Here is a 72,089-nt window from a genome sequence, read left to right as displayed (position 1 = left end):
GAGATAAATAACAGTGATGGATCAAGCCCTGATCTGTGGACTGGGTAAGAGTGGTCTGCTTAATTCAGACACTCTGTTCATCACCACCCCCATTTCTGAATCGTTTTTGGCCACTATAGGTGTGGCAGGGTATACTCAGACATGAGTCCCTTTCTCACTGCACCATCAGGATTCAAGCAAGCCGGGCCGCCGACAGTTGAAATGCTAGAAACCGGTCCCCGGTAGCTTGTCTCCTTTCTGGTGAAGAATTGGCTTGGTAGTTTAGTCTGCCCTGTTCCCATGATGCACTGGGCCAGGGACAGACTGATTTGCATATAGCCAGGTTCTGAACTGGGATGGTGCAGTGAGATAAATAACGGTGATGGATCAAGCCCTGATCTTTGGACTGGGTAAGAGTGGTCTGCTTAATTCAGACACTCTGTTCATCACCACCCCCATTTCTGAATCGTTTTTGGCCACTATAGGTGTGGCAGGGTATACTCAGACATGAGTTCCTTTCTCACTGCACCATCAGGTTTCAAGCAAGCCGGGCCGACGACGGCTGAAATGCCAGAAACCGGTCCCCGGTAGCTTGTCTCCTTTCGGGTGAAGTATTGGCTTGGTAGTTTAGTCTGCCCTGTTCGTATGATGCACTGGGCCAGGGACAGACTGATTTGCATATAGCCAGGTTCTGAACTGGGATGGTGCAGTGAGATAAATAACGGTGATAGATCAAGCCCTGATCTTTGGACTGGGTAAGAGTGGTCTGCTTAATTCAGACACTCTGTTCATCACCACCCCCATTTCTGAATCGTTTTTGGCCACTATAGGTGTGGCAGGGTATACTCAGACATGAGTCCCTTTCTCACTGCACCATCAGGTTTCAAGCAAGCCGGGCCGACGACGGCTGAAATGCCAGAAACCGGTCCCCGGTAGCTTGTCTCCTTTCTGGTGAAGAATTGGCTTGGTAGTTTAGTCTGCCCTGTTCCCATGATGCACTGGGCCAGGGACAGACTGATTTGCATATAGCAAGGTTCTGAACTGGGATGGTGCAGTGAGATAAATAACGGTGATGGATCAAGCCCTGATCTTTGGACTGGGTAAGAGTGGTCTGCTTAATTCAGACACTCTGTTCATTACCACCCCCATTTCTGAATCTTTCTTGGCATTATAGGTGTGGCAGGGTATACTCAGACATGAGTCACTTTCTCACTGCACCATCAGGATTCAAGTAAGCCGGGCCGACGACGGCTGAAATGCCAGAAACCGGTCCCCGGTAGCTTGTCTCCTTTCGGGTGAAGAATTGGCTTGGTAGTTTAGTCTGCCCTGTTCCCATGATGCACTGGGCCAGGGACAGACTGATTTGCATATAGCCAGGTTCTTAACTGGGATGGTGCAGTGAGATAAATAACGGTGATGGATCAAGCCCTGATCTGTGGACTGGGTAAGAGTGGTCTGCTTAATTCAGACACTCTGTTCATCACCACACCCATTTCTGAATCGTTTTTGGCCACTATAGGTGTGGCAGGGTATACTCAGACATGAGTCCCTTTCTTACTGCACCATCAGGTTTCAAGCAAGCCGGGCCGACGACGGCTGAAATGCCAGAAACCGGTCCCCGGTAGCTTGTCTCCTTTCTGGTGAAGAATTGGCTTGGTAGTTTAGTCTGCCCTGTTCCCATGATGCACTGGGCCAGGGACAGACTGATTTGCATATAGCAAGGTTCTGAACTGGGATGGTGCAGTGAGATAAATAACGGTGATGGATCAAGCCCTGATCTTTGGACTGGGTAAGAGTGGTCTGCTTAATTCAGACACTCTGTTCATCACCTCCCCCATTTCTGAATCGTTTTTGGCCACTATAGGTGTGGCAGGGTATACTCAGACATGAGTCCCTTTCTCACTGCACCATCAGGATTCAAGCAAGCCGGGCCGCCGACGGCTGAAATGCTAGAAACCGGTCCCCGGTAGCTTGTCTCCTTTCTGGTGAAGAATTGGCTTGGTAGTTTAGTCTGCCCTGTTCCCATGATGCACTGGGCCAGGGACAGACTGATTTGCATATAGCCAGGTTCTGAACTGGGATGGTGCAGTGAGATAAATAACGGTGATGGATCAAGCCCTGATCTTTGGACTGGGTAAGAGTGGTCTTCTTAATTCAGACACTCTGTTCATCACCACCCCCATTTCTGAATCGTTTTTGGCTACTATAGGTGTGGCAGGGTATACTCAGACATGAGTTCCTTTCTCACTGCACCATCAGGTTTCAAGCAAGCCGGGCCGACGACGGCTGAAATGCCAGAAACAGGTCCCCGGCAGCTTGTCTCCTTTCGGCTGAAGAATTGGCTTGGTAGATTAGTCTGCCCTGTTCTCATGATGCACTGAGCCAGGGACAGACTGATTTGCATATAGCCAGGTTCTGAACTGGGATGGTGCAGTGAGATAAATAACGGTGATAGATCAAGCCCTGATCTTTGGACTGGGTAAGAGTGGTCTGCTTAATTCAGACACTCTGTTCATCACCACCCCCATTTCTGAATCGTTTTTGGCTACTATAGGTGTGGCAGGGTATACTCAGACATGAGTTCCTTTCTCACTGCACCATCAGGTTTCAAGCAAGCCGGGCCGACGACGGCTGAAATGCCAGAAACAGGTCCCCGGCAGCTTGTCTCCTTTCGGCTGAAGAATTGGCTTGGTAGATTAGTCTGCCCTGTTCTCATGATGCACTGAGCCAGGGACAGACTGATTTGCATATAGCCAGGTTCTGAACTGGGATGGTGCAGTGAGATAAATAACGGTGATAGATCAAGCCCTGATCTTTGGACTGGGTAAGAGTGGTCTGCTTAATTCAGACACTCTGTTCATCACCACCCCCATTTCTGAATCGTTTTTGGCCACTATAGGTGTGACAGGGTATACTCAGACATGAGTCACTTTCTCACTGCACCATCAGGATTCGAGCAAGCCGGGCCGACGACGGCTGAAATGCCAAAAACTGGTCCCCGGTAGCTTGTCTTCTTTTTGGTGAAGAATTGGCTTGGTAGTTTAGTCTGCCCTGTTCCCATGATGCACTGGGCCAGGGACAGACTGATTTGCATATAGCCAGGTTCTGAACTGGGATGGTGCAGTGAGATAAATAACGGTGATGGATCAAGCCCTGATCTTTGGACTGGGTAAGAGTGGTCTGCTTAATTCAGACACTCTGTTCATCACCACCCCCATTTCAGAATCGTTTTTGGCCACTATAGGTGTGGCAGGGTACACTCAGACATGAGTTTCTTTCTCACTGCACCATCAGGTTTCAAGCAAGCCGGGCCGACGACGGCTGAAATGCCAGAAACCGGTCCCCGGTAGCTTGTCTCCTTTCGGGTGAAGAATTGGCTTGGTAGTTTAGTCTGCCCTGTTCTCATGATGCACTGGGCCAGGGACAGACTGATTTGCATATAGCCAGGTTCTGAAGTGGGATGGTGCAGTGAGTTAAATAACGGTGATGGATCAAGCCCTGATCTTTGGACTGGGTAAGAGTGGTCTGTTTAATTCAGACACTCTGTTCATCACATCCCCCATTTCTGAATCGTTTTTGGCCACTATAGGTGTGGCAGGGTATACTCAGACATGAGTCCCTTTCTCACTGCACCATCAGGATTCAAGCAAGCCGAGCCGCCGACGGCTGAAATGCCAGAAACCGGTCCCCGGTAGCTTGTCTCCTTTCTGGTGAAGAATTGGCTTGGTAGTTTAGTCTGCCCTGTTTCCATGATGCACTGGGCCAGGGACAGACTGATTTGCATATAGCCAGGTTCTGAACTGGGATGGTGCAGTGAGATAAATAACGGTGATGGATCAAGCCCTGATCTTTGGACTGGGTAAGAGTGGTCTGCTTAATTCAGACACTCTGTTCATCACCACCCCCATTTCTGAATCGTTTTTGGCCACTATAGGTGTGGCAGGGTATACTCAGATATGAGTTCCTTTCTCACTGCACCATCAGGTTTCAAGCAAGCCGGGCCGACGACGGCTGAAATGCCAGAAACCGGTCCCCGGTAGCTTGGCTCCTTTCTGGTGAAGAATTGGCTTGGTAGTTTAGTCTGCCCTGTTCCCATGATGCACTGGGCCAGGGACAGACTGATTTGCATATAGCCAGGTTCTGAACTGGGATGGTGCAGTGAGATAAATAACGGTGATGGATCAAGCCCTGATCTTTGGACTGGGTAAGAGTGGTCTGCTTAATTCAGACACTCTGTTCATTACCACCCCCATTTCTGAATCGTTTTTGGCCACTATAGGTGTGGCAGGGTATACTCAGACATGAGTCCCTTTCTCACTGCACCATCAGGATTCAAGCAAGCCGGGCCGACGACGGCTGAAATGCCAGAATCCGGTCCCCGGTAGCTTGTCTCCTTTCTGGTGAAGAATTGGCTAGTTAGTTTAGTCTGCCCTGTTCCCATGATGCACTGGGCCAGGGACAGACTGATTTGCATATAGCCAGGTTCTGAACTGGGATGGTGCAGTGAGATAAATAACGGTGATGAATCAAGCCCTGATCTTTGGACTGGGTAAGAGTGGTCTGCTTAATTCAGACACTCTGTTCATCACCACCCCCATTTCTGAATCGTTTTTGGCCACTATAGGTGTGGCAGGGTATACTCAGACATGAGTCCTTTTCTCACTGCACCATCAGGATTCAAGCAAGCCGGGCCGACGACGGCTGAAATGCCAGAAACCGGTCCCCGGTAGCTTGTCTCCTTTCTGGTGAAGAATTGGCTTGGTAGTTTAGTCTGCCCTGTTCCCATGATGCACGGGGCCAGGGACAGACTGATTTGCATATAGCCAGGTTCTGAACTGGGATGGTGCAGTGAGATAAATAACGGTGATGGATCAAGCCCTGATCTTTGTAATGGGTAAGAGTGGTCTGCTTAATTCAGACACTCTGTTCATCACCACCCCCATTTCTGAATCGTTTTTGGCCACTATAGGTGTGGCAGGGCATACTCAGACATGAGTCCCTTTCTCACTGCACCATCAGGATTCAAGCAAGCTGGGCCGACGACGACTGAAATGCCAGAAACCGGTCCCCAGTAGCTTGTCTCCTTTCTGGTGAAGAATTGGCTTGGTAGTTTAGTCTGACCTGTTCCCATGATGCACTGGGCCAGGGGCAGACTGATTTGCATATAGCCAGGTTCTGAATTGGGATGGTGCAGTGAGATAAATAACGGTGATGGATCAAGCGCTGATCTTTGGACTGGGTAAGAGTGGTCTGCTTAATTCAGACACTCTGTTCATTACCACCCCCATTTCTGAATCATTTTTGGCATTATAGGTGTGGCAGGGTATACTCAGACATGAGTCACTTTCTCACTGCACCATCAGGATTCAAGTAAGCCGGGCCGACGACGGCTGAAATGCCAGAAACCGGTCCCCGGTAGCTTGTCTCCTTTCGGGTGAAGAATTGGCTTGGTAGTTTAGTCTGCCCTGTTCTCATGATGCACTGGGCCAGGGACAGACTGATTTGCATATAGCCAGGTTCTGAACTGGGATGGTGCAGTGAGATAAATAACGGTGATAGATCAAGCCCTGATCTTTGGACTGGGTAAGAGTGGTCTGCTTAATTCAGACACTCTGTTCATCACCACCCCCATTTCTGAATCGTTTTTGGCCACTATAGGTGTGGCAGGGTATACTCAGACATGAGTCCCTTTCTCACTGCACCATCAGGTTTCAAGCAAGCCGGGCCGACGATGGCTGAAATGCCAGAAACCGGTCCCCGGTAGCTTGGCTCCTTTCTGGTGAAGAATTGGCTTGGTAGTTTAGTCTGCCCTGTTCCCATGATGCACTGGGCCAGGGACAGACAGATTTGCATATAGCAAGGTTCTGAACTGGGATGGTGCAGTGAGATAAATAACGGTGATGGATCAGCCCTGATCTTTGGACTGGGTAAGAGTGGTCTGCTTAATTCAGACACTCTGTTCATCACCACCCCCATTTCTGAATCGTTTTTGGCCACTATAGGTGTGGCAGGGTATACTCAGACATGAGTCCCTTTCTCACTGCACCATCAGGATTCAAGCAAGCCGGGCCGACGACGGCTGAAATGCCAAAAACTGGTCCCCGGTAGCTTGTCTTCTTTTTGGTGAAGAATTGGCTTGGTAGTTTAGTCTGCCCTGTTCCCATGATGCACTGGGCCAGGGACAGACTGATTTGCATATAGCCAGGTTCTGAAGTGGGATGGTGCAGTGAGTTAAATAACGGTGATGGATCAAGCCCTGATCTTTGGACTGGGTAAGAGTGGTCTGTTTAATTCAGACACTCTGTTCATCACCTCCCCCATTTCTGAATCGTTTTTGGCCACTATAGGTGTGGCAGGGTATACTCAGACATGAGTCCCTTTCTCACTGCACCATCAGGATTCAAGCAAGCCGAGCCGCCGACGGCTGAAATGCCAGAAACCGGTCCCCGGTAGCTTGTCTCCTTTCTGGTGAAGAATTGGCTTGGTTGTTTAGTCTGCCCTGTTTCCATGATGCACTGGGCCAGGGACAGACTGATTTGCAGATAGCCAGGTTCTGAACTGGGATGGTGCAGTGAGATAAATAACGGTGATGGATCAAGCCCTGATCTTTGGACTGGGTAAGAGTGGTCTGCTTAATTCAGACACTCTGTTCATCACCACCCCCATTTCTGAATCGTTTTTGGCCACTATAGGTGTGGCAGGGTATACTCAGATATGAGTTCCTTTCTCACTGCACCATCAGGTTTCAAGCAAGCCGGGCCGACGACGGCTGAAATGCCAGAAACCGGTCCCCGGTAGCTTGGCTCCTTTCTGGTGAAGAATTGGCTTGGTAGTTTAGTCTGCCCTGTTCCCATGATGCACTGGGCCAGGGACAGACTGATTTGCATATAGCCAGGTTCTGAACTGGGATGGTGCAGTGAGATAAATAACGGTGATGGATCAAGCCCTGATCTTTGGACTGGGTAAGAGTGGTCTGCTTAATTCAGACACTCTGTTCATTACCACCCCCATTTCTGAATCGTTTTTGGCCACTATAGGTGTGGCAGGGTATACTCAGACATGAGTCCCTTTCTCACTGCATCATCAGGATTCAAGCAAGCCGGGCCGACGACGGCTGAAATGCCAGAATCCGGTCCCCGGTAGCTTGTCTCCTTTCTGGTGAAGAATTGGCTAGGTAGTTTAGTCTGCCCTGTTCCCATGATGCACTGGGCCAGGGACAGACTGATTTGCATATAGCCAGGTTCTGAACTGGGATGGTGCAGTGAGATAAATAACGGTGATGAATCAAGCCCTGATCTTTGGACTGGGTAAGAGTGGTCTGCTTAATTCAGACACTCTGTTCATCACCACCCCCATTTCTGAATCGTTTTTGGCCACTATAGGTGTGGCAGGGTATACTCAGACATGAGTCCTTTTCTCACTGCACCATCAGGATTCAAGCAAGCCGGGCCGACGACGGCTGAAATGCCAGAAACCGGTCCCCGGTAGCTTGTCTCCTTTCGGGTGAAGAATTGGCTTGGTAGATTAGTCTGCCCTGTTCCCATGATGCACTGGGCCAGGGACAGACTGATTTGCATATAGCAAGGTTCTGAACTGGGATGGTGCAGTGAGATAAATAACGGTGATGGATCAAGCCCTGATCTTTGGACTGGGTAAGAGTGGTCTGCTTAATTCAGACACTCTGTTCAGCACCTCCCCCATTTCTGAATCGTTTTTGGCCACTATAGGTGTGGCAGGGTATACTCAGACATGAGTCCCTTTCTCACTGCACCATCAGGATTCAAGCAAGCCGGGCCACCGACGGCTGAAATGCTAGAAACCGGTCCCCGGTAGCTTGTCTCCTTTCTGGTGAAGAATTGGCTTGGTAGTTTAGTCTGCCCTGTTCCCATGATGCACTGGGCCAGGGACAGACTGATTTGCATATAGCCAGGTTCTGAACTGGGATGGTGCAGTGAGATAAATAACGGTGATGGATCAAGCCCTGATCTTTGGACTGGGTAAGAGTGGTCTGCTTAATTCAGACACTCTGTTCATCACCACCCCCATTTCTGAATCGTTTTTGGCTACTATAGGTGTGGCAGGGTATACTCAGACATGAGTTCCTTTCTCACTGCACCATCAGGTTTCAAGCAAGCCGGGCCGACGACGGCTGAAATGCCAGAAACCGGTCCCCGGCAGCTTGTCTCCTTTCGGGTGAAGAATTGGCTTGGTAGATTAGTCTGCCCTGTTCTCATGATGCACTGAGCCAGGGACAGACTGATTTGCATATAGCCAGGTTCTGAACTGGGATGGTGCAGTGAGATGAATAACGGTGATAGATCAAGCCCTGATCTTTGGACTGGGTAAGAGTGGTCTGCTTAATTCAGACACTCTGTTCATCACCACCCCCATTTCTGAATCGTTTTTGGCCACTATAGGTGTGGCAGGGTATACTCAGACATGAGTCACTTTCTCACTGCACCATCAGGATTCAAGCAAGCCGGGCCGACGACGGCTGAAATGCCAAAAACTGGTCCCCGGTAGCTTGTCTTCTTTTTGGTGAAGAATTGGCTTGGTAGTTTAGTCTGCCCTGTTCCCATGATGCACTGGGCCAGGGACAGACTGATTTGCATATAGCCAGGTTCTGAACTGGGATGGTGCAGTGAGATAAATAACGGTGATGGATCAAGCCCTGATCTTTGGACTGGGTAAGAGTGGTCTGCTTAATTCAGACACTCTGTTCATCACCACCCCCATTTCAGAATCGTTTTTGGCCACTATAGGTGTGGCAGGGTACACTCAGACATGAGTTTCTTTCTCACTGCACCATCAGGTTTCAAGCAAGCCGGGCCGACGACGGCTGAAATGCCAGAAACCGGTCCCCGGTAGCTTGTCTCCTTTCGGGTGAAGAATTGGCTTGGTAGTTTAGTCTGCCCTGTTCTCATGATGCACTGGGCCAGGGACAGACTGATTTGCATATAGCCAGGTTCTGAACTGGGATGGTGCAGTGAGATAAATAACGGTGATAGATCAAGCCCTGATCTTTGGACTGGGTAAGAGTGGTCTGCTTAATTCAGACACTCTGTTCATCACCACCCCCATTTCTGAATCGTTTTTGGCCACTATAGGTGTGGCAGGGTATACTCAGACATGAGTCCTTTCTCACTGCACCATCAGGTTTCAAGCAAGCCGGGCCGACGATGGCTGAAATGCCAGAAACCGGTCCCCGGTAGCTTGGCTCCTTTCTGGTGAAGAATTGGCTTGGTAGTTTAGTCTGCCCTGTTCCCATGATGCACTGGGCCAGGGACAGACAGATTTGCATTTAGCAAGGTTCTGAACTGGGATGGTGCAGTGAGATAAATAACGGTGATGGATCAGCCCTGATCTTTGGACTGGGTAAGAGTGGTCTGCTTAATTCAGACACTCTGTTCATCACCACCCCCATTTCTGAATCGTTTTTGGCCACTATAGGTGTGGCAGGGTATACTCAGACATGAGTCCCGTTCTCACTGCACCATCAGGATTCAAGCAAGCCGGGCCGACGACGGCTGAAATGCCAAAAACTGGTCCCCGGTAGCTTGTCTTCTTTTTGGTGAAGAATTGGCTTGGTAGTTTAGTCTGCCCTGTTCCCATGATGCACTGGGCCAGGGACAGACTGATTTGCATATAGCCAGGTTCTGAAGTGGGATGGTGCAGTGAGTTAAATAACGGTGATGGATCAAGCCCTGATCTTTGGACTGGGTAAGAGTGGTCTGTTTAATTCAGACACTCTGTTCATCACCTCCCCCATTTCTGAATCGTTTTTGGCCACTATAGGTGTGGCAGGGTATACTCAGACATGAGTCCCTTTCTCACTGCACCATCAGGATTCAAGCAAGCCGAGCCGCCGACGGCTGAAATGCCAGAAACCGGTCCCCGGTAGCTTGTCTCCTTTCTGGTGAAGAATTGGCTTGGTAGTTTAGTCTGCCCTGTTTCCATGATGCACTGGGCCAGGGACAGACTGATTTGCATATAGCCAGGTTCTGAACTGGGTTGTTGCAGTGAGATAAATAACGGTGATGGATCAAGCCCTGATCTTTGGACTGGGTAAGAGTGGTCTGCTTAATTCAGACACTCTGTTCATCACCACCCCCATTTCTGAATCGTTTTTGGCCACTATAGGTGTGGCAGGGTATACTCAGATATGAGTTCCTTTCTCACTGCACCATCAGGTTTCAAGCAAGCCGGGCCGACGACGGCTGAAATGCCAGAAACCGGTCCCCGGTAGCTTGGCTCCTTTCTGGTGAAGAATTTGCTTGGTAGTTTAGTCTGCCCTGTTCCCATGATGCACTGGGCCAGGGACAGACTGATTTGCATATAGCCAGGTTCTGAACTGGGATGGTGCAGTGAGATAAATAACGGTGATGGATCAAGCCCTGATCTTTGGACTGGGTAAGAGTGGTCTGCTTAATTCAGACACTCTGTTCATTACCACCCCCATTTCTGAATCGTTTTTGGCCACTATAGGTGTGGCAGGGCATACTCAGACATGAGTCCCTTTCTCACTGCACCATCAGGATTCAAGCAAGCTGGGCCGACGACGACTGAAATGCCAGAAACCGGTCCCCAGTAGCTTGTCTCCTTTCTGGTGAAGAATTGGCTTGGTAGTTTAGTCTGCCCTGTTCCCATGATGCACTGGGCCAGGGGCAGACTGATTTGCATATAGCCAGGTTCTGAATTGGGATGGTGCAGTGAGATAAATAACGGTGATGGATCAAGCCCTGATCTTTGGACTGGGTAAGAGTGGTCTGCTTAATTCAGACACTCTGTTCATCACCACCCCCATTTCTAAATCGTTTTTGGCCACTATAGGTGTGGCAGGGTATACTCAGACATGAGTCCCTTTCTCACTGCACCATCAGGATTCAAGCAAGCCGGACCGACGACGGCTGAAATGCCAGAAACCGGTCCCCGGTAGCTTGTCTCCTTTCTGGTGAAGAATTGGCTTGGTAGTTTAGTCTGCCCTGTTCCCATGATGCACTGGGCCAGGGACAGACTGATTTGCATATAGCCAGGTTCTGAACTGGGATGGTGCTGTGAGATAAATAACGGTGATGGATCAAGCCCTGATCTTTGGACTGGCTAGGAGTGGTCTGCTTAATTCAGACACTCTTTTCTTCACCACCCCCATTTCTGAATCGTTTTTGGCCACTATAGGTGTGGCAGGGTATACTCAGACAAGAGTCCCTTTCTCACTGCACCATCAGGATTCAAGCAAGCCGGGCCGACGACGGCTGAAATGCCAGAAACCGGTCCCCGGTAGCTTGTCTCCTTTCTGGTGAAGAATTGGCTTAGTAGTTTAGTCTGCCCTGTTCCCATGATGCACTGGGCCAGGGACAGACTGATTTGCATATAGCCAGGTTCTGAACTGGGATGGTGCAGTGAGATAAATAACGGTGAAGGATCAAGCCCTGATCTTTGGACTGGGTAAGAGTGGTCTGCTTAATTCAGACACTCTGTTCATCACCACCCCCATTTCTGAATCGTTTTTGGCCACTTTAGGTGTGGCAGGGTATACTCAGACATGAGTCCCTTTCTCACGGCACCATCAGGATTCAAGCAAGCCGGGCCGACGACGGCTGAAATGCCAGAAACCGGTCCCCGGTAGCTTGTCTCCTTTCTGGTGAAGAATTGGCTTGGTAGTTTAGTCTGCCCTGTTCCCATGATGCACTGGGCCAGAGACAGACTGATTTGCATATAGCCAGGTTCTGAACTGGGATGGTGCAGTGAGATAAATAATGGTGATGGATCAAGCCCTGATCTTCGGACTGGGTAAGAGTGTTCTGCTTAATTCAGACACTCTGTTCATCACCACCCCCATTTCTGAATCGTTTTTGGCCACTATAGGTGTGGCAGGGTATACTCAGACATGAGTCCCTTTCTCACTGCACCATCAGGATTCAAGTAAACCGGGCCGACGACGGCTGAAATGCCAGAAACCGGTCCCCGGTAGCTTGTCTCCTTTCTGGTGAAGAATTGGCTTGGTAGTTTAGTCTGCCCTGTTCCCATGATGCACTGGGCCAGGGACAGACTGATTTGCATATAGCCAGGTTCTGAACTGGGATGGTGCAGTTAGATAAATAACGGCGATGGATCAAGCCCTGATCTTTGGACTGGGTAAGAGTGGTCTGCTTGATTCAGACACTCTGATCATCACCACCCCCATTTCTGAATCGTTTTTGGCCACTATAGGTGTGGCAGGGTATACTCAGACATAAGTCCCTTTCTCACTGCACCATCAGGATTCAAACAAGCCGGGCCGACGACGGCTGAAATGCCAGAAACCGGTCCCCAGTAGCTTGTCTCCTTTCTGGTGAAGAATTGGCTTGGTAGTTTAGTCTGCCCTGTTCCCATGATGCACTGGGCCAGGGACAGACTGATTTGCATATAGCCAGGTTCTGAACTGGGATGTTGCTGTGAGATAAATAACGGTGATGGATCAAGCCCTGATCTTTGGACTGGGTAAGAGTGGTCTGCTTAATTCAGACACTCTGTTCATCACCACCCCCATTTCTGAATCGTTATTACTTTGATGAGCAGGTTCTTTCTCTTTGGACATGACGTGCTCTTTTCTGTGTTCTGACCGTCCTCTTCTTTCCGATTTCTGTGAGGAAGATCGAGAAAGATTGAGTGAGAGGGAACGAGAGGGACGTGTATCAATGTCTTGATATCTATCAGGTTTTTTCAATTTATCCCTATCTCTAAGGTTTTATCTTTTTTCAGAGGGCTCCCTTTGGGGAGACTTGTTTCCTCGGTCTGGAGATTTTTCTCTCCGCTGAGGAGACCTTCCTCTGGACTGGAATCAATTTTCCCTGGGAGTGGACTGTTTAATACCCTCCCAGCTCCTTTTTGAAGCATTCAGATTATTTTTAATAAAGGTTTTTTCAGGATTTTCAGTTAGTGGGGGTTTTACCGGTTTCCCACCCAAACTATCTCTTCCTAGTTCTTCATGGGATTTTTCCATGATTCTGGCAAGTTCAAATGGTTGGTCTGCTATATCTGTCTCCTTCAATTTCTGGTGGATCGCTACAGATGCTGCTTCTCCTTTTATGTTGGCTAATAATATAGCCGAGACCTGCTTGAAGTCCTTCAGTAATTTCATACCCAGAGTTAACGACGGTTCTGGACCGTACTCATTTTGAATCTGTCTTAGTACATCTGGTATGACCGCCATAGACGGAACACCATGTGTTTTCGTGTATATTGAAGCAAAGACTGTGCTCCAAATGTCACAGTCTTCCACATGTGGTGCGATCCCCATTGGAAGACAGATAGTCAGAATTCTGTGTTTCTCAGTTGGAGTAGTATCTGGAAATACTGCTTCTATTTGAGTAATTTTCTGTGCCAACCAGAATGGAATTTTTTCCCGTTTTGTGGGTACTTTACCAAGACATGATTCTATGTTCTGTGGTGTGATTTTGTTTATGTTCCCCTGATGAGGGGTTGGCTGTGGAATCTTAATTGTGGGTTGGACTGTTGAAGTCCGCATGACATATTGGACCAATTGTCAATGTATTTTAATTAATAGTTTCAGCTGAGCTAAAAGTTCCCGGGCTGGCATTTGATCAATGTCTGGATGTGGTGTGTAGCTGGCTAAAACCGGCCAAGTTGCTCCTGGTCTACCTAGTGGACCGTGCCTGGTGATGTGATTTTGATGTTTTAGGGCGCCATTAAACCAGAGCAGATGCTCTTGGTAATTTAGTGGGATTTCAACGTCCTCGAAAGGAGTGTATTCATCCGGAGGTTCCTCTATTTTGTAATAGTGGAATTCTTTTGTTATAGCGTTTGCTGCTGGAAAGTGTATCCATGAATAGACTACCTCTGTCTGCCGATATTCATGGGCCTCTACCACGAATATGACTGTACCACCACGTGATGTCAGTCCATTTTCTATAAGTTTAAGAGTTATAGTTCTCTTTACGTTGACCGGAATGAGTATAGCACTCGGGTCATTTTCTTGGATGGTTGTGTCATCCTCTATGAGTTGAGCTGCTATTCTAGCTCTCTCCCTTTCGTCTTCATTTTCTCCCATTTTTTCTGACAGAAAGCTCTTTGTTGCAGATCAAGTTTCAAGGAAACAAAGATTAGGTGCACAATATTTTGGAACACTGTATCCTTTAACGTTGACTCAACCAAAAACTAATACATAGGAATCTCTTCCTACTAAGTTCCGGCGGATATTAACCTTTCACCCACTCCAGACGTCTTTTGGAGTTTTTATGGAAAAAGGGTTCTGTGTGAAAAAGCACGACTGAGTTACTCTATTGTCTTGCATTAGATTATCGCCTTACCAAACGTTGGGCGCCGTGTAGTGTAGTTCCTATATTCCCCAATAGACTCTGCGCACTGGAATATTATAAACAGCAGTGTAGACGTAGGACTGAGGTCAACTAGGTCTCTACTGACTATATTAGACTTAATTAGTTTCGCCAGCTAGCTCAGAGGTCACTAGAAACTTTCTCGAATGTTCTGGAAAGAGTTAACTCTCCGGATTAGACAAGAAGGGATTAGCTTCTGACAACCATACAAATATGACAACTTTGCTCCCTCAGAATAGAGTGTATTTCTAGAGTTGTGTGAAAACAATAGGCAGCTATTTCACTCAGTCAATCGTGCATACTTAGTTTCACCAGAGTTGCAGAGAAATAGAGAGACAGCCGTTTTTCAATAAAAGGTGTTATTTTATTGAGCAGTCTTCTTTCTCATGCAAGAGAAATGAATTGCCACAATTACAATACTTATTATGAAGTAAAGTGCGTACAGTAAAAGTAGTATTATGAAATAATACTGTAAAAGCATAGATATGGTTTCTTAGCCATATGATACTTTAAAATAGATAAAATATATATACATACATAAAACCATTGACTAACGTACTCAACTGGTGCTTCTAACTACGCCTACCCCGATGTACCTGACCTAAGCCTAATACTTGGGAAGGAGTACGTAAGTAGCAGTTTAAGTTAAGTTGGTTAAGATTGTTTTTTGCAAAGGATCTGAATCAAGAATTCTCTTTAAGGGTTTAGTCAGCTCCGTACCTTGGTAATAGAATGTGGGAGGTCTGGTATCTCTGTCTTCAGGACTCGATCTCCCAGCAACCCGCAAGGGTGACTCGGGAACACCGGAGCTGGATTTTCTCGGCGTGAGAAAAAGTAGCTTCTCCAGCGCATCAAAGGGGAGGGGCGGCTTCCGTGGGCTCTCGCATCAACTGGACTCGCGGGCAAGTAGATAGCCGCTCTGCTCCAAAACACTGCGTCTTTGCTTAAGGCAACTGTTGGTATTTTATACCTGAAAGGAGCCGGGTTTGACGTAAGGTTGGACATATGACGTCACTAAGAACTAACAGTTCTTTCTGGACTCCAGGAGTTCTTGTTCAAATCAAAACAAAAGCAGGGGGGAATTTCCCGGGCTGCTGGAGGCTTGGTTTGTTTAAAGAACGCGTTGTGCTTTCTAGGAGTCGATGGGAGTAGCTGTGCTGTGCTTTGGACTGCATGGGCTATTACTGAATATGGATATGATTCTTATGCCTTTATAAGGATATTAATAATTATAACCGCATAAGGGCATGAATCAGGAATATTGAATTAGGGTCCTAGATAGAAATACAACAGCTGAGTACATGAAATAACAACTAAAAACCTTGAGGCTAGACAGGGATTACAGAAAGCCTGGCATGACCAAAAGGCTGTACTGACTGTTTACCAGCCAGGACAGAACGTATGGGTGTTGGAACCTGTGACCCCAGCAGCTCTCCAAGACAAGTAGAGTGGGCCCCACACTATTGTTGAACAGAAGGGCAAGGTCACCTATTTGGTACATCTTGGAACTCTGAGGAGCCCCTCATAGGCTGCTTCATATCAACACTCTAAAAGCATATGTTGACAGGGCAGACATGGGCTTGCTCATGGCTACTGATGAATGACAGGAGAAAGAGAGTGACCCTCTCCCAGACCTGCTCTCTCAGAACCCTGATGATGGATCAGTTGATGGAGTAGCCTTGGCAGGCAGCCTCACTGATCAGCAGCAAACTGATTGCAGACAAGTTCTACAAGAGTTTAGACATATGTTTTCACTGACTCCAAGTCAGACTACCTGGTTCACTCATGAAGTGGACACTGGGGACAGTCTGCCTGTTAAAAATAAGATTTACAGGCAACCTGATCATGGCATAGACTGTATCAGGACAGAAGTCCAGAAAATGTGTGATCTTGGAGTGATTGAACCTTTAGATAACCCTTGGGCTAGTCCAGTAGTCATAGTACCCAAACCTCACACTGAGGGTGGTAAGAGAGAGATGAAGTTTTTTGTAGACTACAGAGGTCTCAATGCAGTCACCAGGACTGATGCCCATCCAATTCCAAGAGCAGATGAGCTCATAGATATGTTGGCATCTGCCAAATTTCTGAGCCCATTTGATCTGACAGCTGGCTACTGGTAAATCGGACTAGCTGAGGAGGCCAATTCCAAAACTGCATTTTCAACCCCTAGTGGACATTATCAGTTTGTGGTAATGCCCTTTGGTCTGAAAAATACAACTACCACATTTCAAAGGTTGGTGAATAAAGTCTTAACAGGCCTGGAAGACTATAGTGCTGCTTATCTTGATGATATTGCTGTCTGTAGCTCCACCTGGGAAGATCACCTGATCCACCTGAAAAATGTTTTGGAGGCCCTGCAGAAGGCAGGCCTAACTATAAAGGCTACTAAGTGCCAGACAGGGCAGAGTCAGGTTGTGTACCCGGGCCACCTTGTAGGTGGAGGCCAGGTTCAACCATTGCAGAGCACAATCCAGACCATAATGGACTGGGTTGCTCCAACCACCCAGACTCAGGTCAGAGCTTTCTTGGGTCTGACTGGGTAGTATAGGAGATGTGTCAAGGGGTATGGTTCCATAGTGACACCCCTGAATGACTTAACTTCTAAAAGAATGCCTAAGAAAGTTCAGTGGGCAGTCAGCTGTCAAAAGGCATTTGATGACCTGAAGCAGACCCTGTGCACTGTACCAATTCTGCAAAGTCCCAACTACTCCAAAGAATTCATTGTCCAAACAGATGCATCTGAGTTGAGGGTAGGGGCTGAGCTGTCACAATTGAATGATGAAGGTCAGGACCAGCCAGTAGCTTTTATTAGCGGAAGGCTGACCCCTAGAGAGAAACAATGGTCTTGAGAGGGACACCTTTGATGTTGTTTGGGCTCTAAAGAAGCTGAGGCCATACTTGTTTGGTACTTACTTCACAGTTCAGACAGACCGTAAGCCACTCTTATGGCTAAAACAGATGAAGGGTGAAAATCCCAAACTGCTCAGGTAGTCCACTTCCCTGTAAGGGATGGACTATACAGTGGAACATAGACCTGGGAGTAACCATGAAAATGCAGATGGACTCTCCAGATATTTCCACTTAGAACATGAAGACTCAACTGGTCAAGGTTAATTTAATGTCCCTGCATTGGGGGGGGAGGGGTTGTGTAGGAGAGTAGGATCTGCTTCCTAAGGTTACCCCCACTTATTTCTGTGCTTCACTGGTTTTTCGACTTTAGTCTGGATGTGGCCCTGCTAATCAGGACCACAGTCTAGCTGTTCTCTCTCTAAATTGATTGCATGTACTTTAGGTACATACCAGATTGGTTACTGGGTCACCCTTATGAGTCCCTAGTATATGGTACCTTAGGTACCAAGGGCATGGGTTCCCCAGAGGCCTACCAGGGGCTGAAGCATGTATTATGCCACCCCTGGGAAGTCTTCCAAAATGGCAAAACATGTCTGTTCTTACAGCCTGGGTAAGGTGTTGTAAACACCCCTTACTAAGATATAGTATACCTATATCTACCAATATATATAGACACATATTAATCTATAAGTCACTCCTATGTAGGCCTTGACAATCCTGAAGGCAGAGTGTTTGGTTTTGTGTGAGAGGGTGCCCTAGTATGAGCTGAGCCCCTCTGCAGATTTCAGAATCCCTTCCTTATAGCTGTTTAATGATATAGCCATACCATATACTCTTAAGTGCATTATAATCCTCGCGGTTAATGCTAACTTTGGTTTGGCTTTATCAAAACATGTCATGTTTGGTGTTAAACACTTTGGAATACTATCTCCCCGCCACTTCTGGTGGCGGGGGTAGAATTCCACCCTTCTAGAGGGAGAAGACCTGCACACACTGGTATACCAGGTAGAAGTTTTAAAGAGCCTCAGCATCACAAAATGGAAGCTGCTACCACAGACATGAGTGTGACCTCCTGCTGCTGGATGAAACTCCGGCAGGGAAGGCCTGGAAAATAGGTTTCCTGTCCAGGGAGGTGCCAGCACCTCCCCAGACAGACTTTAGTTTATTGAGGCAGGGTGGGTTGCATTTAGTAAATGCTTTTCGGACACTACCTGGTGCAAAGAAGATGCTCCATGCATTTCCCAGTTCAACCCGGTTGCTGGGGCACTCAGCCCCAGCTCTGTTGTGAAACTGGACAAAGGGAAAGGGGTGTAACCACCCCCTCCCCAGGTCCTCCCATAGGTGGGACCCTAGAGTTTGTCCAACCCCTAAACTTAGCATAAGTATAGGAACCCAGTCCCTAGGACTTTAAATTACCCTGGATGAAACTCTGAAGATGAAATCTTGGACCTTTGACATTCCATATTGACTGGAATATGAAATAAATCTTCCTTGGGGTCAAGGAGTGACCCCCTGTTCAAACAGGCACCAAAGAAGCATCTTGCCGGTCTGCATTTTTGAGGCTTCTACTTATTCTTGCAGAATCTGTGACACAGGACATGGACTTCCAGACATCTCCAATGCTGACACGAGTCCGCAGTGAAGCTTAGACCTGTAGCTATCACGAGAGACGTGGGTTTGGAGCTCCTTGACATCGTGCAAATTTGCAAGTGCACTTACTTCCCAAAGTTTTCCATAGTTGTACATTTGTCTATTTGTTGCAATTGCCCCGAGCACCTTTTGCAGAGAAGCTGAGAGGCCTACACTCCACAAATGTTTTGTGGGTCCACTTTCTTCACTGCAGCTTGAGGCTCCTTTGCGATCTCTAGTCTGTTTGCTAGTGGGTCCCCATGAAGGACAATTCTTTGTTTCTTGAGCTTTTTTGGTTACTCCATATGTGCACTGACTCCCCTCCAAAGGGTGAATTTTTCAGACCTTGCTGGTCTGCCCCAAGGCCAATCTTGTCATCTTGCATGAGTTGCTGTTGCCAAGGCTTCTTGTATACAATATGGATACCAACGCTGCTGCCCTCGACATCTGATATAGGTCAGATCGAATCCAGCTTCTGGTTGTCGTCAACACCTCCTGGACCTCGAGGCTGAAGAGTCAAGCTTCACCTGCATCATTTGAAAGCACCCAACATCGGCTGGCATCTTTCTGTCGCCATCCTGGTCACTGGCTAGCAACCCAGACTCTGTCCCCTCTGCTTTCAGGTTCTTCAGATCTCCAATCCACCCCTGGATCCATCCGGACACTTTTCCTCGGGTCGCCTGCAGCACTTCTTCGCAGCTCTCCATTGGAATCAACGACGAAACCCGACATGAAAAGACACTTATGCACCCGTTTTCACTGGGTGAGGTAACACAATACTTTGGTGCTCCTGAGGGTCTTGACTCTCAAGTGTCTAGTTGCTAAGTGACCTAAATCTTAAAAACTCTAACTTGAATTTCCTTTATGGAAGTCAATGGTGATTTGCGGCTGTGTTTAGACACTGCACGTGTCCCCCGTGGGTCTCCTATGTCCCTACCTTGGATGGCTCCTGGCTGCCCCATTGGTTCTACAGGCCCTAGGCCTAACTTTTATCCCTCACGTAGTTCTTATACCACGATTTTAGTATATGGTTTGTGAGGCCCCTAGGGCAAAACGTATACTATGCTATTTACTGTGTGCTATTTAAATTTCTTGTAATGTACTTTTGCCTCTAGCCTCATAAAGAGACTAGAAGGGTTGTGTTTAGATTAAATGCATATATTTTATATATATATACCTTGTGTGGTGTACTTTCATTTGATCATTCAAGAGATTATAGACTGGTAAAACAAGCTGCTTTACATTCCTTCAAGACTTCACCTAAAGGCTCCTCTCCACAGCTACCACTAGGATAGCTTCCTATAAAGGTTGTCTTAAACCTCCCATGAATAAGGGTCATTTGGACTGGTGCAAGATGCCCACTAGAATAGTGGACGTCATATGACAGGCCAACTTCTCACAATGCATTTTATATTCATGTATATATTCATGATCATTTCAAAATGGTTGAACAGTACTATTCTTTTATATTCACTGTACTGCTGATCATATATCTCTGCTACTGTCTGATGATTGTCACAGGCACAGCACATATACTTTAAAGTAGAATAACAACTGTGCAACAAATTCTTATTGTAACAAGCCCTACTGTTTCTTCTGTGTAATTCTCTGAGACCGAATAAGTGAGCACGAGTGACTGAGCGAAAAGTAGTATATTGTTTTCATGATCCTGGGGGATCAGGGATGTCATGTTCTAAGGTTGCCATAAACTATTCTCTCCCTGATAAGATGAGATTCTAGTGGCTCTGTGAGCTAGCTAATGCAAACAGGCTAACATTTTCGGTGGGGGTGCTCAGAGCCAGTCTGTCACCAAACACACAGTCCATGTTATCCAAACGTAAAGATTCTGTATTGGAATATATAGGTACTTCACGACAATAGAAGGCAGACGGGAACTCAACAGAACATAATACTGGAGGTGAGAGAGCTGGAGACTATACATAAGCGTACAGGTGTGCAGAGGGTATGGCGAGAACTGGAGAAGAGACTGCTCCTCTTAAAGCGTCTACACCTGGATAGGGTGGAGTTCGCCCTACTCCACCTGTGACACAATTTTTACCTGAGCAGTGACAAATGCAGGAGGTTGCTTGATCAGAGGCTCAGAGCTAAAACTCTGGCTGTGGCTATGCAATCGATTAAGTAACCCTCGGTCAAGGAAGTGCACTTGGATTCTTAGATAGTAAATACCTTTAGGCAGTTCTACCAATCCTTTTATATACAGACACATGGCAGCAGGATGCCTGCTCATACCTGGAGGTGAGCAAATTTATATGCCTCTGGCGAGCCAACTCGACAAGCCCATACATCCGGAGGAAGTTATCTTGGCCATCGCTAGATTGAAATCGCATAAAGTCCCTGGCCCCAACGTGTTTCCGGCTCTGTTTTATAAAACCTTCGGTGTGGAGCTGATGCCTTTGATGACTTGGCTATTTAACTCCTTCTTGAAGAACAGGGTAGTCACTGACACCATGGCAGAAGCGGTGATCTCGGTAATCCTCAAACCTCACAAAGATCCCAGTGTATGCGATTTATACCACCCAATATCACAGCTTAATTGAGTTGTAAAACTCTTTGCCGAAATATTGGCGGCCCCTTTTGAACCCGCTGATGGCTGGCCTGATCGACCCCGACCAAGCAGGGTTGATCCCCACTCGCCAGGAGGGAGATAATACGAAGTGAATCCTACACCGTATGGATAATATGCATAGATCCTGTAAGGAAGCCTTATTTCTGTTAATAATTTAGCGCTGAGACACCATTTTTGATATTTGCGCGCTTTATAAATATCATTATCATTATCATTAATAGATGAAGAGAAAGCGTTCAACAGAGTACAGTGGAGCTATCTGTTGGACAAACTTTGTTGCTTTGGCTTCGGTGAGTGCTTTAGAAAATGGGTCCGATGTATCTATCATGCCCCTTGCGCATTTGTCAGAGTGAATGGGGCGTCTTTGAAACCCTTCCCAATAGCAAGGGTCATGAGGCTGGGGTTCCCACTTTTACCCCTCCTCTTCGCTCTCTACATGGAGCCCCTTGCCCAACAGATTAGGGATCACCCACAGATAAAGGGGCTACGATTTGGAGTTGATATCCATAAGATAAGACTTTATGCAAAAAAGAAAATGTTATCACTCTCGGAACCACTTACCTCTCTGCCCGCCCTCCAGGCCAAGCTGGAGGCCTTCGGGAAAGTATCCAGATTTAAACCTAAGCAAGTCACAGGTTCTTAACCTCTCATCCCCCCACGCCCATGAAGAGATCCCAAGATAGGGATTCCCTTTGCAATGGGAGAAGCAACCAATAACTTACCTGGGCATCCTTCTGGCTCCAACTCTGTCAAAAACACTTGAGCTGAATTACTCAGCACTGGTGGAACAAACAGCGAGGGCCCTGGATGGGTGGTCGAGACTAAAACTGGCCTGGTTTGGGCATATAGCAGCAGTAAAGATGACTGTGCTACCATGGATTCTATATATTTTCCAGTCTCTACCTCGGGTCCCCCCTCCGAAAGCTATGTGCGCTATACAATTAGCCATCAAAAATGTGTATGGGGAGGGAAGAAGGGGAGATTACCCATATCCCGAATGATGCAGTCTAAGCAAGAAGGAGGAGTGGGCCTTCCGTTGGTGCACAGATATCTTCAAGCCTCCTATCTCCGGTATATTATTTAGTGAAATTGTCCGCTCTCAGAAAACACTGGACCTTTACTGATCAGGCAGTAGCCCCAGCAAATATAGGGAGGGATGCTTGGCTGCCATGTTAAATAAGAGCCTGGGGTCTCCACTCTGCCCCGGTTACGGTGGTGACCCTAAAAGCATGGGATGCTGTGGTGCTTAAAATAGCCCTGAAGACATTCCCCTCCCCGATGTCCCTGATAGTGGACAACCCAGACTTCCCACTGTGCTGCAAATCTGAAGTATTTCAGAGATGGAGAGTAGCAGGGTATAAAAGGGTAGGCTTGCTGTTTGATATAGGTTGCATGCTCTCCTATGATCAAGTGAGATTAGTTTATGATCTTCCCAAGTCTGATGATTTCCACTACCTGCAACTTAGGCACTGGGTCACTTCCCCGACCTATCTAGTGAAGGCTTCTCGGCTGCTCACTCCTTTCGAGAAATGGCTAATGTGCAAAAAAGATAATAAGCACCTGATCTCAGAACTGTACACTATGCTCCCCATTGAGCAAAAGAAGGGACATATGAAGGGTTGACTGCACTGGGAGGAGGAGCTGGGAAAGGCCCTATCGGACAAAGAATGGGAGAACATCCATTACAGGGCGCACCACACGGCCCATAGCACAGCAGGGGTCAAATCAGCATACAAAGTTACATCCTATTGGTATCTCAGACAGGCCCACATTCATAGCTGGTACAAAAATCAGAAATGCTGTGCGGGATGAGGCCTGTCAAGCTCTTCGGTGCATTTGCTCTGGCACTACGCAAAGCTACAGTGCTTCTGGGAGGAGGTGCTGAATGACATCGACAAAGCCTTCGATTCAGAGCTCCCACGCTCCTGACATAAACAATATTGGGGCTCTGAAACGTGCTGATATTTCCCCTACGTTCACTGAGGGGTAGACAGATGGTACTGGCATTGCTAGTAGAAGCACAACAAACAATCTTGCGCCATGGGGCTCCACAAATGTCCTTGACCACACAGCCTGGCTAAATAGACAATGGCTGACGCTTGCCATGGATCGCCTCTCACTAGTTCAAGACCTATCCAGAACTATGGGCCCATTTCATCCAGCTACTGTCAATGGAGCTCAGGGAGGTAACATGCCCTAACTATCTCCAAGTACCTCACCTGATCCCTATGGTAAAAGAGGTGATGACGTCCCACAAGTAGTTGGGCAGACCCTAAAAGAAGTCTGATAGTTCATGATGGACTGCATAAATGCGAGTTAATCCACAACCGGTGCAGGTTTTTTTTCTTTTTCTTTTAGGGTGGAAGGGACTTTTTTTTGTCTTGATTTTCCATTCACTCAAGTGTTGCTACTAGTCTGGATTTTTATTATAGTAGATAGGTTTGTCCACACACTTCAGACACCGCTGCCAGCCCGCGGGATGTAGGCACTGAAGCTGTGTAAATTTGACTCACTCATGGACTCCATGCTGTTTGCAAATGTGGGTGTAGGCACACAGCTGTATATTGCCTCAGGATTGCCTCCCAATACTAATGAAAAATTGGTTCCCTATAAAAGTGTTCTTCATTACAGTTCAAAAGTCACCAAACATGATATAGCTACCAGATCCCAATGAAAATTCTAGCTTATTAAATGTAATAACGAATCACCAATGTAATCCAACGGGAAGGGTAGGCCTTACAGCAGTGAACAATGAATTAAGGACAGGACATGTAAAATGTAAAAGTACATGCCCAACATTTTAATTTCAAAGCACCCTGCCCAAAGTTCTGTGGAGGACTACCTTAGGGGTGTCTTATATTAAAAAAAAGGGGAGTTTAAGGCTTGGCAAGTGTGTTTAAATGCCAGCTCGAAATGGTAGATTAAAATTGCATTTAAGCTGAGGTGGCATACCTGGGACATTTTTTAGAGTGCTAATTAAGGGGTGGCACAATCATTGCTGCAGGCCCACCAGTAGCATTTAATATACAGGCCCTGTATTTGGTATACCACTCTACAAGAGGTTTACACATGCATTAAATATCCGTATTGGGTATAAGCCAATGTAATCATATTTTAAGGAAGGAGCACAAGCACTTTAGCAGTGTTTTGTAGTGGTGTAGTACACAGGCCAGCAAAAGTAAATAAAGCAAAAAATGGAGGAGGTGAGGCAAAAGGATTGGGGAAAGGCCACCCTTAGGCTGACAGGTTTAACACAGAGCATCTCAGAACAAACTTCTTACACACAGAAACTGTGTCTCTTACTCTTTGGCTTCCGGTGCATGCTTTACTCTCCATTCAGCACAAATGTAAAACTACTGAGTTTATTTAGTCCAGATTTGACAAGAACTTCTCCTTTCACCTAGGCCTCTGTAGTGTCCTCTCTGATCTCTATAACAAATCCAAAATGCAGATGCCTGGGTACTAGTGCGGGGCTGTAACTAAGAATGCATTTCTCATTAAAGTAGATGATTGACTCTACATTCAGAAGCAAATTATCTTCAAAACAGTGTGCAAGGCGCTTAAAACTATCATTTTGTAAAACTGGGATAATACATTAAAAGTAGAGTAAGCAGTATTACATATAATCCAAACATGAGTTTTCAAAAGGGAGCCAACACATTTATGTAGAAATGTATCCAGAAAAGGAAAACTGTGAAAGGCCGACGACTTGATGAAAATCATTTATTAGTACTTCTTTTCTTGTAATGATATCACCAAGTAAAATTATCTACAGCCCTCACATTTTTATAGGGAAATTGTACTGGTACCAATCCATTCAATCATTATGCTCAGATGAAATTGTTTTGTAGTAAGTCCCTTGCTTTGCATGACAGAGACTGGTAATCATTCCCAGGTTTTGTACTGTCACTAAGTTCCTCTTTCCAAATTGCCGGTAGTAAGGCTAGGCAATACCTGACCAGTATTACAGACACTACAGGCTATTACCTCAACATAACTGAGAAATTACAAGTTTAACACATGTAATGAAAAATAGCAGGACAAAAACACAGTAACCACAGTGATTTCTGCATGTTTTCTTCACATTTGCTGCTCTCACACCATGAAAAAAGCACAGGATTGGATAGAGCAGACACTCCCAGTGCTTCTGAGGGCATTGGAGGCTGGGCTTTCTATATCCCAGCTGAATAAGACAGCTAGGTAAGAGAACTTTAAAATGTTTATGTGTGGCTGGCCAACCCAAGTCGATCTGCCAAGGAGACACATGCATTTCAAAGCTCACAGTTCCTTGCTGCTGCTACTCAGCAGAACTAGCCCTGCCCTGTCCTGAAACTTAGTGTAGGAAGGGTTGCAGTAAGAAATAAACTTTATTGCCATTTTATTTTTCAGCTATGGGGCTTGTGGGGCTATGTTCTGCTGCTCAAATGGAGTAGCCGCCTCTGCTCAAGGCACTCGTGTGTTCTGTTGACAAACGAGAGCAATTAACTAAATATAGAATTCATAAATAATTACATTTCATGGACTTCCAGTGACCAAAAATGTAATATGTAATCAATAGAAACATGTTACCTTTCTTAAATATCTGTTTCATTAAAAAACATGTGTTTCATTGTTATAATGATCCACTACCTTTGTTCTCCATTAAGCGTTGAATTTGAATACTTCCTTACAGTAAGTTCCTTCAGAAGGCGGCTAAAATAGTTAGTGAACCTAGTGTCAGCTTGGCGTTTGACTGGCATCTGGTCTTTCAAGGTACTGTTGCTGTTTTGGAGAGAACATATGAGAAAATACATATTAATTTAAAATTTGACATTACCTATGCATGTGAGTTGTTCAACGATGAATGTAAATAAGCATGTGGCAATTTTTCAGTGGTGCAGCTGAAGAAATTAGATGTAATTCAGCTGGTATTTACATATGTTGCTTTATGAAAAACAACACGAATGCAGTAGGGTCAAACAATTGTATCATGTGTGATGCCGGAAACAAAGTTTAAAACCAGTCAAGCATTAATCCATAATGATAGTTAAACAGTTATGCAACACCCCTAACAAACATAAATAAGGTACTTATACAATTTAAACAGTCGCATTTATTTTTTATACATATATGAACAGGATTCAGACATATATGGCTGTTATATGTACAATTTGTTTTATCTATGAAGGTGATAAGGGTGACATATGTGAAGGAAGTCAGACAAAGTGACACAGTGGTGATATCAGTGCAAGGTAGGACATTTTTTGTTTTATATATATATATATATATATACATATATATTCACTGAACAAACCATAGGTTTCAGACAAGTTTAACCTTAGAAATTCACTGAAAAAAACCATAGGTTTTAGGGGTGTTATAGTTAGCTAGACATTTAACTCGTATAAAACCCTTGAAATTCCCCTGTTATAGTTAGTTGTACTAACGATAACTCGCGCGCCCGCAATCCACTGCTGATGAGGTCACATATTACATCATTCATGACATGGTCAGTGACATCACTGATGACATCACTGATGACATCTCAAACACCGGTAGCAAAGAGAGGTGTAAAAAGGGGCGTGGCCTCATTACACCTCTCTGCATTGCAGCCCCCTGGCACATACCGGAGGTTCCTGGTGGGCTAATTGGCCTCCAGGGACCCCCAGTATTCAAGGGGAATTAGTTCCCCCTCTGCAAATGCGCCAGGGGGCTGCGTTGCAGAGAGGTGTAATGAGGCCACGCGCCTTTTTACACCTCTCTGCAACGCAGGCCCTTGGCGCAAACTGGAGGTTCCTGGTTGGCTAGGTGGCCCCCATGGACCCCCAGTATGCAAGGGGACATAATTCCCGAACTCAGAACGAGCTATGGGACACGTTTGCACAGCGGTGAAGGTAGGGGGTGGGGCTTGAGGTGATATGTGTGCAAACATGCCCTGTGGCGTGTTCCACCAGGTACCTCCAGTAAGCGCCACAGAGCTGCGTTGCAGAGTGTTGTAAAAAGGGGGCATAGCCTCCATACACCTCTCTGCAACACAGCTCCCTGGCGCACACTGGAGGTACCAGGTGGGCTAGTTGGCCCACAGGATTAAAGAGGAATTAATTCCACAACTTAAAACGTGCCACAGGGCGTGTTTGCACACATGTCACCTCAGGCCCCTCCCCCTTCCTTCACTATAGAGGAAAATATTCCTCTAAAATCAGCCGAACTACAAATTCTGATTTACTCACCTGTTATCACGAGAGACCTCAGTGCTGCATCTTTGAGCCCAGTACGGACTCTGAAAAGTAAATCTAAGTGTACTTACCAGTAACTTGTATTTCCTTCATAGGAATTTATTGTGTGGTTTTCACCAGAAAAGTTTCTGTGTCTATTTTTGAAATGTACAAATATTCCTCTAAAATCAGCCGAACTATGAATTCCGATTTACTCACCTGTTATCACAAGAGAACCCAGTGCTGCATCTTTTAGCCCAGCACTGACCCTGAAAAGTAATTCCAAGCCCACTTGCCAGTAACTTGTATTTCCTTCCATATGAATCCATTGTGTGGTTTTCAGCAAAAAAGTTTCGAAGTGTCTATTTTTGAAACATACAAATATTCCTCTAAAAATCAGCCGAACTACGAAGTCAGATTTACTCAACTGTTATCAGGAGAGAACTCAGTGCTGCATCTTTTATCCCAGCACTGACACTGAAAAGTAATTCTAAGCGTAATTACCAGTAACTTGTATTTTCTACCATAGGAATCTATTGTGTGGTTTTCAGCAAAAAAGTTTTGAAGTGTCTATTTTTGAAACGTACAAATATTCCTCTAAAATCAGCCGAACTACGAATTCAGATTTACTCAACTGTTATCACGAGAGACCTCAGTCCTGCATCTTTTAGCCTAGCACTGACCCTGAAAAGAAATTCTAAGCATACTTACCAGTTACTTAATTTTCCTTCTGACTTCACCCCAGACACCTTCTTACTCTGTGAGACGGAGATTGAGCGAGATTGAGCACAGCTGAGCTGCCGAACCAAACCGCCGCACTCTAGGATACGGAGCAGGAGCCGGAGCTGCTGTTGGAGCTGCAGAGCTGCTGAGCAGTTACAGCGGCGGTGGGGATACCCCAGAAGCTTGGAGCCACTACACACCCTGCTACACACCCTCCTATCTCCCCCTCCCGACGAGGGCCCGCAGGCAGCTTCCTTTTGCAACTGAAGCTCCTTCTCGGAGCCGCTGGGTACTTTTTTTCGTGGCTGGAGCCACTGGCCACTCTCTCTCGCGGCCAGAGCAGCTGGGTGCCTTTTTCGCGGCTAGAGCCGCTGGGTGCTTCTTTCGCGGCCAGAGCCGCTGGGTGCTTCTTTTGCGGCTGGAGCCGCTGGGTGCTTCTTTTGCTGCCGGATCCGCTGGGTGCTTCTCTCACTTTCTCTTGCTGCTAGACACTGTGGGCGCCTTCACTTGCGGGCGCCATTTCTCGCGCCTGGAGCCGCGGAAAAAAACTGTGAAACTGTGAACGCGGCTGAGGGTTGAAAAGTGCTTTGAGGCACGGCGGGGGAGCCCCTGGCCTTCAAACACCCCTGGGCGCTTCCTCTGCGGTCGGAGCCGCTGGCCTTCAAACGCCGCTGCCGGTCAACTCTCGAGCGCACTATCCACGCGGCAAAGAGGCGTTGTGCACAGCCGGAGCTGCCTGGCACCGCCTGGAGCACTAAGGGGCTCTGAGAGCCGCTGCTTGTTGACTCAGGCAAATCTTGGCTCAGAATCCTTAAGCCGCAACACTCTTCATTGGGACTGGCAGACGAGACCAACACTCTGCACCGAGTTACCGAGTTGTCGGAGAGCTGCAAGCACCAGGATGTCAGAAAACACCAGAACGCCAGGTTGCTGCTGCGGAGGTTTCTGCAGAAGCAGGAACCGGTTACCGGTTACCGGCTATCCAGCTTTCAGCTATCGGCGGATGCGGCTGTGGCTGCGGCTGTGGCTGTGGAGGCGTGGAGCTGAGCAGGAACAAGCTCCAGCCGTGGAAGCCCTCATTAATGGAAAGGCCCAAAAGTCGCTGGAAAAAAAAAACGCTGATGTCCACTTAAACAGCCACGAAAGTAGCAGGCAAGCAGATGAGGTGAGGGTGGAGATAAGTGACCCCTGAGTTCTCTTGCCATAATATCTAATACCCTCTACCCCCTGCCTTATCCCGTGCCTTACCCTGTGCTGCTATATCCCCTGCTGCCCGTTGAAGTACTGCGAAAGCCGGCAGGTGAGGTGAGGTGAGGCAAGGTGAGGGTGAAGGTTCGTGAAGCTCGTGAAGCTCGTGGCTCGTTGCCCTTGAGCTCTGATGCCTTACCGCTGCCTTACCCTCGGCAGCGGTTTGTCAGAAGCTGAAAACAGGATCTGTCGAAGCAAGATCTGTCGGAGCAGTGCACCATGTAGTCCTGGTGGCCAGACGGGGGTCGGCGTGCTGCTGAATCGCCCAGGTGCCGGGGGTGACGGTGTGTGTGCTCTGAGATGTGCTCTGACCCCTCATCATCAGATCAGTAAGGAGCACCTGTGGAAGAGTAGTGGTGTTTCTGTGGGACCGATTATTAGGAAGCTTGATTTACCTCATCCTCATCCTCCCAGCAATTGGTGGTGAGTTTTTCGAACCTGAACGAGTCTAAGAAACTACGCTAAGGATCTCACGAAAGAGGAGGAGGAGGTGTTGTGCGAAGTGGATTTTGTGCGATCTTGTGCGAGGTGGATTTGGAGTGCCTAATGATGAGGTCCGGTCGCCAGCGTGGGGCTCCACAAAATATTAAACAAAACCAGAAGTCTAAGGAGATAACAGAGACAACAGAAGCTCCAAATAAAACTCCAATCCGACCGAGCAGGGACAAGGAAAATGGAGAACAGGAGGGTAACATGATAGTTAACTGTAAAAGAAGGGCCTGTTCAGAGGAGAAACTGTGTATTCCAGCCGAGGAAAAAGCTTTTTCCGTTTCTCTTAGTAAAGACTGTGGTCATACGAGGTCTTCATGTGTGGCGCAGTCGTTTATAAAGAGCTATTTGTTTAAGTATCATCAAATTCAGTCTGACAAAGATAATCATAAAGATAATCATAAGAGAAAGTCCTCCGAAAAGGAAGAACCTAGTGGGAGTGCTAGTGAATGTTAATTTTTTTTTCTTTGCTCCCCCCACTGTGTAAAAAAGAGGAAAAAAGTTGCTCTGTTAGTGATCTGACCCAACCTAAGTTGCCTGAAAAATCGGATGCTGTAGTGGTTATTCAGGACAGGAGGGCATTAGGCGAAGAAGTTGTAACAGATAAAGTATTGGCACTTGTTCCAACACCCTCACCCCATCCTTTAATTGTAGCAGGGCTGTTACAGGCTCAGGCGCAAAGTTACGTCTGTGACCCTGTAACTCAGATGGTGATTCATCCGGTTGATGATCTCCAAATTACCAGTCAAGTGTTGGACTATAAAGGGTCGGCTGGAGTGTGTGATTGGTCTCCTTGTGGGTCTATGAACAAAAATAAATATGATATTGTGTATGACCCTGGAGCTGAAGTGGGTACCGAAGTTGGAAAGTCAGCTCTCAAGGCCTGGTCCAGTGAATCAATTCTAGTTACAGAGGACTGCCTAGTCCAAATAGTTGTACAGTTAAAGATGTTAATGTTAGCCCTTTTAACCTGGACCAGTCAAGTATAATAATGGAGAATAGCCCTATTATCAATAAATCATTATTTGATCAAGGTGCTGGCAGCTTTGAAAAGATTCTTAATATAAATAAACAATGTAGCTTAGACCTTAATGAGCAGTCTAAAGGAGTGAATACATTGTCATTATCTAAAGCAGAGGCCAACCCCCAGACATCCCCAGGTGACTCGAAAGGGAGTGAGTTTAGCACGGAGCAGGGTTTATGGGAATGCCTATTACATACCATGGGTTCAATTACTAACGCGCTTAATTTCCACTCAGACAAACCGGATGTTCAGGTGGATATTTTAAACATGCTAGCATCCCATGTGGCGGGTATTGACACAAAACTCCTGCACCTGACTAACTTGATTATGAAGGTGCAAGCAGATAAGGGTAGCCCATTTATATCCTGCACCTGTGCACAGTTGATTGATAAGATCTCTGATTTGCCGTCAATAGTAAGTTCTATGGTGCAAGAAGTTAAACTGTTGTCGTGTAGAAAAGTGCATGGTAGTAATGAAAGTGTTGAACCATCAAATAGTTTAAGTAGATCAAATGATGTTGATAAGTTGTCACCTGTAAAGGGTGATAGCAAATCACAAGTTACTGAGATCCCTTCCTCGAAATCTGAATGTGACATAATTAATGATAGCTTGGTAATAGAAGGTGTGAGTAGTGATTTTTCAAGGCTAACCGATGATTCAAGAGGTATGAAAAAGCCATACTCAAAACAACGCCAAGATTCAAGCGGCCCATTAAAATCAACAAATCTTTCGAAAAGGGCTAGGAAAAGGTTAAGGAAAACTCACAGCAAAAAAGCATATGAATTAAAAACTATTGGTAAAAAAGTGATCGAAGATCCTAAATTCTTGAAAATAAAGGAATCTGAAATGAAATCATATTTACCGATTTTTGGGCCCAATAAGAAATCGGGATTTAAGGTAAAGGTGAATCAAATAATGGAGTGTGACATTAAAAAACTAGGGGACGTTGATCCCAAATTTAGTTCTGGCCACATAGGTGAAGTTCCAATAACAATAAAAGAAAAAGCATCTGATCAATCGATTAATGTAAGGGCGGAAATCCATAGTGCGCAATGTATTCATATTGAGAAATTAGTTGACTCTAATGGGCAAGAGGGCAGTATGAGTAATGAATTGGGGACTGAATTAGGCCGGAAACAATGTAATGAAGTAGTGGTCGACCAAGGTGCACAAAATAATATTGGAAATCATAATTTAGTAAATCATAGTCATCAGCAAGGTGATAATAGAGCCGATCAACTGGTCCACTGTGGGACACAAGAGCGATTAATAAAGGAAGTTAAAAAAGTCTATTTGCCGTCTGAAAGGGTTGTTGTGTCTGTTATGGATAATTCATGCCCACCAGTTAATATTGAGAAAGATAATATTGAGCATTTAAATTTGTCGACTGATATGAGGAAAGTAGCCTTCAGTCACCAATACATTTCCAGAGGCCCACACGATATTTTAAACCACTGTAACATCCTAAAATTATTACATGCTATTACAGATCTTAAAGATGTCGTAACCACGGATTTGAAGCCGTGGAGTTTAAGAAAGAAAGTAAATATCTTGATAGGGAGATAACAATTACTGCTTGGTTAAATAAGGAAATTGTTGATAAAATAATGGCGAATGGTAGCGTATTTGAGAAATAGGGCATTAAAGTCTGGCGAGCTCAAGCTTCTTGCTATCCAATGTTGCTGATTCCAAATGAACCGAAAGGGGATGATAAAAAATTATCTACACCTACTCAAAAAATTGATGACAAAAATAGAGCCATAGTAGAACATGTTAGAGTTTCAAAAAATGGGTCAGGCGCATCTAAGGAATTAAACTTCGCATATGGCATAAAGATAAGGAGTAGCCAGTCTGGTTTGCGAACCTGTGAGGCGTTAAAAAAAAGTCCCAGAGTTAGTAGATGGTTGGAGTTGGCTTCCAGGAATATTAACAAATCAAAATCTTGAAAAGAAGGATTGATGTCGAACAAATTCATTGACTCTTTGTTCCTCGAACTTCAATGGCTTAAAGTCATTAATCGAAGACCAATATGTAATTGATTTTTTGAAGGCTTTCAGTATATTAATGTTTCAGGAAACTTCGGCCACGTTAAAAGAACCTTTTATAGGTTATATTGAATACTGTAATGTCGCAACACGAGAAGCCAACTCAGGTCGCCCCTGTGGTGGTCTTTCTATATATATTTCTTCAAATTTAAAAGCTTCCCATTTTGAAATTGACCTTCATGTAAAATGGCTACAGTGTGTTAAACTAATAGCAAGTCATTCGATTATTTTAATGAATGTGTACTTAAGAATAAGATGCAAAAAAAAGTTTAGATCCACACAAATTACTCAGCTATGGGGGACGGTAACAACCTTATATTATGAGCATTTGGATTCAGTATTTATTATTTCAGGTGACTTTAATATGCATTTTGTTTCGTCTAAAAAGCAGACACCTGACTAAAAATGGTTAGCTCAATGGACAGATTGTGCATGACCCTGATAACATCCCGACTTATAACAAAGCAGATAGCTCCCCTGTAATAGACTATACTATAATGTCTGAGAAATTAAATAAGTTAGTAAAAAGCTATGTGATTGCTCCAAGGATTGAAAGCGATCACAACCCACAAGTGATTAGTTTTGATATAGATCTGGACTATCTACCAGCAACCAGGACTCTGTTGAAAGCTCCAACATCCTTTAATCTTAAAAGGTTAACATAGAATGAAAAAACTGAGGATAACATTTTGATAGTGCTTGACTATTTAATTCAGGATGCGCATGCTGCTTATGAGGAAGGGAAACCTATGGTTGACCTATGGGCTCACTTGTGTGATGAACTATTGGCTAAATCTGTTAGAGATGAGCCCTCCAAAGGCATGATGTTAAATTCCAGGAAACCAGGATGGCATTCTTCCCACTTACTATATAAAAAAAGAAAGCTTAATAAAGAAATAAGATTATTGCACCGGAATCAAAACAGGCTACAGCTTCAAAGTGCATCGCTTAAAGTCAGAGAGTTAAAACAGAGATACAAGAGGGAAATCTGGATGGCTAAGCAAGCATATTATGAATCTATATGGGCAAAAGTCAGTCATGCTTGTAAATCCAAAGATCTACGGTTATTCTGGTGCATTATTAATGACATCAAGAACGGTAATAATAGAAGCAATAGTGCTAATGTTGATGAAGTGAGTTGGGTGAGCTTTTTCAATAAAATAATCGATTCCCAACATCTAGATAATGATAAATGTTTTAATAATAGTCCAATTGATAAGCATAAAATAATAGGTAGAAGGAGTGAAGGCTGTATTCCCCCTCCTCAATATAAAGTGGATATGGAGCCCTGGTCGCTTGATAAACAAAAAAAAAGCGAAAAAGAGGATTAGATCCAACGAAGCACCAGGCCCAAATGGTATTCTAAATGCAATATTCAAAGCTGATTTAAGTAACTGGCCGGAGTTACTAATGCTTTTGTTTAATGAAGTCCTAAATCAGGTCTTATACCGTTATCTTGGCATGGGAGTATTATACAACCAATATATAAGTGTGGCCCGCAGGATAATCCGGCTAATTATCGTTTGATTATGCTCACTGATGTAGAGGCAGAAATGTTTGCTAGTTGCCTGTTGGAAGAGCTAAAGTCTTGGGCCTCAAAGGAAGAGCTGATCCCTAATTTTCAAACAGGGTTTAGAAAGGGAGAATCTACCCATACCAATTTGATTTTATTAACATTATTAGGAGAGAGAGCAAAAACCAGGATGCAAAGATTATATGTGTGTTTTATTGATCTAAAAGCCGCTTTTGATTCTGTGCCGCGAAATACTCTCTGGGGTAAATTAAGGAATTGGGGTATTCCGGAAATACTATTAAAGATGATTATACTTTTATACTCCAATACCTGGGTGCAGATCAAAATTGGCGATGGAAAACATATAACTCGTCATTTAGATACGAATGTGGGATTGAAACAAGGCTGTGTTTTAGCTCCTTGCCTTTTTAATCTTTTTATGGCTGATTTGCCAGCTCATTTTAAAAATATTACTTCACATTTGCCTTTTATTCATGGTCAAGAAATTAAATACCTGCAATATGCAGACGACACCATTTTATTGAGCCACACAGAAATAGAACTAAAAAGCTTAATTGTCTCTTTTAATGGCTATGTCACATAAAATGGACTAACAATTAATATAAAAAAGACAAAAATAATGACTATAGAAAAAGGGAATCCAAGGATTAAAGAGTGGAATATCAATGGCCTGGTAATCGAAAATGTGAAATCATATAAATACCTTGAGATCATGTTCGATGATGCACTGATATTTAGACAACATTTTAACAATCTTGAAGCCAGGGGCTGCTCGCTTGCATTTGCTTTTAGGAAATTAAAAGACAAATTAGTATGCCCTAATTATGATCATTTGATGAAGGTGATGAAAGCAAAGTTAATTCCATCTTTGGACTATTGCTCAATCATCTTTCGGGGCAAAGACGCGAAAGTGCTCGACGATATAGAAATTAGAACTTATAAAGCTGTGTTTAATATCCCTAAATATATCAGTCGAGTAAACATAAGACTGGAATTTGGACTGAAAAAACAATTTGTGGCGCGTCAATCAGCATTCTTGAATCCTTAATATCATTAGCCCGCTCAGATGAAGTATCTTTAGCAAAGCTATGCCGGCTAGAAATTTCAGAGGGGGAATACTTAAAAAAACTGGCAGCTGTACCTAAATGAATGCTTATGTAATTTTGATTGCTCTAACTTAGAAGATGAAATGAGGAGTAAAGTAGTTTTTAAAAAGAAATGAATCAAAGGGCCGCAATGCTGACAATTATAGCTGAGAAGGAGGAATTAAGGAAAAAAAATCATTTGAGGACAATTACTAATTCCTTTTGTAGGCTGTCGCCTCAACCTTATTTGGCATATCATATAAAACCTAGGTTTAAGAATAAATTCTTGCATTTAAGGTTGGGAAGATATCCGACAAAGGATGGCATACCAAAATGGGAGAATCAATGGTCATCGAGCATTTGCAGGCTTTGTAGGCAAAGGGAGGAAACAATAATTCATATAGTAACCTTATGCCCAGCTCTGGCAGATGCCCGCAAGTCCATCCTAAAACCGATCTTTAATGAACTAGGAATTAGAACATGTAGGCAAGCTATTATTACCTGTTTGAGTGGAGTCAGTACTAAACTTACTTATTGTTTTGTTAAATTTATCATTAATGCAGAGAATAAGCTAAAAGTAGTAGAATGGGTAAATAACTGTATTGCGATACAAAATACTTAAGAAACATATTTTAAGATTTATTGGAGGCAATGTGTTAAGCTAGCTTAAGGGACTATGAGTACAATTTAATATAGGCGCACACATTGCACTTTATTACCGCTTGTAAATGAAAAACAGCTAAAAATTTGTATTTGTAATTCCAACTGTTAACATAAGTCACTTTAGGTAAATGCTGATATAATAGTTCTTGGTGCAAATTATAAGGCATTTTAGTAAGTTTTATGTATTTTAATTATCGTGTAATGTTTTAATGTTTTTATGGACTGGCCATCTATTGTCGCATTATTGGTGGATCATTTTAAGATGTTAATAACTCTGTGTCTAGTATATGCTTGTTTTTCTTGGAGGATCTAATTTTTTTTCTTGTTTGTAATGATTTTAATTAATCAACAAATAAAATGCCTACTTACTTACTTACTTGTATTTCCTTCCATAGGAATCCATTGTGTGGTTTTGAGCAAAAAAGTTTCTAAGTGTCTATTTTTGAAACGTACAAATATTCCTCTAAAATCAGGTGAACTACGAATTCCGATTTACTCACCTGTTATCAGGAGCGAACCCAGTGCTGCATCTTTGAGCCCAGCACTGACCCTGAAAAGTAATTCTAAGCGTACTTACCAGTAACTTGTATTTCCTTCCATAGGAATCCATTGTGTGGTTTTCACCAGAAAAGTTTCTAAGTGTTGATTTTTGAAACATACAAATATTCCTCTATAATCAGCCGAACTACGAATTGCGATTTACTCACCTGTTATCATAAGAGAACTCAGTGCTGCATCTTTTAGCCCAGTACTGACCCTGAAAAGTAATCCTAAACATACATACCAGTAACTTGTATTTACTTCCATAGGAATCCATTTACTGGTTTTCACCAGAAATGTTTCTCAGTGTCTATTTTCACAAACTAAAAATATTCCTACAAAAATTGCCTGTATGACTTAAACGCATTCTTTCAACGGTTTACAGGAGATGCAGCAGTGCTGGATCCAGGATCCACCAATGAGTAAGAAAAGGTGACGATAACACTATTTACTAGGTAAGTGGATTTCCTTCAAGTTCAAAATATGTTTATTATGACCTTAGTCTTTAAACAATACAGTGAGCAACGCCGATTTGAGTATGCGACATAAAATTGTACACTTATTTCTAAAAACGTGTCCATTAAAATATCATACACACCATTATTAAAACTACATAATTTATATACAAATGTTAAAACCTATACACTTTCTTATCCCTCTAAGAGTCTCTTCTGCTAAGATAAAAATACAGTAATGCAGGTTATTCTTTGGCCCTCAGCGCACCCAGGGCCTCCTTTAAGAACTTCCCGAGGGCTATTACAATATCCAAGTATGGGATTTCAGAAAGGAGTCTGGCCGCCTGAAACCTTGTTTTTACCTCATATTTTAGGAATACTGGGCGCAGCCACCTTTTCCTATATTCTAAGAGTACCGCACAGTCTAGCAGGAAATGCATCAGGTCCCCCTTGGTTCCCAAGTAGCACCTACAGTGACCTTCCTCATCTAGCATTCTTATTCCTTCCATAGGGTAACATTAACCGGTTTCACTTGGAAATTATTCGAAGAGTGGAGTTTTGTAACTTTAAAATATTTCTATGAAATCAGCAGAACTACAAATTCCGATTTACTCACCTGTTATCAGGAGAGACCTCAGTGTTGCATCTTTGAACCCAGTACTAATCATGAAAAGTAATTCTAACGATACTTACCAGTAACTTGAATTTCCTTCCATAGGCTAACATTGACTGGTTTCACTTGGAAATGCTTTTAAGTGTGGAGTTTTGGAACTTTAAAATATTCAACTAAAATCATCCGAACAAAGAATTCCAATTTACTCACCTGTTATCAGGAGAGAACCCACTGCTGCATCTTTTAGCCCAGCACTGACCCTGAAAACTGTTTACAGGAAATGCACCAGTGCTGGATCCAGGATCCACCACTGAGTACGAAAAAGTGACGATAGCACTACTTAACTGCTAAAGGAATTTCCTGCTATAGGATAACTTTGTTGATTCTATGTGAACAAAATTCAAAGTGTCAACTTTTAAAATACATTAATATTCCTTAAAAATCACTACTGTAACTAAAACATTTTACTCATCCGTTTACAGGAGATGTCCAAGGACTAAATCTAGGATCCAGTCCTGTGTTTAAAGCAGTAATCTATGAAGTAAATAATTGCATGTAACTAGAAATTCACATTGAGGTCAATGTTGCATTGTGTTTGAAATTGTAACTACTGTACTTAAAAGTCTATTGCATATTTGCAAAGTATTTATACTGATCCAGCGCTCCTATAGAAAATTTGTCTCACAAACGCTACCTGCACCTCAATACTCACCATTATTTATAATCACTCAAACAGGCCCATAACACCAACGAGACAACTTTTGAGCAACTGAATCATGTGATTTGATTTATACTCTATACAATATTATATTTACACTATTATATACAACTGCTGTTTATTTTTCATTATCATATTATAAAAAAGATTTTTCATTTAAACAAACCACTATGGTTGATAGTTCAACTAATGGAAACTTGACCATGAATAAACAAGACCAGCTTGTCTTTTCAAATCTGATTTTTATTAACTTTATTTTCATAAAAGAAAAGCAATTTAATGTAACAAATCTTTATTTCATAAGCAAATAAGAAAGCAGCATTTTAATAAGAAAACAGAATTAGAACTGTATTAGAACCGACATTTCAATAGCGAGCTCAGAATCATGAATTAATAGCAAAGAAATTTGTTTCCTTTCCCGAAATCCATTTCCCTGTCTGCCTCACATATCACCTAGAAGAGGAAAAATAAAGTCTGCTGTCCTTACGTGCGCCAAAAGTCCGACAGCATGTCGCCTTCACAGGATTCGGAAAGTACGATTTTTTTCCATAATCGCAATGTCAGATTTTATACCTTTCTCACTAGCTTATCTTTCTACGTTTTACATTTTCTCTTGAAAATCTCATTCCTCATTGGCTGTTCCAAGTCAGTCCATCATTAGGTCATTTGACTTTTGATCATATTCAAGCTTTATACAAGCTCTATTGTCCTTTTGATTCAACCGCGTTCTGCTTCCTTTATTTTGTTACATTTTCTTCCCTCTCGAAGACAACTTCCTAACCTTGGAAAAAATCTCATAACTCTGTCCTTGGCCAAGCTCCGTGAACACGTTCACCAAGCCAAAGAAATGTTCTCTTTGTTTAGGCCTTGTAGGAAAAATCCTTCACAGCTGCACATGTGCGAAATGTCACTCTGGACAAGCTTTTCGTATCTGCAGCTCTGTCAGCCATATTTCTGAACCACTTTTTCAGGCCTCACTTTGGAAACTATTATTTAAACAAACACAAGACAATAATTAATTAAAGAATTGAAACCCATTCTGTTACCTTCCCCTTTGCTAATTAACAGGTTTATTATGTTACCTAGCTTAGCACACAAAGCAGCATTATATTTACGTATCCTTTTCGAATCAGGAACTCTTAGAGCTTTTATCACAAAAGACACAACAAAAGCACATAAAATAGGCACATGCCATTATTTAAAACTGCCGCATTTAATACTGACAAAGACAATAGACAAGGTTAGTTTGTTAATTTTCTTTGCAAATGCAACACAAAGCATTTTAATCCCGCATGTGAACCCATGATGAATGTATTTTTAAACTAAGTTGATTAATGATTTCACCACAAACGTATTAATATTATTACTCATATTAGGAGAGGTTAACTTTGCAAGTCTGAACAAAATTTTGTTCTTCATCTTGCTCCATTAACTCCCTCATCGGGTGATTTAAAAATCACTAAACAATACCCAAAATGTATACATTTTCAACCCTGAAAATATGTTTTGAACTTTCTTAATATTAGTACTTCTAAACTTTAGCTTTTCGAAACTCTTCTAATTCTATTTCCTTTTCCTTTTCATCTCTCAGTTTATAAATTCTCTTTCTTTCTGTCACATATTTTCTTCTCTTGTGTAACATGCAACTAATTTTTAACAAAAGTATCACTAAAACTATTATTACTAAAGGGAAAACTATTTTGCCTATGATTGAAGTACCAATCTCTTGAAACCAGTGTTTGATTGCCGCAAATCATTTGCTTAAACGTTCTGAAAAACTCTCATCTTCTAAGGGTTCTATTTCTGAATGTAGTTCTGTAATATTTCTAATATATGTCTCTATGTTCTGGCTCTTGTCAGGTATGCAAGTGCAACAGTGTTGAACATGTAAAATCCCACAAACTCCTCCTTCCTTTACCAGCAGGATGTCTAGCGCAAGACGGTCCAGCAATACCATGGTTCTCATGGCAACAAGTTCAGTATTCACTAATTGAAAAACACTTGCAGTGTCTGTTGACAATCTGTCAACAATTGTGGACAATTTTCTGATTTTACCTGCATTCAGGGTAATTCCCACCATTGGTATTAACGCACCAAATATGTCTCCCAAAATTTCTGAAAAACTTTCTCTTTTAAATCTTTTCACATGGCTGCTAATTTCAAATGAACCATCTGCATTTCTATCTACATGAAAATTTTTGGGAAAAACTAAACCTAAATACCATGTTCCGTACCAGTGGTCGGGAAGGCTGTAATAGGCTTTATTCCCACAAACAAAATAAATTCCAGGAAAAAATTGGATCTTTGCCTCCTTCAAATCCCCAACCCTCTATAATCCGATAAGTATCTTCACATTGACTTGCTCCGACAAAGTAATTGTCATATAGAGTGCTATCTCTTCTTATTCAAAATTTTCCTCTAACAGGTTTATCTATATGAATCGCAAAATTTACATTTCTACCATTGAGTTTTTCATCCTCAAACTGCCAAAACTTTGATTTAGTTTGTTTCGTCATCTCATTACGCTTATAAATTGCCCTTCTCTCTTCCACCATATTTAAGAATGTTTTCTCCTCTGTTCTCAATTTACATGTTAAATTATTTCTGTAATCATATTCATATGTGAGTTCATCTGTTTAGCAGGTCTCACTTTATTCAGGTTATCTACAACTTTTAGATTTGCAAAACTGTCATCAAAGTTTGAATAATAGTATTCAAGACGACCAGTTTTATAAAACAAACTTGTTATTACACTACAGGTTATTCAATAAGTAAGAGGAAGCATGTTATATTTGACTCCTCCAGACACAGAAGTGGGTAATTTTATACATACGTAACAATCTTTTGCATTCATCACCTTAACATATTCAGATAAAAGTCTTGAGGAGGTATTACTAGAAAAATCTCCAATAGATCTATCTTGGTGAATCTCTGGGTTATGAACAATAATTCTATTAGTATCAGTTTTCTCAGGTTTGACCACAACTTTGCTTGTCATGTTAGCTTTATACGTTTCTTTATCTACACCAAAAGGAAAGATAACAGCTATAAATTAACGAGACTAAAATAATCAACATTACACATATTGAAGACAATTTGCAACATCTTTTGAGAATTGAGCATCTCGAATTTTCATTAGCATAAGAATAAGGCATATTTTACTCTTTAGAATAACAGCAAAATAAAAATTGAAAAATTGAAAAATTACTAAATGTACCACTCACTTTTTTTTAATGACCTTAACAACTTTTCTTCGACCTTATGTCATACATCAGATGTGTTTCTCAGCTAACACAATTTCTTCGACCTTGTGTCTCCTAACACAATTTCTTTGACCTTGTGTCTCCTAACACAATTTCTTCAACCTTGTGTCAATTAATCAATGAGTTCAATCATTGTCACTTGCATCATCAAAATCTTCCTTACTACTATTAACCTCAACTACTGGTGGGATAATTATGTAAGCCCACTCTGGCGACTTATATTTCTGGTTTGGTTTTAATGTTCTCTTTGCTCTACTGCTTATCACTTCTATATTCTTTCCTTCTTCTTTTTTCTTATTCAAGTCTTCTTCTTTTTGACTAGAAATCTCATTAACCTGCTCTTTTGCTCTATTCACTAATTTAAATGTTATACTTCCAATTTCTTTTGGCCAATTATCTACTTTTCTTGTTAGCTTCTTTTTTGGTACTTTCAGATTATATTCGACTCTCCAAGCTCTTTTTCTTGTTTTCTTCAATTTGGATTCATCTTCACTGTCATCTGTTTCACTTTCTGTGTTTTCAGCTGATTCATTAATGATCAATTTTTCTGAGTCAGATTCTTCATCAGATTCAGGTACTTCATTACTCTGCAGTTTCACTTTGTTAGGAAAATCATTCTTATAGCTGGTACTTGGAATTTCTTCTTCTTCTTCAATTACTTCCAGTCCACCAGTTTCAGAATTACTGTTCCTTCTTCCAAAGTTTTGTCTATTGTCTTTGTCAGTATTAAATGCGGCTGCTTAAAAAATGGCATGTGCTTATTTTATGTGCTTTTGTTGTGTCTTTTGTGATACAAGCTCTAAGAGTTCCTGATTCGAAAAGGATACGTAAATATGATGCTGCTTTGTGTGCTAAGCTAGGTAACATAATTAACCTGTTAATTAGCAAAGGGGAGGGTAACAGAATGAGTCTCAGTTCTTTAATTAATTATTGTCTTGTGTTTGTTTAAATAATAGTTTCCAAATTGAGGCCTGAAAAAGTGGTTCAGAAATATGTCTGACAGAGCTGCAGATACGAAAAGCTTGTCCAGAGTGACATTTTGCACATGCGCAGCTGTGAAGGAGTTTTCCTACAAGGCCTAAACAAAAAGAACATTTCTTTGAATAGGTGGACGTGTTAACGGAGCCTGGCCAAGGACAGAGTTATGAGATGTTTGCCAAGGTTAGGAAGTTGTCTTCGGAAGGGATGAAAATCTAACAAAATAAAGGAAGCAGAACGCGGTTGAATTAAAAGGACAATAGGGCTTGTATAAAGCTTGAATATGGTCAAGGGTCAAACGACCTAATGATGGACTGACTTGGAACAGCCAATGAGGATTGAGATTTTCAAGAAAAAATGTAAAACATAGAAAGATAAGCTAGTGAAAGAGGTATAAAGTCTGACATTGCGATTATGGAAAAAACTCTTACTTTCCAAATCCTTTGAAGGCGACATGCTGTCGGACTTTTGGCGCACGTAAGGACAGCAGACTTTATTTTTCCCCTTCTAGGTGATATGTGAGGCAGACAGGGGAATAGATTTCGGGAAAGGAAACAAATTTCTTTGCTAATAATTCATGATTCTGAGCTCGGTATTGAAATGTCGGTTCTAATTCAGTTCTAATTCTGTTTTCTTATTAAAATGCTGCTTTCTTATTTGCTTATGAAATAACAAATTATTACAGTAAAATGCTTTTCTCTTATGAGAATAAAGTTAATAAAAATTAGATTCGAAAAGACAAGCTGGTCTTGTTTATTCATGGTCTAGTTTCCATTAGTTGATCCATCAACCTTAGTGGTTTGATTTAAAGGAAAAATCGTTTTTATATTATGATAATGAAAAATAAACTGCAGTTGTATATAATGTGTATAGAGTATAAATCAAATCACATGATTCAGTTGCTCAAAAGTTGTCTCGTTGGTGTTATGGGCAAGTTTGAGTGATTATAAATAATGGTGAGTATTGAGGTGTAGGTAGCCTTTTTGAGACAATTTTTCTATAGGAGCGCTGGATCAATTCCTTGGTAGCAGAGGGTTACTTTTCTAGTGGATACAGGTGCTACCTGTTCTACTGTTAGATCAGTGGAAATAGAAAACCTACCTCTCTCTGGCGAGAAGATCCAAGTAGTTGGTGTAGCTAATAAACAGATTAAAACAGATGTAACTAAACCAGTTGAAGTTGCAATAGGTAAATTTAAAGACATGCATAAATTTATAGTTTGTGACAGCAGTCCTGTAAATCTGTTAGGTAGGGATATACTGTGCAAGATGAATTGCGCAATATATTGCTCACCGGATGGTATTGAGCTGCAAACTCCAGAAGAAGATGGTCTTTACAAATTAACAATGTCAATGGTTGAGGCAGAAGACAGCAGAATATTTCCTGTCTATGATAAAAATAATTGGCCTGAAGAATTAAAAGAGACAGTGAATGTTAAAATTTGAGATTTCACAGGAGATGAAATGGGTTTAATGAAAAATGTAGACCCAGTGCAAATTACAGTAAAACAAGGAGTAGATTATACAAATATTCCACAGTATAAAATGAAAGCAGAAGTGATTCAAGGAGTGATTCCTGTGATTGATAAATTCATTAAACAAGGTTTTCTAAAATAAATTGAAAGCAGTCCATGTAGTTCACTGATTATGAGAATTAAAAAGCCAACCAGAACTTTCAGAATTGTTCAGGACCTGAGAAAGGTGAACAAAATTGTTGTCCCATGTTGCCCAGTTGTACCAAACCCAGCAGTAATTTTGTATCATATTCCGCATGATGCAGAATGGTATACAGTTATTGATCTATGCAATGCATTTTTTACTGTTCCATTGCATCCAGAAAGCCAACACATTTTTGCGTTCAGATTCCAAGATCGTATCCTAGCATGGTGTAGAATCCCTCAAGGGTATACTAAAAGTCCATCTATTTTTAATCAGTTGCTAAGGAAATCCTTGGAAAATCTAGATTTACCTGAAAGATCTACATTAGTGCAGTATATTGATGATCTTCTTGTTGCTGCAAAGACAAGAGATAACTGCGTAACAGATACCATTACTCTTTTGAATCATCTGGCTGATGAGGGACATAAAGTGTCATCTGCAAAATTGCAGTTTTGTGAACAAGAAGTAAAATATCTTGGTCACAGAATTGCAAAAGGTACCAGACAGGTAACAACAGAAATAATAAAAACGATTCAAGCAATGCAACCTCCAAAAACACAGAGACTGGTTAGAATGTTTCTAGGCATAGTCGGTTATTGTTGCCAATGGATTAGTGGATTTCTGGATTTTCTGTAATTGCAAAGCCTTAGCAAAGATTGACAAAAGCAGACATAAAAGACCCGATTAGTTTAACAAAACCTGAATTGGAAGCTATTGAACAGCTAAAAATAAGTTTGTGTGAAGCTCCAGCATTGGGAATGCCAGATTACGAAAAAGAGTTTGAGCTGTATTGCAGTGAAAGAGAAGGTTGTGCATTATCAGCTCCGATTCAAAGACATGGAAGACTGAGAAAACCAATAGCATATTTCTCAGCCGTTCTTGATCCTGTTGCAAAAGCATTACCAGGTTGCTTAAAAGCAGTAGCTGCAACCAATGTAAGTTTGGAACAAAGTGAAGGAATAAATATGGGATTTCCAGTGAAGGTATATGTGCCTCACTCTGTTGAAATTCTCCTTACCCGAAGCAAAACTCAACATTTGACAAGCAATAGATTGACAAAATATAAAGAAGTAATTCTTGGATCATACAACGTTTCGATTGCAAGTTGTGTAAATCTGAATCCTTCCACTTCGTAACCTGATGCTTCTGAAACAGAAATCAGAGGTGAAATTGTTGATCATGAATGCTTGGATGTACTGGAATATTGCAAAAAACCAAGGCAGGATATTAAGGATGTTCTGTTACCTGAGTCAGATTTGGTTCTGTTTGTTGATGGTTCATGCCTGAGATCAGACGAAGGTGTGTTGCGCTCAGCATATTCAGTATGCACGGTTGCAGATGTGATTGAAGCTTCAAGTCTCAAAGGAATTTGTTTAGCTCAAGTAGCAGAATTAATTGCTTTGATTCGAGCATGTGAATTGGGAAGAGGACAAAAGGTTACCATAGTGACTGATAGTCAGTATGGGTATGGCGTAGTTCATGACTATGGCCAGCTCTGGTCTCAAAGAGGTTATTTAACTTCTGCGGGATCACCAATAAGCTTAATTAAAAAGACTGATCTACGGGATTCAATTACCAGAAAAAATTGCAGTAGTTAAATGTACAGCGCATCAAAGAGGAATGGACTACTTAACAAAAGAAAATTCATATGCTGATGAAATTGCAAAATTCTGTGCAAGAAATGATGCAGCAGTTAATCGGGAGAAAGAAAATGAACATGTTTTGAACTCGCTTATGCTAGTATCTGTAGTTGATACTTGGCAGGGAGTAAAACAGTTACAAGCTGAGGCAAATGATGAGGAAAAAGACACATGGCTGAAAGCAGGATGTAGGCAGAGAGAAGAGGATGAGATTTTGGTTTACAAAGATGACAGACCAGTGATGCTAGACAGAATGATTTCAGACATGGCACGCATGTATCATGGTCCAGGACATATTGGCAGGGATTCCATGATTAGGCTATTTGGACAAACATGGTACAATCCAAAATTCAGAATAATTGCAGAATCATTTTGTCAGAGATGTCTGATTTGCCAGCAGATCAATCCAAACAGAAAAACATATGTAAGCATGGGAACCACAGGACAGGAGGGAGGTCCTTTTACCAGAATACAGCTTGATTTCATTGACATGCCACCTCATAACAAACTAAGATATGTCTTGGTGATTGTTTGTTTGTTTTCAAGATGGGTGGACGCTTTTCCGACTCGTCATAATGATTCAATCACTGTTGCAAAACTGTTGCTGAGAGAATTCATACCTAGGTATGGTTTCCCAGTGATGGTCGAGACAGATCGCGCACACATTTCGCTGATCAGAATCAAGGTAAATTTAAAGGTAATTATAATAAGCCAAAGTTAATGGGAAATATATAGGAGTTAAAACAGAAACTCCCATGTTTTAATTGCGGTGAAATTGGACACTGGAAGCGTGAATGTGAGAATCCGCCCAGAAATTTTGTTAAAAATCAATTATTAAATCCACAGATGCAGAATGAGATAAATCAGCAGCAACAGCTACAGCGACAGGTAGTGATTCAGCAAAGTCAGTTGCCACAACAGTTACCACAACCGCCACTTCCAAACTGTGTAAATTTGCAGAGATAAAGTACAGAATCAGGATTCAGCGGAGGTGAACAGGTAAACAGATCACCGAGAGTGAATGTGTCAAATCTGTCATAACAATTCTTATTGAAAGAAGGTGGAAGGTGTGATTTTGATGATTACTTATGACGGTGCCTGAGAGAGGAGGAAGAGTAACTCCTCTATATTTCCCATTAACTTTGGCTTATTATAATTACCTTTAAATTTACCTTGATTCTGATCAGCATTTTTGTTTCCCAAAGTTGCTATCTGTTGCTCAGCCACTTTCACTTGTGCCCACATTGCTTTTTCTTTCAGCTTCTTTTGTTTAGCATCTATCTCATCACTACAGTATTTTGCTTTTCTCAAAATATCATCAACTGTTTGTGATTGCCACCCAACTATTGCACTTCTTATCATTTCACTAATTTCAGGTCTCAAGCCATATACAAATCTGTATATAAAATGGCTCATGTCTTTCTCACTCAGATGCTCATAACCACTGTATTGTTTAAATACCAGCAGTAATCTTTCATAGAATGAATGCACTGATTCTTTTGGTTCTTGGGTTGTTCTGTCAATTTTAACCCAATCTATTTCTTTAGGGGGAATCTTGTTTTTCAAATATACAATTACTTTGTCATACATCTTCATTACATCTGGTGAAGGTGCACCTGTTACCTTGTCTCGAATAGGTTCTTCTCTAGGCCAATCTATAGATATTTTACATTCTTTCCAAATATCTGATGGGACAATTATGTCAAATAATCCATCAAGATAAACCCACAAAACTTTTGAAACCTTCACAAACCTTTTTACCTGTCAGTACCATTCTACAGGTTTTTCTCTCAAACGGGGAAAATCATTTGTGAACAGTAAAATGTCCTGTCTTGTCTATGGGACATGCACAAAACCACCACCTGCTATTTCTCTCATTGGAAATTCATTTACCAATTTATCTTTTTCTTTTACGAGAAAATGTAAACTTGTTGTGTCTTCATCTCTTTTCTTTGTCCATTTTGCTCTCCATTTACTTAATTCACCCCATTGTCTCAAAATTGCAATTAAATCTTTTATATGTGTAATTCTTCCTGAATTATTCATGTTTTCAATGTCTTTATCAGAAAAATCCACCCTGTAGCTTTTCTGTAAAATTTTCTGTTTACTCAAATCAATTTCAAACTCAGCAGCTATTTCTTCCAAATGTTTTTCATTTTCCATGTGATGCTTTTACAAATAAATAATAATTCATCATCCCGATATGCCCTTAAAGTGTCAGTTCCAATTGTTCCAATAATTAATTCTTCCAAATCTGTTATCAATTTTCCGACATCAAGTAATTTACCATCTGGGGTTAAATTTATCTTATAAATACTTTTCTCTGGTGATTCTGAATCAGAGTCTGTACCAATTGGGGTTTTACATGTTAAGCTTTGATTAAGTGTTAAGTCAGGCATCCTCATTCTTTCTCGATGTAATTCAGTTAATTCTGAATATAATTGTTCTGTAACTTTTTGTATTTCCGTATTTAAAGGAAAAGAAAAAGCTGAATGTTTAATTTGTTTTTGATCAAATACTGGAAGAACAGGTCCAATCGTAACAGGCACTGTTACTGCTTCCATGCTTTTAGTTAACTGCTGTATTAATTCATTTGCTGAATGAATATATTCTGAAGTATCTGGTATTGGCAATTCTTTACTCCTATCTGCTCTGAATCCGTTATTTGGGGTTTCACTTCTAGGAGTTTCATTTCTTGGGGTTACATTTCTTTGATCTGGAGTTTCAGTAAAATTACTATTTACTGGTGATATATTTGAATTAAGTCCTGTTTCTGCTCTTTCTGGAGTTTTATTATTAGTCAAAATCGTTTCAGGGGAAGTTTCATCAATAATTTCTTTAGGTGGGGCACTTGGAGGAGTAGTTCATGTACAAACTGGTTGGAAAGGTGACCGTTTTTTAGTATACATGTCTTCTAAAACTGCATCTTCTGAATCACTCTCTTCTCTAGTATTATTTTTCTTTTGGGAACGCTTTTTTCCAGATGTCTCATTAATTAGTCTCACTGGGTATAAGCCATCACACATATCTGCACTTCTCCATCGACGCATTCTATCATGATGTGTTTCTCTGGCTATTCTTTTTGGAATGCCTCTATTTTATCGATCTAATTCACGCATCTCATCTTTCCATTCAACTAAAGCTTCAAATTGTGTAGGTCTAGGCTTTGGTACAAGTTCCATCATTCTTTCTCTTAAGTTCCTCAAAACCACTACGTTAAATGATCGTCTCTGGCCATGCCAAAATACCATCATTCTCAGTATATTTCATCCAGTTCTCAATCCGGAGACAAGTATGGTAACCATATTCACCTAACATATAAGCTGCAGGCGTTTTATACTTATGAATTAATTTTCCGCCTCGCGTTGCAATTTTCTTGTCAGTTTTACATTTATTTTTCAACTTTTGAAACCATGTAAGTTTCTTTTTCTCTCTCTGGAAATAATAATCCATGTTTTTAAACAATTTCCTCAACTTCGAAAAAGATCGTAACAAGAAAGTTGTATTTCCGCAACACCAACCAATCCGTGCGCGAAACTCACCAACAAGCCAATCAGGTTAAGCTATGTCACTATTCTGCTCAACCAATAGAATAACTGTTTTTCACGACTAGCCAATCAGCTGTAAGCTTGCCTTGTCACGTGAACCAATCTGTGTGCAAATACTGTGACGTATGTTAGCCAATCACAGCGCGGCACTAGTGACGTATGCTACCGCTGCAGCTTCTGTCTCTCCCTTCGCTCCTTACACTGACACCTCCTTTATAAAAAAAATCGCAGCGCCATATTTACAAATGTTTCGAATGAAATTTAGTTAGTAACACCACAAATAACAACCCATTTGTCTGTTTCGCTAAAATAAAGTAATAGTTTTCTCATGCATTCAAGTATTCTTTCCGCGTGAAATAGACAACGCTATTTTCACATAATATATAAATTTGCCGATAAAGTAAGTAAGTAGCCTTACCCTACCCTTCTAACAAGTAATAACAAACTCGTTTCACTCCGAATGCACATACAGAGATTTTTACACCTCCTCAGAAACAATTCAGAATTTCACTCGATCGAGTATTACAAACTCATTTACGCACTTTCATACGGAATCCTTAACCATGCATACATGAATCTCTAGTAGGACTTTAACCCACCAATAGAAATCCTCACTCGCCAGTAAGAGAGACGACACATTTCTTACCCTTCACTCAAGCTTGGATAAATTCTACTACTCTTTTCACAGTGAGTTTTAAAGCAGAACAGAAGTAGTCCCTATACTCAAAAGCTACAATTTCATAGACAATCCTCACTGTTACATCCTACCTTACACACCTAGAATTTCCCTAAACTTGTGCTGTACGTCCACAACACTAGTGATATACGACAATACCACTATTTTGAAAAAGAACAAATGCACTGTGTAACTTCACTTGTCACACTACTCTTCTGCCGGCACAACTAGGAGTTTTCACACTGCTGGAAAAAACCTTTTGACTACATATAACAACTGAACAAAGTTAACATGTTTTAGACATGTATCCTATATAATTACCCTGTAACATGTCAGTTACCATAGTAACCGTAACTCTGCTACCAAGGAATTGATCCAGCGCTCCTATAGAAAAATTGTCTAACAAACGCTACCTACACCTCAATACTCACCATTATTTATAATCACTCAAACAGGCCCATAACACCAACGAGACAACTTTTGAGCAACTGAATCATATTATTTGATTTATACTCTATACACATTATATTTACACTATTATATACAACTGCAGTTTATTTTTCATTATCATAATATAAAAACGATTTTTCATTTAAATCAAACCTCTAAGGTTGATGGATCAACTAATGGAAACTAGACCATAAATAAACAAGACCAGCTTGTCTTTTCGAATCTAATGTTTATTAACTTTATTCTCATAAAAGAAAAGCATTTTAATGTATAAACCTTTATTTCATGAGCAAATAAGAAAGCAGCATTTTAATAAGAAAACAGAATTAGAACTGAATTAGAACCGACATTTCAATAGCGAGTTCAGAATCATGAATTAATAGCAAAGAAATTTGTTTCCTTTCCCTAAATATATTTCCCTGTCTGCCTCACATATCACCTAGAAAGGTAAAATAAAGTCTGCTGTCCTTATGTGTGCCAAAAGTCAGACAGCATGTCGCCTTCACAGGATTCGGAAAGTAAGAGTTTTTTACATAATCGCAATGTCAGACTTTATATCTTTTTCACTAGCTTATCTTTCCACGTTTTACATTTTCTCTTGAAAATCTCACTCCTCATTGGCTGTTCCAAGTCAGTCCATCATTAGGTCATTTGACTCTTGACCATATTCAAGCTTTATACAAGCTCTATTGTCTTTTTGATTCAACCGCGTTCTGCTTCCTTTATTTTGTTACATTTTCTTCCCTTCCGAAGACAACTTCCTAACCTTGGCAAACATCTCATAACTCTGTCCTTGGCCAAGCTCCGTGAACACGTTCACCATGTCAAAGAAATGTTCTCTTTGTTTAGGCCTTGTAGGAAAAATCCTTCACAGCTGCGCATGTGCGAAATGTCACTCTGGACAAGCTTTTCATATCTGCAGCTCTGTCAGCCATATTTCTGAACCACTTTTTCAGGCCTCACTTTGGAAACTATTATTTAAACAAACACAAGACAATAAATAATTAAAGAATTGAGACCCATTCTGTGACCCTCCCCTTTGTTAATTAACATGTTAATTATGTTACCTAGCTTAGCACACAAAGCAGCATCATATTTATGTATTCTTTTCGAATCAGGAACTCTTAGAGCTTTTATCACAAAAGACACAACAAAAGCACATAAAATAGGCACATGCCATTATTCAAACCTGCCGCATTTAATACTGACAAAGACAATAGACAAGGTCAGTTTGTTAATTTTCTTTGCAAATGCAACCCAAAGCATGTTCCTCCCTTGTGTAAACCCATGATGAATGTATTTTTAAACTAAGTTGATTAATGATTTCACCACAAACCTATTAATATTATTACTCATATTAGGAGAGGTTAACTTCGCAAGTCTAAACAAAATTGTGTTCTTCATCTTGCTCCATCAATACTAAAGTAATTCATTCTGAGAAAGTATATTTTGTAATGTACTATATCTATACTACTATTATAAAGTGAGAACTGGGAACCTTTGAGGCGGGTAAACTCGGGAACCACAGCGCCAATCTAAACACCCAATAGATCATTGGAATTGTCAGGGTAAGCAGATGGACATAGGCTATATATGTCAAAGAAATATATGTTATATATGTTATAAGGACAAAGTAAATTTTTTGGAAAAGTAGTCCCTTTGAAGTAGCGCCAACTAACAACGTGCGTGCTGACATCACATCACTGGTCAGCTGCCAGGAGCACGGGGAGGAGCGGCCAGGACCGCGGAAACCGGAAGAAACACCCTGTGAGGGCTGGAGCGATCACGCCATGCTCAGCGGGGCCCGTCAAGAGTTGGCAGAAATGTACAAAAAAATTAAGAATCTCTTCACATGGAAAAGAATGTTGCGCAAATAGCAATGCTTCCTGTTCCAGAGAGGAACAGGAAGCGGGCGGCCTTTCCTTCTTCGGTCTTGGTGGGTGTCAGTTGATTGGCCTCTTCTATTCCGTATCGCCATGCGTGTCTGTGGGCGCTAACGCCATGCGTGTAGGGGCGCAGGGGCGGCGGCCCAGGAAGACTCTTCCAATAACTGCAGAGTGAGGCCTGCAATGATGCCATCGATGCTGCCCCCAGGCGAGCTGCAGGCGGTGTTCCAGTGTGCCCACAACACATGGGCAAAGGAGGTGAAAGCAGAAAGTGAGCCGGCCACTGACTTCTTTAAATAGAAGGGAAAACCGCACCAACATGCCCAGGGGAGCGTGATGCTGGTGAGTACCTTTCGCTGAGCAAAGCCTACCCGGACAAAGTCGGGACGGGCTGCTAGTAATGTAATACAATAATATTCCTTAAAAATTACTACTGTAACTAAAACATTTTACTCATCCGTTTACAGGAGATATCCAAGGACTGAATCTAGGATCCAGTCCTGTGTTTCAAACAGTAATCTATAAAGTAAATATTTGTATGTAACTAGAAATTCACATTGAGGTCAATGTTGCATTGTGTTTGAAATTGTAACTACTGTACTTAATGTAATGTATAATGTAATTATAATGTAATTTAAAACATAAAATATCTAAAAATAAATATTTTAAAAAATGTAGTAAATCAGTATAAAAAAATAACAATTAATACATTTAAAAATTGTCATTTACAAAACCTTCCAAATTCACTGAAAAAAATAGGTTTCAGGCCTGATATAGTTAGGAATTAGCATTTAAAATGCCTTTGAAATTCACTGAAAAAACATAGGTTTCAGACCTGATATAGTTAGGAATTAGCATTTAAAAAACCATAGAAATTCACTTAAAAAACCATAGGTTTTAGGGGTGTGATTATAGTTAGCTGGACATTTCACTCGTACAAAACCATTGAAATTCCTCCGATATAGTTAGGAATTAGCATTTAAAAAACCTTAGAAATTCACTTAAAAAACCATAGGTTGTATGGGTGGTATTTAACCCCGGGCGTAGTGTGCGTAGTGGGGCTAAGCAAAGCTACGCAAAGTGGGCGAGAAACTACCCCCACCTGCGCACTTTGTCTAGCCCCACTACGCGCTGCATGCCCCCTCCCCTACATAGCTAAATTTAATTAAATGGGCCCATATAAATAAATAAAATACACTTACCTTGTCCGCGGTGCCCCAGGGCTCCCTCTGCTCGTTCACGGCGCAACTTCTAACCAATGCGCATTGGTTGGAAATTGGTTAGAAATTGGCGCCGTGAACGAGCAGAGGGAGCCCCAGGATGCCGCGGACAAGGTAAGTGTATTTTACTTATTTATATAGGCCCATTTAATTAAATTTAGCTATGTTCGGGAGGGCGGGAGGGAGGTGGGTGGCGGGCAACTTCGCTACGCCTAAGGAGTGGGCGTAGTGTTGCCTACTTCGCCTACTTTGCAAAGGGCGAAGTGGCGACACTACGTCCACTTCGCGGGTGTAGCAAAGTTGCCCGCCCAGGGTTAGTGGTATTATAGTTAGCTGGATATTTCACTTGTACAAAACCATTGAAATTCCTACGATTATGGGGGTCATTAGGATGGGGGACAGAAGGACGTCCGCCGGCATGAAGTAGGCGGAAAATGCCTTTTTTCAGTCCGCCAGCCGCGGTCAGTCCATCCGCCACATTAGGATGGGAATCACTGTCAAATTTACGTACGCCGCGGAAATACACCGACCCCGCAGCGGACGTAACCAACCAGAGACACTGCTGTACCGAATGACGTCTTTGACCGTCCACGTAATTACGATAGCGGATAAGACACAGCAAAGGGCAGCGGAAAAACCACCAGCCTGAACATGGCGGATTCACCACAGCTGAGAGGCAAAACATTGCAGATAGATACCCACCACAGGCAGATCTCCGTCATGGACCAGGCTCTGAACGCATTTCCGATCCTCTTCGTGCTCTACCACCACCAAGTCATGGACCGTCGCTGACGACGACGCAGGTACGCAAATACAACAATCGCTGCCGGAAGGGGAGTACCTTCCGGGGCTGTGACGTGGGGAGGGGGGAGGTGCATGTTGGGGAAACAGCATTTACAATACAACCAATATATCAACAATGCAAGTAGACAACCAGGAATGACACACCGAAACCACTACACATGAATAAATGGTTTTATTGCACATATTAGTAAATAATTCCTAGAGTAGGCAGGAGCATGGGCACTGGATACAACAGAAAGGTACATCTGAGGTAGCACATGAGAGGCCACAGTTCAGTATCATAACAGCAACAGGGCAGTGTTCATAACAGAGCAGGTACATCAGAGGCAGCACATGAGAGGGGCACAGAGCATCAACAGTCCATGGCAAAGAACAGGTACATCTGATGCAGCACATGAGAGGGGCAGAGAGCATCAATAGTCCATGGCAAAGAACAGGTACATCAGAGGCAGCACATGAGAGGGGCACAGAGCATCAACAGTCCATGGCAAGGCACAGGTACATCAGAGGCAGCACATGAGAGGGCCCAAAATGCAGCATCCTAACAGCAACAGGGCACTGTTCATAACAGAGCAAGTACATCTGAGGCAGCACATGAGAGGGGATAAGTGCATCAACAGTCCATGGCACACAGCAGGGACACCAGTGGAAGCACATGAGAGGGGCCAAGTGTATCAACAGTCCATGGCAAGGCACAGAGCAAGTACAGCAGAGGCAGCACATGAGAGGGGTGAAGTGCATCAACAGTCCATGGCAAAGAACAGGTACATCTGAGGCAGCACATGAGAGGGGCACAGAGCATCAACAGTCCATGGCAAGGCACAGAGCAGGTACATCAGAGGCAGCACATGAGAGGGGTGAAGTGCATCAACAGTCCATGGCACTGAGCAGGTACAACTGAGGCAGCACATGAGAGGGGTGAAGTGCATCAACAGTCCATGGCACTGAGCAGGTACAACTGAGGCAGCACATGAGAGGGACCAAGTGCCTCAACAGTCCATGGCACACAGCAGGGACATCTGAGGCAGCTCATGAGAGGGGCACAGAGCATCAATAGTCCATGGCAAAGAACAGGTACATCAGAGGCAGCACATGAGAGGGGTCAAAATGCAGCATCCTAACAGCAACAGGGCACTGTCCGTAACAGAGCTGGTACATCAGAGGCAGCACATGAGAGGGGTTAAGTGCATCAACAGTCCATGGCACACAGCAGGGGGCCTGTTGGGAGTTGTAGTGCTGGACCAATCCCCCCCACCCCCACCCTCCCTGTAGACGTGGGGGCCTGTTGGGAGTTGTAGTGCTGGACCCACACCCTCCCCCACCCTCCCTGTGAACATGGGGTCTGTTGGGAGTTGTAGTGCTGGACCCCCCCACCCCCACCCTCCCTGTAGACGTGGGGGCCTGTTGGGAGTTGTAGTGCAGGACCAACACCCTACCCCACCCTCCCTGTGAACATGGGGGCCTGTTGGGAGTTGTAGTGCTGGACCCACACCCTCCCCCACCCTACCTGTGAACATGGGAGCCTGTTGGGAGTTGTAGTGCTGGACCCACACCCTCCCCCACCCTCCCTGTAGACGTGGGGGCCTGTTGGGAGTTGTAGTGCTGGACCCACACCCTACCCCACCCTCCCTGTGAACATGGGGGCCTGTTGGGAGTTGTAGTGCTGGACCCACAACCTCCTCCACCCTCCCTATGAACATGGGGGCCTGTTGGGAGTTGTAGTCCTGGACCAATCCCCCACCCCCACCCTCCCTCTGGACGTGGGGGCCTGTTGGGAGTTGTAGTGCTGTACCCACACCCTCCTCCACCCTCCCTGTGAACATGTGGGCCTGTTGGGAGTTGTAGTGCTGGACCCACACCCCCCAGCCCCACCCTCCCTGTAGACCTGGGGGCCTGTTGGGAGTTGTAGTGCTGGACCCACACCCTCCCCCACCCTCCCTGTGAACATGGGGTCTGTTGGGAGTTGTAGTGCTGGACCCACACCCTCCCCCACCCTCCCTGTGAACATGGGGGCCTGTTGAGAGTTGTAGTGCTGGACCCTCACCCTCCCCCAACTCCCAACAGGCCCCCACGTCTACAGGGAGGGTGCTGGACCCACACCCTCCCCCCACTCCCACCATCTCTGTCAACATGGGGGCCTGTTGGGAGTTGTAGTGCTGGGCACACACCCTCCCCCACCTCCCTGTAGACATGGGGGCCTGTTGGGAGTTGTAGTGCTGGACCCACACCCTACCCCACCCTCCCTGTGAACATGGGGGCCTGTTGGGAGTTGTAGTGCTGTGTGATAGTGGTCATTGGTTTGTACTTACCAGCCTCAAGTCCCTCTTCTATTCCTTCCAGGCTCTCAGGGTGCAGTATGCCCAGAACCTTCTCCTCCCATTCTGAAAATGGTTTGGGCTCCGGGGGAGTGCCGCCGCCAGTGTGGTGTGCCCACAGGTGGTTCTTGGCCCTGATGCCTTTCATCCTTGCCTTGAGGTCGTGCCACCGCCTCTGGATCTCGTGTTTGGTGCGTGGCACGGTCCCTGAAGCATTCACTCTGGTCACTTTCCTGTTCCACATGTTGGTTTTGGTTGCAAGGTGGTCTGCTGGACTAGGTTGCCAAATAGATGTGGTTCGACACGGATGATTTCATCCACCATGACCTTCAACTCAGTGTCTGTGAACTTGGGGTTATTCTTGGGTGCCATGGTGTGTGATGTGCAAGGTGTGGGTGGTGTGGGGGGGGTATGAAGGAGTGTGGTATGTAGGTGTGGGTGGTGTTGTGGGGGTTTGTGTGGTGGGTGTGCTGGTGTTCAGGTTCTATGTGTGTGTGGGTGTGTGTCTGCTGTTTGTGGTATTCTGCCTCTTTCTTCAAGCTATGCTATGATGCAAAGAATTGTGGAAATGGGAGGGATTCCTTTTATACTCTGTGTGGTTCTTGTGTCCCAATTGTTGTTGGCAGTCAGGTGTTCTGTGGGTGTGGTGACTTGGGTGCCCTTGTTTGTGTTGGGGGGGTGGGCCTTGGGGCAAGTAGTTGGTGGTGGTGGGTGTTTCAGGTGGGTGGGTGTCCTGTTTTGTGTGTTTACTATTTACTTTCGTCCACCATTTTAGAATCAGTTTGACGGCAGGGATGATGTTTGTTTGGTCCTTCCGCAGTCACGCTCCGTTTTCCGATGATTCCGCGGCGGTCGTGGGAGCTGGTGAGTTCCGTAGGGATTGCGGGGTTATCCTAATCGTGCGGCCGGACCCTCCGCAGGTTGTGCGGCGGTTGGCCCTGTTTCCGCGGTGTTTGCGTCCGCGGCGGAGGGAATTTACGTTGTACAGTCCGCCTATAGTGGTCTTTCATGTGATCCTTCCGCCGCGGTCGGTGTTTGATGTGATCCGTCCACCGTGGTCTGTGTTCGCTGTCAGTTATATCATAATCGCTACCGCGGATTATCCGCGGAGCGTTCAGAGTATTTTTCCCGCAACCATGGTGGATGAAACACGTTTCCGTCCGCCATCCTAATCGACCCCATAAACTAACTATATCTAGCGCGCCCACAATCCCCTGCTGATGATGTCACATATTATATCATTCATGACATGGTCAGGGACATCACTGATGACATCTCAAATTACATCACTGATGACATCACTGATGACATCATCCACGTGACAATCAGATACATCTCATCTTAACACTAGTGTAACCTTTCATCGCTCACTGTAAAATACTGAGTACCATATTTGAATCCATTGACACACCAATACAAGTTTCTAAAAACCCGCTCAGTGATTCCTAGATCTATACACACATCTTATCACTTACCTAGAGATTCACTGATACATGCAATCAATGATCAATAGAACACTATCAAATATATTTATACACCTATATCAACATTACACACTAGCACACATCCTATTTACTTATGGAGTTATCCTATTCACTGATGCACACAATGGATCATACTTACATTTACTTAGCTATATACTTATACAAACACCACTTTATAAATTCATATAGATAGTAACTTGTACTTAGTGTGTCACAAAATCACTATTACAAGTATACAGTTATCCATACAGTCACGCATACAATCACTGAGTCTTATGTATACTTATTTATAAAGAACAACTGACACACACACTGCCTTTTATTTTTCTACTTTGTTGGGCATGGACCATTGAGAGAGATATTTGCTCATCACCACACCCGTAAAGATATTCACTCACCCTAATAACTGTTATAAAATGTAGTTTTAACTTTATATACTTACTGAATCAACTATTCACACATCTTTGGGCAGTCACCCCCCCCCCCCCACCGAACGCACAAACACATTCACTCTGCCATAAAAATACTCAGTTAACTAATCAATAACTAATATAGACTTCCAATAGCTAGTAACCAACTGGAGAAGCAGTTTACATAAGAACTGACAAAGTGATACAGATGTTCACACAGTTTAGTCACTATCCAATTTATTTAGTGAGACACTTTAAGTTAGTCAAATAAACAGTCAATCACACTGCAACTAAATACTCCATCCAGATATTTATATTTATATATCCACTCATTCTTAAATGCAAATTGCTATATATATAATGCATATTTAAATAATGAAGCAAACCACATCTACTGGATGATGTAATCAGTGATGTCATCAGTGATGTCATTTGAGATGTCATCAGTGATATCACTGACAATGTCATGAATGATGTAATATGTGACATCATCAGCAGTGGATTGCGGGCGTGCGAGATATAGTTAGTACCGGAGGAATTTCAATGGTTTTGTACAAGTGAAATGTCCAGCTAACTATAACACCCCTAAGACCTATTCTTTTTTCAGTGAATTTCTAAAGTTTTTTAAATGCTAATTCCTAACTATATCAGCCCTAAAACCTATGTTTTTTTCAGTGATATACATATATATATATATGAAAAAGAGATTCCTCCTCAGCCTGCTCTGCGCTCGCAGACACCGCCTCCACGCCAGCAAGAACGAGGACCGGACCAACAGAGTCAGCAAGATGGTAATTTTATTGATTAAAACAGAACCAGCGACGCGTTTCGGGCGGAAAGCCCTTGATCACGCTGCGTGATATATATATATATATTACCTACTGGCGGTCGCCAGTAGGTATATATAGTTAGGATTTTTTCTCTATGGGACTTTTGAAAATTCTATGTCTAATGACTTTGGCGTTTGTGGACGGAATCGGCTGAAATTTTCAGGACAATGGCACATTTTGTTTCTTAGCAGCCCCTAAAAATTTGGGGGGGTTTCGTCAAGGGGGGGCTGAGAAAAAAGGGGGGTCCCAAAACGCGTTTTTAACATTAAGTTTTCCATAGGGCGTTTGGCCTCACTTTTAGCTCGAACGGCTGAATGGATTTGCACGAAACTTGGCAAAATTGTAGGGACTGTTAGCCCGATGTGCCTTTGCTGGGTCTCAATATATGTGCTCCAGTGGATTTTGAGAAATTAACGTTTAAAAAAACAGATATATCTGTGACAGCGTCCCGGGTAGCGCACTGGTTCGCGTACTTTTCGCGTAACGGAGCTTTGCGAAGTGAAGCTGATTGGCTCTCCGGTGTCTGTCAACATTCTAAACAGTCCGGAGCGGCCGCCATCTTGTCTCTCGGTAGGATCGAGAGACAAGAGGAGGCCAAAACGAAGGGGCAAATGACCATAAGTAGATCCTCCCTGACCCCCTAGGTTTGATGTGGAGGCTTTAAAAGGGCCCCGCGGGGCAAAAAAAAAAAAAGGGGTTTTTTCGTGGGGTGCGCCCGGTACGCGCACCGGAAAGCAGTCCGGGGAGCGTACTATAAGGAAACAAGAATGATTGACTTCTAGAATTCTAGCAATTTTTCATAAAGGGAAGGTAGTTCTTAAAAGAACTTTTTTTATTATTTTTGTTGTTTTTTATTTTTTTAATTATTTTTCTGAATATTTTTATACTTTTTTTGTATTTTTTGAACGGTTTTATATTTTTTTGGGTTTTTTTCAGGGGGAAGAACGAAAAACAGGCATTAGAAACGGCTCAACAGGAGCAACAATAAAAAAAAATCACTTTCTGGGGCGTTTTGAGCACTTGTGATTTTCAAATGCTCTGTTCATTAATGGAAAGCTCATTTTGCCGTAACAAAGCAAACCCCCACAATAAATGCACACCAGCTTGATATGTTGAAAATTAGTTTGAATAGCGGGGACCATGTCCCTTGCCTCTGGTCCCGAAAGACTTTCATGGGATGAGGTGGTGGCCACAAGAGTTGGTGGATTTTCACTTAGGTTACGCACCTCCGCCATACTATAATATATAGGATGCCACCTTTGCATGTGGCGATGCATTGTATAGTTTCCAAAGCTATACTTTTTATCCGTGCCTCGAGACAGAGGTTCTTTACATATCAGGCATGTAACATAATGTGCATTCACCTTTTTTTGGCCTGCAGGAAATGAAAAAAACTGCCAAATAAAATTGGCCTTGCGATGTGATTTCCGGGGCTCTTCAGGGAAAATTTTTATTTGATTTACATCTTGTTCTTCTTCTTCCTCCTCTTCTTCAGGGTTGGGAATAAAATAGGGAGGTGGTCCATCCTTCCTAAGAGGTTGTGGTGGTGGTGGGGGTGGGGGTCCCCCAGCTGCAGCTACAATTGAAGCCATCTTCCAATAATGAAAATAGTTCTTCCTCTCATAAAGTTGAAAGTCAGAGTGAGAAAAATAGGAGGGGGCTTTCATCATTTTTGAAAAAAAAAATGTTCTAAACCAATGAAAAGTGTAATTTTCAGGTCACATGACCTAGCTTTACATCATTCAGAAATAAAAAATGAAATCAACCAATAAAAAGTGTTATTTTCAAGTCACATGACCTGTTATGCTTACGTTACGCGTCCCGTAACGCAACCCGGATCGTTTCCGAGTAGCTGCGCTTCGCGCCTTGGTTCGCGTTCCAGAACGCTTCCGGGTGCCCTAACGCGGCGCGTCATAAAACGTATTACGCGGTAACGCAATACGTTGCGCTTACCCGACGCGTCACGATATCGTTTTCTAACGCGGTGGTTGCGCTAATGGAACGTTTACCGGTTCGCGGAGCGGGTCGCGGAACCTTATTAAGCTAACAAATAAATATAAAAATAATATTACAAAAATATAAAATATATTTTTGAATTAGAATAAGAATACATTTTACAGCTTTTGATATTTGCTATTAAAAAACCATTGAAATTCACTGAAAAAACCATAGGTTATAGACCATATATAGTTAGAAATTAGCATTTTCAAAACCTTGAAAATTCACTGAAAAAAACATAGGTTATAGACCATATATAGTTAGGGATTAGCATTCACAAAACCTTATTTTACTCGCACAAAACCATTGAAATTCGCATAAATAGTTAGTTGCACTAACTATATATCGCGCACCCACAATCCACTGCTGATGATGTCACATATTACATCATTCATGACATGGTCAGTGACATCACTGATGACATCACTGATGACATCTCAAATGACATCACTGATGACATCTCAAATGACATCACTGATGACATCACTGATGACAACATCCAGTGACTGTATGTTTCTGTAAAGTTAAAATGTCTTACATATTGAAGAATGAGTGTTTTTTTCAGTGAATTTCAATGGTTTTTTAATAGCAAATATCAAAAGCTGTAAAAGGTATTCTTATTTTAATGCAAAAATATATTTTATATGTTTGTAATATAATTTTTTTATTTATATATTTTTTTTATTATTTTTTTTGTTTCAATACCGGTCCGCCCACCGGGTAGCTTCCCGTTAGCTCAATTTGGTGCCGCGACCCGGTCCGCGAACCGGGAAACGTTCGGTTAGCGGAACTGCCGCGCAAGAAAACAACATTGTGACGCGTCGCGTAAACGCGACGTATTGCATTGCCTCGTAATGCGTTTTATGACGCGTCGCGTTATCGCACCCGGAAGTGCTCCAGAGCGCGAACCGAGGCGCGAAGCGCAGCGCCCCGGAAGCGCTCCGGGTGCGTAGCCGGACGCGTAACGTAAGCATAGCAGGTCATGTGACTTGTTCATAAAACTTTTCATTGGTTCATTTTACTTTTGGTTTCCTAATGATGTTAGGCTAGACCTAAAAATAACACTTTTCATTGGTTTAGAATTTTTTTTTCACAAATGATAAAAGGCCCCACCTTTTTTCTCACTTTGACTTTCAACTTTCTGAGAGGAAGACCTATTTTTATTCTTAAGAAATGGCTTCATTAGTAGCTGCAGCTGGTGGACCCCCACCACCACCACCTCCTAGGAAGAGAGGACCACCTCCTCAGGTTATCCTTCAGCAAGAGGAGGAAGAAGAGGAAGAAGAGGAAGAGGAGCAAGGGACAAGGACGTTTTTGCCTGAGGTGCAGAGGAGGTCCCATGTGAAAGAAAATTACATATGGCAATTTTTCACATTTCCCCGGGGCCAAAAAAAGGTAAATGCCCGCTACGTTACCTGTCTGATCTGCAAAAAAGATCTGTCCAGAGGGACTGATAAGAAATACAGCTATGGAAATTATACCATGCATCGGCACATGGACAGGTGGCACCCTATAAATTATAGTGCTGCGCAAGTACGTGACCTGCAGGATAAACCCCCTCCTGTGGCCAGTACATCAAATGAAGAGACAGTGACGGGACCAGAGGCGAGGGAGACGGTCCCAAATATCCAGCTGAAGTTTGGGAATGTGAAGCACGTGTGCATTTTTTGTGGCCGATTTGCTACAGGGAGAGTAGCATACATTTAATCAACACAGCTATTGACAATCACAAATGTCCAAAACGCCCCAGAAAATAAATTATCTTTTTTTTTTGTTGCTCCTGTTGAGCCCTTTATAATGAAACATTTTCGTTCCCCCCCCCAAAATAACAAAAAAAAATAAAACTGTTCAAAAAATACAAAAAAAGTAAAAAAATGTTCAGAAAAATAATAAAAAAAATATAAAACAACAAAAATAATTTAAAAAAAGTTATTTTCAGAACTACCTCCCCTTTATAAGAAATTGCTAGAATGTTTAGCACTCTGGCAACCTCTATTTGTTTTGATTCGCTTCCCTGTTCGCGCGCCGGTACGCGAACCGGAATGTTTTTTTTTTTAAAACAAAAAAGAGTAAGTATAAGGGAAGTAAACAGAGAGTAATGTTAAAAGAAAGACAGCTAGAGGGAGTAACACAGAGATACTATTTAAAGAGGGACTGAGAAAAGGAGTGGAAGGAGTAGAGTAAGTAAGTGATAGAAAAAGGAATGAGGGAAGTAGCAAAGGCAGGAAACTGAGGGTTAAAGAAATGAAGCAGTGGAACTAATAGAAATTAAATGTGATAGAGATGTAACTGAAAGAGTACAAAACACTTACCTTATAATTGTCGTTAACTTAGTCACTTGTTATTTTTATACTTTCAATCTGTGAAAGAAAGAACAAAAATGTTAAAATTGATAGAAAGTAGTAAAAGATGAGTGAGCATGAGACAAGATGAGTACATATTAAAAATCACAATTCAAAGTACAGAATTAATTATACATATTAAATGGTTTATTTTTGCTGTTCTCAGAATATATCAAATTTCACTAAAAACAGTGAGTTGAAGGTATTCATCATATAATATCAGGGAAAAAAAACACAATGAAAATGATTGTGTTTAAAAAACCCATATAATATAACCAATCAGAAATCAGAACTCCTCAAAAGTAACTTACTTTCCATGACGTCAAAGGATGTCCTATGAACAGCTTATGCTCTGTTGTGCTGTTATTATTTTCTGCCCGCCACTTTCTGAAAGATAAGCTCCATCGTTTTAACAAAAATGTGACATAGAAAGCAATTTAAAACAGCACACTAAATTATATCAACACCTAGAATCATTATAGTCCAGTTACCTACCCTAAATTCTCACTTCTGAAAACAAGTCAAAAGGCAACATTGCTTCCTAGTCAAATGGAAATCATTGCTGAAAGACCAGCATTTTTTACATTTAAAATAAGCTGTGTAATATCCTGATGTTGTCAAAGGACCATCATGTCATATAATAGCAGCAGTTACAAATGTTCTTCCTGAAATCGACGACTGTGTAGCCAAAACATTTTTAATTAGACTTGACAACCTATTTACATCCGGTTTATATAGTTGGAATTGCAAAATTACATTTCACCCATAAGTTTCTATAAATAATGTGGACAGCATTGCAGACTTACATTACCTCTACTCCTTCTTTTGATCTGCTGCTTGAATTAGCTTATTAAAACAAACAATTTTCGCTCTGTGCTACACTTATCCACAAGGCTATATAGTGTAGGAGCCATTAGAACCTCTTGAAATTCCTCAGAACAAATCCAGAGATTCCTTCCCTAAAAGTTTGGTTGTAAGAACACCAGGTAAGAATTTTTAAGGTGAAAAGGCAATCTTTTTTTGAAAGTTAAAACAGAATCATTGCAGAATGACCAGCCGTTTCCAGACTTCAAATAAGTTGTGTAATGTCCTGATGTTGTTGAAGGACCCTCATGATATATAATTGCTGCAGTTAGAAAAGTTCTTCCTGATATTGACAACCGAGAAGCCACAACATTTTTAATTAAAGTTGTCAATTTTGTTCCATCAGGCCTACATCTTTGGAACATTAAAGTGACATACTGGCCATATCTTCGTATAAATAATGTGGACAGCATTGCAGACTTACATTGGCTACACTCCATGTTTTGATCAGCTGCTTTTACTAGCTTATTAAAGGATACTGATTTACTGTCTGGCAAGTTAAATATATAAATCTTTTTGAGTCTACACTAGTAGTACTTGATAACCTACAATTCTCGCAGTCATGCTGCCATTGATAAGAAAGACCAAACAGATGATCTACATCTACACCTTCATCTTGCAATACATTAAGCATATACATTAAAAACTCCTGACAATCTTGCTGAATATTTTGAGAGAATTGTGTTTGACCTGAACATTTGTCTAACAGATTTTGAATTTCAGACACACTTTCTACTCTTGTTCTATCAACGCTACATTTCTCTAACACAGAATTCAACAAACAGCAAAAACTTTGTTCTGAATTGATCACAATCTGTTCTTTTAAAGTTTCTAGAGAAAAGACAACATTAACCACTACATTAGCATAGCAGTTGACACCAGAACTATTTTCAAATAGAAAACCAACAACATCTTCAACAGAATTAATTTTCTTTCTGCTTACAATTTTGGGTTCATCGACTTTTGGTCTTTTTGCTACAACCTCCCTACTATTAGTGATATTTCTTCATTTTCGGCCTACCACACGTTTTTCAAACAAAGGATATTGAGGCAAATATGGCGCATACTCTCTTCTTAACCTATTGTATTCCATAACACAATCTAGATCCGCACAAATGTTTGTGACATCACACTCAATCAAGTACAAACCCGATAAAGTTCTGACTCGTGACAATGCTACATAAGCCATATCCTCCTTGAACACAGAACTGCCAATATTCACCAAAGCACTGTCTACACTTAAACCTTGTGATTTATGGATTGTCACCGCATATGCCAATCAAACAGGAAATTGCTTACGCCGAACATATAAGTCTTTTACAAGCAAAAACCTAGCTGTGCAACAACCAATTAGCTGTACTTCCTCAATGCCATCAAATTTAATTTTTAAAAATTCAATTCCATCTCTATTTCTGTATTTCTCAAAATCAACAACATTACCCATTGATCCATTTACCAGACCTCTTTCAACATGTAAATTCCTTCTCAAAATGATACGGCAATTTAAGCACACATTCAGAGTCTTTTCAAAACCAGCAGTTTTAGATATAGTCTTCTCTAATGAATCCAATTTAGATTTCAAATTCTCAGACAAAACAATTGTTGCACCCATATGCTCTATTCTGTCAATAGCTTCCAGTTTCACAATCTCTTGGTTTTCTAAATTCATCATTTTGTTGTTGAAGATGGAACATTCTGCAAGAGTTGGCATCAAACATATTCCCGATTTCTTCTCAGTAATTTTATAAAAAATATTCTCTGGCAGAACTTCTTCTTCTGGATACAAATTTGACAGTAATCGTGCATGTAAAGCTTCTTTCCCACGCTCAGTCACTTTCCCGATTCTAATGTCTTGTGAAATATTCTTGTAATCTTCATCCTTTGCCTGACGCATATTTTCACGCAGCTCATTATAATTGAAGTTTAACCATATATTAACGTTGCCAATGCTTCCTAGGCACTTCCTGGTATCTTCATGCGTAAGCAGTTTAAACACTGGTTGTCCTTTCACTGGTGTCAGCTGCAGAAGATCACCAAAAACAATGATGTGTTTGCCACCAAATAACACATCATACTCTGTTTTAAGAACTTCCTGCATTCTCAAATGCACAAAGGCAAGCATGACATTGGAAACCATGCTTACTTCATCAATGATAAGAAGTTTCATCTTCTTCAGGACTCTAGATACTTCACAACAAGCATCTCCCGATAACTTGTGGTATTGTAATTTGTTATCATGCTCCACTGGCAGCATCAGTAGCCGATGCAAAGTAATACCTTTAATATTATGTGCTGCCAGTCCAGTTGGAGCGGTGACAACACAAGACAGCAATGACTCAGTCCTTTTCTGCAGATGACATGAAATTGCTTTAATGAGGAAACTTTTTCCAGTTCCTGCTTCTCCACTCACGTACAGTCAGACAGGCTTCAACGACGTACATGAGCACTCTTTCTTCTCATGACTTAGTCCATGATCAATTCGGCTGGTAACTTCATCATATATTTTCCTCAGCTCAACGTTGAGTTGTCTTTCCAAATCTTCTAAGTTAACCGCATCCTCCTGAGCATGTACCATGGCTCTTTCCACTTCAATCATGGCAGTGGCAGCTTCATTTTCGATAACTGGTCCTCCTAGTGGATCCTGACTCAATGAAACAGAACTCTGACTGTCCTGAGAACTGTCTCTAGCAATCTCGGCTGCTATTGTTGCTTCCTGCTCGATTTCTGCATTCAACATTTCTAGATATTTTGGAAAAACAGGACATTCTATGGACTCCTTGGCTGCATTGAAAGAGTCTTCGTAACAGAGGAAATCTCAAAGCAGTTCCTCTTCTGCACGCCAAGGCTTGAAAAGTTGCAAAAGAGCTAAATAGAAAAACTCTTTTCTTTCTGGAGATTCGCAATCCAATTTTCGATGATTTACCAATAAGATATTTTTTTTGCTTGACCAGACATCCTTCACTTCCAATTACAGCATACACTCCTTTATCAATATCTTCTGTGATGTTCCTCTTGAAAATGTAATTTTGTAGAACCTCATACAGACAAACATTCTCCAGGTGACTGCTTCTATTTGGATAATATGTGTCCAACATGTTGGTCTTCAAAATATCTGTACTGCTTGGCTCCTTCTCCGCCAAATACTCAATTTCCCGTACAGGTTTGAGAACTCGATTACGCGTTGCCGCAAGACCAAGACTTGCCCAAATGATACTCCTAGATTTGGCATAGAGACTTGCTGAAGATAACCGGTCAGAACATTCGTAAGCTCCGATTTCCCGATGAGACAACATCTTCAGACTGAAACTGTACAACTTCTTACTGAGGCTCTTTTCATGGGAAATGTCCTCCCACATATCCTTAAGTTCTGTCTTTTCTTTTTTTGTGATATAAGACGTCACATACCGAGCCACAGCCATACAGTTGTCAGCCACAAACTGTATATCCATGTTAGCATTCCACATGGACAAAATCACTGGGTTGTAGTCATTGATGTTCTTGGACTCTTCGTTTCTCTTCAAATTGTATGTATTTTTGGGTGATTTCCTCGTCACATTATGTCGCAGCGAAGACATCAAATTGTTTACTATTCCTTTAGATATCACCGATCGTGGAAATCCAAAATGACATTTTGTATAGTACTTGTTCTTGTTTCTGAATTTACTACGACAGTACTTTCCACAACAATGGCTTTGAAACCGTAAAACTTGTTCTCTTAGACTTTTGTCTTCCTTTGTCTTTGGAACAGCACATGTAAAATACTGTTCCATGAAATTCATCACTAAGTCATCCGGATCTGTTCCAAATGTGGGTGCATCTTTGATCCATAGCAGCATATGTATATGAGGAGCACCTCGTGCTTGATACTCCTTTCTCCAGAAGAAATCCAACACCTCTCCAAGAGGTGGATTTTTCTTGTTCGTGATGAAAGACATCATAGCTTCAAATCTATGATTGAAGTACCTGCATACATTCACTGGATCCAAAGAGCACAGTTCTCCGGGTGTCTTGAATTCAATATTTTCAATGTTTCCATTTTCCTCTCGTAGAAATTCAAGTAAGTCTTCCCAGCCATACTCAGCACAGCTGAGAGTGAGGAACCATGTGGGAGTTCCTAAATTCCTCAGCATACATTTTAAGTCACCATGACGAGGGAACCAATACTCATTAGTACCACGCTGACATGCCATCAGATTAATCAGGTGAGAATCCAAAATACTGTCTTGCACATTGACTTTATCCATAAAGTCCCTTGCTGAGATATTTCGCAGTTGTACACCACTTTTCAGGATGTTGTTCACTGCATAAGACAGCCCAGATAGATCACTTTCAAACAAAAGATGAAACAAATAGGGAATGCATTGACGAAACCTAGGATCTTCTGCATACAATCGTAAAGTCTGGTATTCAGAAGCAGGAATTTGATCAGGTCGCTCATCATATCGTCCTCCTCGACCTGTGGGAAATAACTGTGGGAAACACCGAGCTTCCAAACTTTTCTCCCAAACACTAATGGGACTCCCTTTGGCTTGTTTCATTTGAAACAACTCAATAGCATTCCCCATGACTTCCTTGGAATGCAAAGGATGAACACTATAATGTTCATATATTTCTTCATTTTTAGAGGCTTCTACTTTCTCAATTTGTCCAGCACACAATTCGCTGTCTTCTTCTTCACTTACTTCCTCTTCTGCAACACATACATTCTTGTAGTACTCATTTTTTTATCAAATACAATGTTGCCTTTTTGACTTTCCTAACATCCACTAAATCTTGCCAGATTTTCTTACTCTTTGTCGGAACCCCATTAACTAGGATAACCAGAGGTTCCTCTTCCATTTTCTCTACTCCAATTGTATTAATGTGTTTCTTCAAATCTAAAGGCAAATAAACAACTCTTCCCTTTAATCCTCTCTGTAAATCTGATGGAGGCAATTTCCCTGTCTTTGGCTCCATTCGTACAATAGCCTGAAAGGGATGCACACTTTGAATCAAAATAGATTCATAAGTATTTAAATCCTTCAATTCAGAAGGAATGTCAACCAATTCCAGATTATTTTGAACCGCTCTAGCAGGCATCCGGTTTTGGTTTAATTTGTTCAAACAACAAGTACGCATACGTTGGTCCGATCCCAAATCAAAACAATTTTCTACCATCAAGTATGTGGCAAAATCCTTCCATTCACTATTGTTTTCCATTTCACTTTTTGCATATAAATCCACTAACTTAGTCTGATTCTTATAATAAGTCTGTCGACAACACACACAAGTGAAATTAGGCCTCTCACTTGATTTCACCTGAAAGATGGAAATTTCCTTGTGAAACTTATCTATATTAGAAATCTGTACACTCTCTTCCACATTACCTTCTTCTACTGGGTCAATTTCAACATTGTTCTCTTTAATAGCAAAGTAACAGAACTCCATTTCTTCACAAATATTCTTCACATGTAGTTCTGAACTATGCAAAAGAGCACTGCTCAATTGTTTAAGCATAATTGCTGGACTCTTAGCATAATACAACATTCTCACTAATTTCCTCACTTTATTATGATGCACTGCAAGCATCCTGAAATGATGAAAAACACTCTGGCATACTCTTCTGGAAAGACAAGCCAGTGAATGCCCATGCAAACCTGTTACTTCTCTCACTCTGCAAGTATCTAATTCTTGCAACAACTTCATTTTCTGTTTTAAACTTTTCTTATTAAATGTACGAACAAAATCACAAAGCAAATTGATGGAATCCTGTCGCACACTACAAATACTACTACATTTCCAGGTCTAGACTGATCCCTTAGGACGTCTTCCTAAAACCTCATCACCTAACACCTCTTCCGCATCTGCAGACACAAGTTTTTCTTTTTCAACCGGACAACCATCTTTTACCTCATATGCTCGACCACTGGTGTCAACTGCATGCACCAAATCATTGTCCTGAAAGTAACTCTCCTCATTGAAAAATGCCTCACAACTTGAACTATGCATCCATTCTCCTGAGAACTTCACAAAAATGACTACGATTAACTACTCTCTTTCATCTACTATTTGATTTGAAATCAGAAATTACCTTGTTTAGTTTCCTAATTCTATTGATTACCAAAATAAATTACTTTCACTTAATTTCGAAAGCCTGATCAATAATGTTCTCTACATTTTTCTTTTTCCTATAAAATGTCACTTTCTGTTGGCCTTTCTTGAAATTTTTTAACAAATTGACAATTATCCTGTTGCGGAACATTCGCCTACGAATGTCCCTGAATTGATTTTCCCTTCTACTGCCATGCACAGACTTATCTCCTGCTCTAGCAGAAACTTTTTTGACGGGCCTTTCCTTTTCCTTTAAATTGTCTCTCTTCTTATGCACTAAAACATGTTCAATACTGGTATCTTTTTTGTCTGCTAATTCTTTTTAAAAATGATTTTATTTTCTTACCCGGCGCATTTTTGACGACTTGATACGATTTAATAGTAGAGGACTGCTGCAAATCTTTACCAAGGTGGTGTGTAAGTCGCTTTGCTTCTTTTTGTTTTCTCTGCCTTGAGGGCATTTGTAAAGTTTTCTAAAGATCTTCAGTTAAATCTGTGGAAAAATTTGTAAAAAATTGATATTAACCACTATTACCAAACAGTAAAAAAAACCAGGAGGCAAACAATTAACACACTAGTTGTCAATTCTATCTACAGTAATTTAACAACATAGACAAAGGGGGCGTATTTACAAGGCACTTGCACCATGGGGGAAGTGAGTTAAAATTCCAAGAACACATAGGGTCGTATTTACAAGGCCCTTGCACCAGGGGAAAGTGACTTAAAATTGCCAAGGAGACATGAGGGGTTATTTACCACACCCATGCACCAGAGGGAAGTGAGTTAAAATTGCCAAGCACACATGAGAACGTATTTACAAGGCCATTGCACCAGGAGGAAGTGACTTGAAATGGCCAAGCACACATGAGGGTGTATTTACAAGACCCTTGCACCAGGGGGAAGTGACTTAAATTACCAAGC

This window comes from Lissotriton vulgaris, chromosome 6 (assembly GCF_964263255.1).
Source record: "Lissotriton vulgaris chromosome 6, aLisVul1.2, whole genome shotgun sequence".
NCBI lineage: Eukaryota > Metazoa > Chordata > Amphibia > Caudata > Salamandridae > Lissotriton > Lissotriton vulgaris.
Note: the sequence above shows the minus strand (reverse complement) of the source record.